Source organism: Lygodium microphyllum, chromosome 9 (assembly GCF_053477565.2).
Source record: "Lygodium microphyllum isolate KBCC chromosome 9, Lygodium_microphyllum_v1.1.10, whole genome shotgun sequence".
Classification (NCBI taxonomy): domain Eukaryota; kingdom Viridiplantae; phylum Streptophyta; class Polypodiopsida; order Schizaeales; family Lygodiaceae; genus Lygodium; species Lygodium microphyllum.
This window is the reverse complement of record NC_141143.1, coordinates 140,219,657-140,291,745: the sequence shown is the minus strand read 5'-3', so window position 1 is coordinate 140,291,745 and position 72,089 is coordinate 140,219,657. Positions and strand designations below refer to the sequence as shown.

The 72,089-nt window shown below is 39.1% G+C and overlaps 1 protein-coding gene across 2 annotated transcripts; it reads left to right on the top strand.

The window, feature by feature from the left end:
• The first annotated feature begins 12,345 nt into the window (after window positions 1-12,345).
• On the top strand, window positions 12,346-48,857 carry LOC148031648 (uncharacterized protein At5g01610-like). Of its 2 annotated transcripts, none has more exons than XM_087685239.1 (3): window positions 12,346-12,607; window positions 32,947-33,001; window positions 48,381-48,857. In XM_087685239.1, exons 1-3 carry the CDS (start codon window positions 12,600-12,602, stop codon window positions 48,747-48,749), a joined length of 432 nt encoding a protein of 143 aa, XP_087541365.1. In that variant the 5' UTR covers window positions 12,346-12,599; the 3' UTR covers window positions 48,750-48,857. The 2 variants fall into 2 exon arrangements, with proteins under 2 accessions (XP_087541365.1, XP_087541364.1); XM_087685238.1 differs by having other exon boundaries at window positions 12,356-12,607; window positions 48,370-48,857.
• Window positions 48,858-72,089: the final 23,232 nt, after the last annotated feature.

Genomic DNA, 72,089 nt, shown 5'->3' with positions numbered 1-72,089 from the left:
GGGTATTTAGCATATCTACCATGGAGACCAAGGATATAAAACTCATAGCCTTAAAACTTTGAGCTCCAACCTAGCCTCTAGGGTCATTGGTGGCACCTTACAAGGGAGGGTATTTAGCATATCTACCATGGAGACCAAGGATATAAAAATCATAGCTTGGTAAGATTTTTGCACTTTTATTGTCCAATTTGAAACCTCCAAAGGCAAATATGGGATGTTGTCCTTTTGTCACACAAATATGGGAGATTTTAACAAAGTAAGTTTCTCCTAAAACTCAGCAATGCAAAATATCCTAGGTTCACTCAATGCAAGTCTAATTCTTCTCTTGGTTTTCTGTGTGCTTTCCTTGCTTAATGTTCTTTCAATGCTATCACAAGGGTATTCCATAGTTGGACCCAATTGTGTGCAAATAATTTAAATCCCTTTGATCGCCTCATAGCACACTATCGGATCCTTATTTTGGAGGCCATTCTTGGCAGCATAACTTTTACTCTAGCATTCATTCTTGTCGTAGCTATTTCCAATTCATTTTCCAATAATATTCTCAAATCCTCAATGGCTTTACCCCTTTCAAAGTTAGGAATATCTTCATCAACTCTAGTAAAAGGCTAAAAGACTAGGAAAAGTAAAGTGGTAATATTTTGCTATACCAAAAGCTAGTACCACTAGGCTTTAAGAACTCTAAAGTTAGAAAAAACAAATGAAACCAATCATAAGGTTAAAACCTTGGAAGGGAAAAGTAAGGAGCCTCTACCCATGCCAAAAGTTAAGTTTTGAAAGTCCAACTATCTATTAAGAGAATAGTGGAATTAGCAACCCAATGCCCTTAGAGAAATAAGAAGGGATAAAAAACCCATCCATGTGCTTATACGAGTGGCATGATTCTTGAGACTGGTGGAGGATGTTTACAACAAATGGTAGATTAATGTAAGGTTGCAAAATAGCACCTTGGAATTTCTTCAAGAGGTATGGTAGACTTTCTCATATATTTCATGCAAGATTGCTATGCATGTGTTGCCCATCCTCATAGAGTCATTCTCATGCTAAAGGATATGCATAGAACCACGCTTATAATGTATAGATTTGATAAGCTAGTTGTGTGTCAACACATATTGCTGACAAAGAGACTTATGATACCTTGAACATCCTCTGTAGAAATTACATGGTACAATGGACATTCTTGAGACTGGTGGAGGATGTTTACAACAAATGGTAGATTAATGTAAGGTTGCAAAATAGCACCTTGGAATTTCTTCAAGAGGTATGGTAGACTTTCTCATATATTTCATGCAAGATTGCTATGCATGTGTTGCCCATCCTCATAGAGTCATTCTCATGCTAAAGGATATGCATAGAACCATGCTTATAATGTATAGATTTGATAAGCTAGTTGTGTGTCAACACATATTGCTGACAAAGAGACTTATGATACCTTGAACATCCTCTGTAGAAATTACATGGTACAATGGACAAAATTTGAGCAAGGAGTAGACAACACACAACAAATATGAGAATAATAGAGACTGCTTTAATTTCAAACAAACTAATACAAAGATGGCTCTATCCACCCGTGTGCTTCCACTGTGAAGCTTAGATAGTGATTCAGAAAGATGATAGGCAAAGAGCTTAAGGGTAGTTGAAAGAACTCTGACTAGGGTGAAAGATAGATTGACGATGGCTTTAGAGGGGTCTTCCTTTTATAGCCCAAGAAGGTAGTCTAGTTGGCATGTCACACCATATTATGAACCTTCCCTAGTTGGCTAGGGAATATTCCCTTTACCATCAAGCCACGGTGCTACTCTCGGATCCCAACTAGGAAGGCTACTAGCTCCCTTGAGACCCCCCCTCCCCCCCAACCATGGGCCACTTTTGCAGCCCCTCGGCCCCAAAATAGGGGCCCTTGATAACTCCCACGCCTCACAACTTCATACATTGTGCCTCAAGTTGCTATCAACATAACTATTCTATGTAACCCAAAGGCTAGATCCACAAAGGTCACCTTTTTGCCATTCGGTCACATGGACCTCATCTGACATAAAAGTTAAGACCACCCAAATTCTGTGCTCACATATGGCTTCTCCTCATAATGGGGACCTTACAACTTACAGCACGATAGATCATTGGGGGCACCTTACAAGGGTGGGGCAGAGCATATCTAACACCCCTCCTCAATGAGGTGAACTACATTCTCGATCCAATGTGCCGAGTCTCTGAAGATGAATTCAACAGAGACCCTTCGTAAGAGCTTTGGTGAAAATATTTACTCCATTCTCCTCCATTGGATAGTAGACTAATTCTATTATCCCATCCTCAATCAAGTATGCACATAATGATACTGGATCTCAATGTTTTGATGCCTACATGAAAAATTGGATTTTTGGCAATGGTGATGCAACTCGGATTGTCACATCTTAGCACTGCTGGATCTTCATCCTATACTCCCATATGCCATAGGATCCTCCTTAACCATACTGCTTCACATGCAGTAAGGCAAGATGCCTTGCGCTCTTCTTTGATAGGAGACAATGCCGTAGTTGGTTGATCCTTACTCATCCAAGACCTCACCCGATGGCCAAGATTAGTTATTATAGAAGCAATTGATAGAAATTTTCTCTTAATCTCTAGAACATACAACACATTTGAAAGATTCTTGAGTTCACCATTTGCAATAACAAAGGAAATAGTACCTATGCCCCCCTCAACATAGCATTTTGCATTATTTCCAACCATCATAGTGATGGATTCTTGCAAAGGGTTCATAGAACCATATATGTTGAGAAATGACAAATGATGTATGCTCTAGGAAGAGATGTCGTGAATCCCATATGCAGAGTGAGGAGAGTGGAACAACACAACTACTATAAAGCATTGTACTTGCAAGACGAGTAAGGCAATATGTTGGTACTTTTGTCCTTTTAGTTGAGAGTATGTGAGTCATTGTCCAACCACACAAGACTGTGTTTATGAGTCCAAGTCTCTATCTTGGAACCTAATTTACTTGTGTGACATTCCATCTTCAACTCTATGTCTTTTGACATGGTATCAGAGCTCAGCCTAGCTCAATCTAGCTTTCCTCTCTGTTCTCTCTAGCTATCTTAACCTCAATTCAGCTCAATGCTAGTTTATGATCTCATTTTCACCTCTACCTTCATTCCAGCTTTCATGGCTGCCATAGCCAAACTGCACCTACCCTACTTGGAGCTCTTGGATCTCCCCAACCATAGCCTATCTCAACTAGCTTTCTTCTAGAGATTTGTTCCCTTACTCAGGGCGCGTCACTAGATTACATCAAAGTTCAACATTACACGCTCCCTGCTGCATTTTGAAAAAATCCAGCTCGTTGAAAATTTGTGCATCATTTGCATTGTCAATTCAATTCCTACTGCATCCCACAGCTCACTCTGCAACAACTATAGGGCTTTCAAAGCTCCTCCCCATATAATATTTTCAAGAAATTATTCTCCTACAAGCTGCAACAAACAAAAAACCAGTCAGCCCAAAAAAACACTAAATCATAGACTCCATAGCCTTGAATTTCAAGTTCAAAATTTCTTCATTTTTTCATCCTTCTTAGTCAATTGGAGCTTCTATCATTTAGATCTGATCAATCCCAACAAGTGCAAACTTCAAGAAGAAGATCTGGAGAGCAACTCATGTGAATTCAAGAAGACCACATGAAATCAGGCAACACCAAGCCTGAAATCAAGCAAGTATCTCTTGATACTAGCCTAGTCCTTCTTGGCACCTGTGTTTCTTGACACATCCAATTGCTGGTTTTACTTCAATCTTGCAACAATAACAAACGCAAAGAATTTTAATGTGGAATGCCCAACTGATTAAATCTCTTGTAAGCTTCAATCTCATTGTAAAAGGATAGACACTGCTCAAGTACACTCGTGGTAAGACCTCCTTCAAAATGTCTGAACTTGAGCAAATAGCCAAGTTCAATGGAGAAGGCTTTCATGCCTGGAAGGAGAAGACTATGTACCACCTTATGTGAAAGGACTTATGGGACTTGTTTGAGGGTAATGTAGATAACAAGAAGGAAGATGATGAATACGGGTTCATTGAAGAAGACACAACTCAAGACAAAGGAGTGGAAAAATATGAAAAGCAAGGCTCTATGCATAATTGCTTGGGGACTAAGTGATGATGTGCTACATCATATCTCTGGCATCAGAGATGCTAGAACTGCTTGGGAGGAACTTGGCATAATGTTTGGTACCCAAGCAAAGAATTCAAAGGTAAAATTACTCATGCAATTTTATAAACTGGATATAAAAGATAGTGCTTCCATGACCATACACATTAACAAGTTCAAGAGCCTAAAAACCTAGCTTGCAACTCTTAAGAAGAATATTGATGAAGATGAAGCAATAGCCGTACTGCTTGCAAGTGTAAATAAGGATCCATATGAGAATCTTGTGTCCACCCTAAGTAATGTTCCAAGTCTCTCAATTAAAGATATTGAGCACTCTCTTCTTGATAAAGAGAATAAGAATAAGAACAAGAATGCAAAAGATGGTGTCCCATCATCTAGGGAAAGTATCTTATACACCAAAGGAGCTGCTGGAACCAAAGGAAGAGGTCGATGATTCAACACCAACAACAAAGATAGGATGACATGCCATTATTGTGGTAAGACTGGCCATATAGCCAATGAATGTTTCCACCATAAAAGAGCACAACACATGCAGAATGGTAACCACCAGAATCAGTTCATGAATGAAAGAGAAGAAGAAGAAGAAGAAGATGCTTTCGCCGTCAGCAACAACTCTAACAGACTGTTTTGAAGAAATTATCTTTCCCATAGTGAATCTTATGTTTTTCCTTAGTGGATTTGCTTTGTAAAACAAAACCCTCACTACAAAGATGTAAAGTTTCAAGCTTTAACTTGACTAGGCTGCCTATGCGCTAGTCTCCCGGGCCATGTTATCATGCAGGGGGGACAAAAGCCAGCAAGTGTAGGAACTCATCATTTGAGGGGGTGTTGAGAAATGACAAATGATGTATGCTCTAGGAAGAGCTATCCTAAATCCCATATGCATAGTGAGGAGAGTGGAACAACCCAACTACTATAAAGCATTGTACTTGCAAGATGAGTAAGGCAATATGATGGTACTTTTGTCCTTTTAGTTGAGAGTCTGTGAGTCATTGTCCAACCACACAAGACTGTGTTTATGAGTCCAAGTCTCGATCTTGGAACCTAATTCACTACTATCTTCAACTTTATGTCTTCATGAGTTCACTCTATCTCTTCAAGCCACCATAGCCATGCTCTAGATCTGTTCTTTTGACAATATAGACCTTTCATGTTGGTCGGGAGACACCATTATCCAATACCCATGAGTTAGTGTTATATATTTTTTGCACCGAGGAACACACTTTCTCAATGGTCACCATGAAAAACTCCAACCGTATTGGTTGTCTCCTTCCCTTGAGTCTTCATGGTACCATTCTTTTCATCTGCCTTCTTGGCACAACAATTTGTAATTGCATGTCCTTTCTTCTTACAGTAGAAGCACTCTCCTTGAAACATTTTCTTATCACCCTTTTTCTTTTTGTCATCATTGGTAGCGTAATCACCTTTGTCTTTCACATTGGCAAATAATACAACATCTCTGTTGTTGCTACCTTCCCAAGCTTTAAGCTTCAACTCCTCCCCCATTAGTAGTGCACAAAATTCCTCAACTTTCCAAGCTTGGGGTCTCACTTGATTATTAAGGGAAGTTACTAATCCATCAAAATTTGGTGGAAAAACTCAAAGTCACCTCTGAGCTAGCTTCTCACTAGTCTTTTGTATCCCAGTGCCAGTCATCTGGCCGTGCAGATCCTTGATCCGAGTGATGAATGCTTCAAGTGTCTTTCCTTCAGCAAACTTCTCTGCTACTAGTTGATTCTCCAAGTTCTGAATCCTTTTTTTATTTTACACTTTTTATTGACTCCTCAGTACGTTCAAGCCTTTGATTCCTTGATTGTATGCTGAATCAAGGTCAAAAAACTATTAGAATAGCCTGTAACTAAGGCACAGAGTGCATCTACATTCCTTCTTTTTCAAGCTCATAGAAGATCTGCATTTAGAGGAATCATAACACTGGAATTTGATGGGTTGAGGGTGGGTTGTGGTTCTAGGTTAGTCCCTAGCACCATCTCTAGAAGCTCATAAGAACCAAGGATAGCTGTGATTTTAAACTTTCACAAAGTGTAGTTTGTACCATCTAACTTACCTTCGTTGAATATTGGTGGTCGATTCCTTAGTGTTTGAATTGCTAGTACAACAGTAACACCACATGATGCACCAACACCACTACTTGATGCAACAAATGACATTTCTCCTCTTTGCTATTGAAGCCCTTACCTCTCGCATACTCTTTACTCCTCAAAGTCCCTTGGACTCTAATACCATGTAGAAATTACATGGCATATCGAACAGAATCTGAGCAAGGAGTAGAGAATGCACATTAAATATGAGAAGAATAGAGACAACTTTAATTTCAAATGAACTAATACAAAGATGGCTCTGTCCACCCATGCATTTCCACCATGAAGCTTAGATGGCAATCCAAACAGATGATAAGCGAAGAGCTTAAGGATAGCTAAAAGAACTCTTACTGGGTGAAAGATAAATTAACGATAGCTTTAGAGGGATCTTCCTTTTATAGCCTGGGAAGGTAGTATGGTTGGCATGTTCGACTATGTTATGAACCTTCCCTAGTCGGCTAGGGAATATTTCCTTTACCATTGGGCCAGGGGGAGGGTTGCCCCTGGAGCCCTATTAGGGGGCCACTAGCTTCTATGAGACCCCCTAGCTAGGGGTCACTTCCATGGCCCCTAGATTCCAAAATAAGGGTCCTTAATAACTCCCACACCCTGCAACTCAATGCATTGTGCCTCTAGTTGCTATCAATATAACTACTCTATCTAATCCAAAGGCTAGATCCACAACGGTCATCAAATCACATAGACCTTGTCTAACATACAAGTAAAGACCCACCTCACACGTGGCTTCTCCTCATAATGGGGGACTTACAACTCAGAGCGCCATGGATCATTGGTGGCACCTTACGAGGGCAAGACATTGAGCATATCTAACATCCTTGGTGGCACCTTACGAGGGTGAGGCATTGAGCATATCTAACATCCTCACTAAAGGAAAGCACGCTCAAGGTAGAGGACGTAGTTGGGAAGGATATCAAGGAATAATTTCTTATGAATTTCATGCAACAAGGCTAAGTGTGCACTCTGCATGCTTGTAGAGTCATGCTCGTGTATAAGGATATGCACAAAACCAAGCTTATAAAGTAAATATTGCTTGATAGTAGAGAATGAAAAGGAGAAAGAAGACTAATAAACAAAGGATGGGAGTGGAAAGGAAGAAGATGAAATATTTCATGAGCTCATGCAACTTGAAAAGCAAAAGTTTGAGGAACTCTTACTCATTCTAGGACAAGTGTTGGTGGATATTGGGAGAGAATGAAACCCATAGTACTTGTCAATCCCTTCTAAAGACACCATGTTTGTGCATAAAAATGACAAGAAGATTAGTGAGACAATCATACTCTAAAGGCACCATGTTTTTGCATAGAAATGGCAAGGATTAGTGACACAACCATCTCAATACTTGTGAGTGTATTTTTCATATTTTTGTATATTGATCTATTCTTGATAGTTCCACTCAAGTTTTCCATTTTCTATAGACAGAACCAATAGTGCACAAAAGCCCATTTTGATGTGAATGGAAATGCGATTTACATCCCATTGGGCTCAACATCCTAAATCACTATTATTAACTTGATTTTATAGTCAAGTCTAATGGTGCACAAAATCCCTTTCCGACGTGAAAGTGCCATTTATGAGCTATTGGGTCCAATATGATGTCTTGTGTCTATGGCATGGCATCATTAACGTAAGGGTTTTAAATGGTTAGTTTGGTTTAGACTTAATTTTCACATTTGTTTCTTCTAGGTGCCCGATGTTTACGCTACTGGAAAAATAGACAATGTGCTCGTACTTGAACCCTTCATCTTAGCCTAAGTAAATCAAAACATAAGGACTCTCTTTTTACAAGATATCATGGTTGATAAGGCTTTCTATGTCATTTTTCCTTATCATGAGGGCAAGGGAATGATTTCAATAACTTTATTCATGTTGAGATGGGATGATCCTTGACCTCATATTTAGAAAAAAAATTGCCTTAAGAATTCCCTTGAATTCCATAGATATTTCAAATTGTAAGCGAATGACCTTTTTGGTGGATTGTAAACTATGTACTTTTGTGGAGTCCCTAATATTAATTTGAAATCGGTTTTCTAAGAGAGTGTGTGCTACATTGGAAGAAGAGCATTGCCCACTCAAAATAGATGAGGATATGATCTTGTACACCCTCCCTAAATAGCTAGATAGCTCTTTGTGTGGATGGAGGGTGATTGCAATGCTTGGAGGTTTCTAGAGGCAATATTTATCCTATCACAAGAGGATAATTGTAAGTGGTTTATCTAATACTTTCTTGTAAATTAGGATAAAGTATTGCATACTTTCTCACATCCAAGGTTTTTGATATTTCTAGTTCACATCTAATTGTTACAATGGCCATAATGTTTAGCTAGTTAAAACTGAAGCGATCAGAATACTATGAGGACAAGCATGTGGACATTCCATCTGATCCAAGTTCTCCACCTCTACATACTAAGGGGAAGAAAGAGCGCATCTCAAAGATTCAAAAATCCCTAATGCTTCTGAGAGCAAGATGTCAACAATAGCTAATAAAATTGTAGAGCACCTAAGAAAAGGAAAAAGATGGATAAATGAGAGGAAACCTCCAAGGGCAAGGCCTTTGTTGGAGACAAAGTCCAACAACAAAAGCAACAAAAAGGGTACATGAAATCACCAATAAGAGAACTTGAGACCTTTATTGGGGAGAAGGTGGGGGGGGGGGGGGGGAGAAAGGAAAGCTAGTGAACTATGTGGGGAGCAAATAATGAGGAAGAGTCCCATGAACACTCGCAAGAAGACTCTTAACAAGGAGGTAGGGGGTTAAGCATCCCCAATAATGATCCCCAAGGAGACACATAGTTAGGAGTTAGGGGATCAAACATCCCCAACAAGGATCCCTAAGAAGACTTTGAAGAATACAACAAACTAGGAGGTAGAGGGTCAAAGATCACCAAGAAGGACCCGTAGAATGAGCTTAGCAGAGGAACCTTGAAATCATTAATCAGAGATAATCTTTGTTGAGAAAAAGATCACCCTTGTGTACTTTTCCCATTGACTTCTTGTTTAGTCCCAAGAGTTTATCCAATAAGGTGGATGTGATTTTCTTATCCCTCCACATTTTTAGGTTTTTAGCAAACATATTTTCTAGAAAGAAAGGTCTAAACAAATGATCTGGGATGAACTAGGAAAATTTAACTATCTTTGATGTTCTCCCATCTTAGTTGAACTTGAATATTATCCATCATCTTTAACTCGAAGGCCTAGATGATTTGATCATGGGGCATGTCTTACTTATCAATTGAATTGAGATCACATTTAGGGAGCTCCTTCAACATACATATGCTTGTGCATTTTTTGGAACATCATGTGTTACAAATTAGAGAACTATACTATTTTGGATAAGAATGATCAAGGTAAATGAGATTGCCAAATTCTACATGCTTGATGTTTAATGCACTAAGTGACTCCAATAGTTGGCATTCCACAATTATTGATGGAAACACATATTCACAAAGTTCTTATAATAAGTCTAAATTTTCATTGACATAACAACAATGCAAATAGAAGATAGGTGGAAACGACCATTGCATAGAAGGTGTTTGGTGAATATATTTAGTAGAATATATGGCTTGAATATATATGTTGATTTGTGATGACCTCTGTAAGAGGAAAGCACTATTACCCAATTACGGAGCTTTATAAGTTCTTGTATGCCATACATAATCCTCTTTTATGTAGGAATATGCACATGCTTGTATAGAGTTAGGAAGAACCCTAGAATCAAGGTGCCAAAAGAATGAACTTAGGAGACAAATGCACATAATAATGTGTGGACAATAATCTATTTGTATGTGACCCTTGGATTGAGGCATTTTTTAAATTTTGAAGGTAACTAAAGATTATATCAATTCTAACAAGTCACACAAAAGGCCTTGAAAGTTAGAAAAATGGAGGTAAAAAATGTCACATCAAGTACAAAGCTTTTGGATGGAAATGCCTTAAAGAATAAAGTTTAGAGCCATTGTATCTCCTTTTGCTAGAAGCAAACAGTATTGGTTGAATTAGTTGAGGGTTAAATGTTAATTTTACCACACATAGCATTGTCCTATTTGTCCATTTGCTAATCATGTCATTCAAGTAATTTAAGAATTTGCCCCAACTTAAGGCATTTTGTCCCTAATGTTCCACATCCTTCATGTTTTCTCAAATTTAAGTAGAAATCTTCATGTTTTCTCAAATTGAAACTGTCAAGATTGTAATGTTTTTTCAATTTTAAAATATTTGCGATTGTTTCTATCAAAACATATGATTTGTATCTCCTCTAGAACATGGTCTAGAAAACATTTGTAAGGAAACTGGTTTTCACATATAACCTTAATGTAACCATCAACACGGTTCAATTACAAATGTTGTAAAGTGTTCAATAGGTGATTGCAACTTCTTTCGGGTTGTTGCTTTAGACGTTCAAAAGAGGCCACTTTTATGGTTGTTGAAAAAGCTACTAAAGTTGCTAAAGACAACTCAACAAAACCCCTCAAAAGTTAGGATGGTACACAAGATAAAGTAAATGCTTTGAGCTCTACCTCTATGCGCTTTTTTTGAGATGAAAGGTAAGAGACCTTGATAGCCTCTCTAAAACATGAACTATTAGCACACTTAAAAACCTTTTCCATCTTTTGAAGCTGTACTTAATTGCTCATCTTTGTTGTTTAATATTAAAAGAAGACATAATGTAAAGGGTCATCAAGAGATAGGCGTTGGTAGTCACCCTTTCCCCCATGTGCTTTTCAATCTTGATGTTTATTATTGGAAGATGATCATAAGGTAAAGAGTCATTGGGAGGTAGGTGTTGGAAGCAAGGAGAGATAGGCGATTCTAGAAATAGGTAAAAAGCAACTAGAGATATGTTGCTACTTCAATATTTTGGCATGGCCTATGCATTGTCACTGAAACATTAGGGTGCCATTTGCCTTGTAAATTATTCTATGCATTATCAAGGCTATCTTACATCAATGAGGAGATTTCTAGAAATTTAGTAATTATTAAAGCCATTAGAGCAATTTGAAGTAAAAACACCCCACTTTTGTGTATTTTGCATGCTTGGATTTATTAGCAGTTCACATTGATGCAACTGAATATTAGATAATAAGAGAGTTTTAATTAATCATGCTACATACAAACCATGATTAAGGCCTATAGGATTTTTGTAACCAATAATAAAAGGATGACATTGGGTGTTCTAATTAGATCAAGGGATGTTTCACATGATACCTTTGAAACTAGTCAAGCTCGTAGTCCCTAAAATAAGAGGTAACATTTTGGTGTGTAACATACAATAAAGGCAAGTTGACATAGTGGAATTGTGGTTATCCAACTTGCAACTTGACAATATCTTTTTGTGTAATGGGACTACATGCTAGGACACAATGCACATGAGGCACTTAAACATTGAGTAAGAAAACTCAATTTACATTGAATCTACATGTTTTAAAAAGCAAACTTGGGTGTAAATTATCTCCCATTCATATGCATGAGTGAATCAACTTTTGCATGTTGCAACAAGAATGTAAATGATGTGGCAAGAGAGCATCTAGAGCTACTCCATGCTAAGAGATTGATGATATCAAGTTGGACATTGCTTGCATGGACACTTCGCTTCGTCTTAAGAATAAGTGCAAGTAGATTTGTCATTAGAATGGGACCAATTAGAAGCCTCCATTGTAGTAACTTTGAATTAGATGGTTGTAATTGAGTCCTTTTGGTGGTTGATAATTAATGCTTTTTAATGCAAAGAACATTATGATTCCTATATCCTAGATTAGATGGGTGTGATTAAGTCCTTTTGGTGGTATATTCTTACTTGATGATTGATGTTTTCTAAATGTGACAAGCACTATGATTAGTAGGTGCCAGTATCATTAGTTAAGAGGGGATGAATTTAGTTATTGTCATGTTATGTTCCTATTGGAACTTTATTCCAATTGAATGTTGTTTGCGTGAGGCATGTTCCCTTTATGTTGAGCTCCTAGGGGGGATAGAAAGACAAGCAATTTTGTATTTGTCAATGCCAGCTAGAGTGGCGTCTTGACCTTAACTGAGATACGGTCTTATAAATAATGATAATACGACATGATGATTAATATAATAGCAGCAATATGAATACTCAATAGAGGATATACAATCCAGCGATAATAATAATTCTAAATAATAACAAGACAATGCTATAAGCAACAATAAGACGAAACTCGTCAGAGACAGACAGGTGAACGATTGTCCTTCTTGAGAAGCGGAGGCTTGTGAATTAGCGATGGACAACCTCCTCACCAAAGCCAGCGGCTTCTTCCTCGCCAGGCGCGCCAAGCAGGAGTTCTCATCCTTCGGAGACGATGCTAACGTAAGAAATTGTGCCTTATTCTCGTCTCCTTTGATCAATCTTTTTCGGTTTATGCCTTTGGAAATGAGGTATGGCTTCCGATCCAATCAGAAATCATGTATCTGTGGGAATCTGTGCCTTCTGGATGAGGTATGCCGTCGGATTCAGACAAAATCAACTCCGGGGGTATCCTTATGTGAGGACTGTTGAAATCTGGTTTTGTCATGGTTAATCACATTGCGAGGCGCATTTTACATCGAAGTTCCCCACACTGAGCTGCAATGACTTGCAAACACCCGGATAACAGAGGGGATATTTCAGCAATGTCAAATAGGATGATCATCTAAGCGGCCAAAGTGGCAAATCGCCTTCGTCCCCTTTCATACGCTCACAAAAACTCTTTCCTTGTCATGATATCTTCACGCTCCTTCTTTAATCTATCTCCTTGACACCCTCAATGCCATACTGAATTGTTTATTCAAACTATAGGTTTGTAGGTGTTTGGGATCAGAAGTGGCTTTTCTGTTCCTGAATGCAGCCATCTTAAAGGCCCTTGACCGCTATTTCTGTTATGATTCTAGTGACTCATATAGCCAAGTAGTCAAAGCAAGGCATCCCTCACATAGAAAAACATGAATGTCAGAGCTTCATCCATGATTTTGCATTTTCTTGCATGTAAAGGATGTTTACTGATCCCATGTATTTTATAGAGGAGAACATTGTTTTTAGCTATGTAAAGAAGTTTCAAGGTTGACCTTATTTGTTCTTGCAAGTTTTGTAGGAACATTTGTGCCAACGACAAGCGTCAGCAACATTGAGGGCTTTCAAGACCTTTGCTAATTCAACAAAAAGATTTGTTGTTGTATGCATTTGATTCTTGAAGCTATCATTGAATTCTTCAGCCCCTTTCTGGTTATCAACTCCTTAACGCATAGAAGTGTCAACATTTGGGTCATTTTTGACATTTTCAACTTGTGGTCTGTGTTGAGAACCATGCCTAACATTGGTCATTGTATTTCCCCCTTCACCACGTGACTGACCAAGGAGTGATGCATCCTCTCCACTTGATCCTATATCATCATGTGAAGACATGCTTCTTGTTATTCACTGCTGAGAGCAATTTCAGCACTAATCCAATAGTCCCAATCTGCAATCAAGTGGCACGGCTCCACCAACTCAAAGGATCTGATGGTATCTCGGCAATGAAACTATAAAACCAGCCTTCCTTTCATGGATGGGTAGTAATTCCCTGATTACAACTTAGCTACAGCAGCAACATTTATTACAAAACTGAGAAATGTAAATTAACTCACAATCTTGGACAATGGACACCCTATTGGCCCTAAAATTGGCGTTCCTTTCGATATTTCTTTAAATTAATTGAAGAAGAAGTTGATGTACAAAGGGATTTCCCCAATCCCTTTTAGTATTCCAACTCCCCTTGCTGTTTAGAATGACCAAGATGTCTTCAATTTGATTTGCCCCTTGATTCATGTAGTTAATTAGCCTTCATTTGCTTTCATGGAGATAAAAAAATGTCCCAAATTCATTGATTTGTTGGTCCCTCCACTTGAATTTGATTGAAAACATCTTTAGTCCTGTTGTATTCAAGTCTTAGAGCTTCTAATTTTTGGTATGCTTCTCGAGGCTGCTACTAAACTCTAATTTTGCAAATTAGAGTTTATAGTAGAGAAATCTGAAATTTCTCAGTCTCTGGTGATCTCAATGTTGTAATCTTCGGAGCAAGATTAGGTTGAAAGATGAGAGAGAATACAAAGGAGAGAGAAAATTCAGTCTTTCTTTGTGAAGAATCGAAGAAAATTAATCATTTATTACTATTGTCCTGTCAAATAGCCATGGAAGCTATCAACTACAGCTTAGGACCACTAGATAAACTGTTGCCCTATCCTATATGCTATCATCTATACCAGAAGGACTTTGGGCTGCTGTCACTTGCTCTTAGAGGGCTCCAAACTGCTATCACATATTGTAGGATTGATTTCTAATGGTTATAAATGACATTAGTAACTTCTTGCTCTCTAACAGCCTCCTCTCTCACAATGGTTAGAATAGACTTTTACTATTTCTAAAAATATTTTTTCCACTTGCATGGACAAGTTTTACCAAGTGGTAGTCTTCTAATTCCATTTTTTAGCATTATCCATAATTAAATATTAATTTTTAGTGTTTAAATACTAAAAAATTAATCTAATAATTATTTTGATGCCTAGAAAAATAATCAGATTGGCCAATAATTAAATTGGCTAGGAAACATTCATTCTTGAGTGGCTTTGCATTATCTTTGACCATCAGATTGGTGTTAAGTACCATTAAATGCCATTTCTCTAGTGTCACTAACTAATATTTATGACTAAATGAATGACTTAGGCCAACAATTGACACCAAATATCACTAAGTATCTATGCAGTATAACTTATAGCAACTTTTGCCTTTGGTATCCCATGATTTCCTTGGGACCTGGGCTTGTAAATTTACTCTAATCCCAGTTACATCTCACATGTACAACATTTACTTAACCATGTGATTAATAATTAATCCACATGTTAAGTGAGATTTTAAAAATACATGTCCTTATGATAGAGGAGATCTATGTTCAGTAACCTCTTGGCTTTTTTTCATCCAATGGCAAAGCGTATAGGTTGAAGAAGGCCTGTATAACCTCATGTTAAGAAATCCTTCATCTACAATTTACATTTTGTGTTTTACGTTTAGGGTTTTGCAATGGATAGCCCTAAAAAGAGGCTAGGTGCCCATAGTGGAGCACCACCCTAGACAGCTGGCGTTCTCCCTCCGAGCACCACCCTAGACAGTCTCTTGTCTATTTATATGCTTTCTCTGTCACTCATTCTTCATGGCTGATTCATTTTGTCATGAGGACATGTATTTTTTGAAACCTCACTTAACATGTGAATTAATTTTTAATCACACAGTTAAGTAAATATTGCACACGTGAGATGTAATTGGGGTTAGAGTAAATTTATGAATCCGGGACCAGAGCAAATCATGGGATGTCAAAGGCAAAAGTTGCTATAAGTTATGCCGCATAAGTACTTGGTGGTATGTGGTGCTAGTTGTTGGCCTAGGTTAGTCATTTGGCCATAAGTGACAGTTGGTGACACTAGCGAAGTGGCGTTTAATGGTACCTAATGTCAATTTGATGGTCAAAGATGGTGCAGAGACACTCGGAAATGGAAGTTGCATAGTCAATTTAATTATTGGGAGTCATATTATTTTTAAAGGCAATGGAATAATTATTATATTAATTTTTAATATTAAAAAGTAATATTTTAATTATGGATAATGCTAGAAAAACCATTTGGGAAGGCTGCCACTTATAAAAAATGCCCATGCAAGACTGAAAAACGTCTTTAGAGGCTAGAGAGGCATTTTAGTGTATTCAGCCTGCAAGAGAGAGGGAGGAGATGCTGTTGGTCTAATTTGTAGGCATTGAAGGACCTTCCAATGCAACCAGGGGCAGGAGCAGACCGATCAACAGCAGATGATAACATCTACAGACTGTTGAGACAAAGCAATAGTAGTAAATGACCGATTTTCTTTAGTTCTTTGCGTTTACAAGCCATTGAGACAGGGCAGCAGCAGTAAATGACAAAATTTCTTCAATTCTTCGTGAAGAAAGTCGGAATTTTCTCTCCTCTTAGCATTCTCTCTCATCTCCCAGGCTTTCTACAGCCTTGCTCCGAAGATCATAGCATTGAGATCACCAGAGGCTGAGAAATTTCAGATATCTTTGCTGTAAACCCTAATATGCCAGCAGAAATTAGGGTTCAGCAGCAGCCTCGGGAAGCGTGCCAGAAATTGGAAGCTCCAAGACTTGGATTCAACATGGCTGAAGCTGTTTTTAGCCTGGAGGGACCAACAAATCATTGAATTTGGGGCTTTTTCCATCTCCATCAAAGAGAGTAAAGACCAATTGATTGCCCGAATCAAGGGGCAAATTAGATTGAAGACTTGCTGGTCATTTTGGATAGCAAGAGGAGTTGGAATACTGAAAGGGATCGGGAGAATCCCATTGTACATCAACTTCTGCTTCAAGTAAGTTAAATAAATACCAAAAGAGGCACCAGTTTTGGGGCCAATAGGGTGTCTAATGTCCAATATTATATGGTAAAGTGTGCATTTCAATGTTGTGAATTTTTTAATTGCTGTAAATTGCGCTTAATCAGGTTATTTACCACCCTATCCGAGGAGGAAGGCTGGTTTCATTGTTCCATTACCGGGATACTACTCGATCCCTTGGTTTGGTGGGCCTGAGGCACCTGATTGCATGCCAAAGCTTTGTGCTAGTGCTGATTTTTAATCTCAGCTGAGAAATTACAGCAATATGTCTTCATACAATGAGATGGACTTAAGCAGTAATGATGGCTCTTAGTATAAACATTCACATGGGAATGAAGAAAATGCAATGCCTGACCTTGGACAAGGCTCAGACCATGGACAACAAGCTGAAAATTTTGCTGTTGGGCAAGATGCACGGCCTTCAAGGCATAAGGAGGCTGATGACCAGCAAAGTGAAGAGGAATTTGATGACCAGTTCAAGAATTGGATGAGGACAGTAGTAAATCTCTTTGCTGAATTGACAAAGGATCCTTAATTTACCTAACTTTTGATTGTTTCAAAGAAGGACAGCAAAGGCAAGAAGAAGAAGATGCTTCTACACCTTCGGGATAGCAAGATGCACCGAAGATAGTGCCAAACCCTTCATTTGAAGCTCCCAAAGATGCTAATGAAATAAAACAGTTGGTACCTACGGGGCAAGGAATGCAAATGCAAGGCCATCATGGAAGTGCTAATCCAATGGATTTTGGACAACCATGCATGCATGCTATGATGGGGCAGCCAGGATATTTTGGTGGAAGCACGATTTTGCATACTATGGTTGAACAAGGACGGCATACGGGAATGTATGGCACAAATTCCTATGGTATGCAGCAACCAATGCATGGTGTGCAAGGCCCAATGTATTCGGGTATGGCTGGAAATACGTAAAACCCTATGTATGGCAGCATTGGCTTGATACCTGGGGCACAAAGTAGCATGTTTGGTACTGCATTTGCATCCCCGAATGCTTATGGGGCTCAAGGAATGAATGTTGGTCATGCAAATGCTCCGTTTGGCATTGGTTTTGATGTAAATTCAGCAAATGCACCCTTTTTGCAGTAGCCAGTGTATAACAACTTGACACCCAAAGGGGCAGGAAAAGACTGATGAGGGTGGAAAAGAAGTGAAGTTTGAGTCCTTTAGTGGTGTACAAGATAGGTTGAAAGCTTTGACTTTCATTCAGCAGTATGATGTAGACTATTCATGGGGGAACTTCACGGAGTCCTCCAACATTCAAAAGGCAACCACTTTCTTGAAAGGGAATGCATTACAGTGGTGGCCCACTCTTTTGATGCAAGGTAGAGCACCGTCAACGTGGGTATAGTTTAAGCAAATGTTTGCATCGAATTGGTTGACAAGTATCTTTGAGGTGGACATCATGACAGCTTGGAATAAGCTGGATGCTAAGGAATGTAAGAATTTGGAGCAATATAATAAGAACTTTTGGGATGCATGGCTGCCTATTACTTCTTATTGCCCCGTACCTCTTCATGAGCAAGTGGAAATATATGTTTGTGGGTTGCCCAAAGGAATTAGGGATTTTTGCATTAAATCCATTGTGTCTAGCATGTCCTAGCTCATAGAGACTGTTGCTACAGTCGATGCTTTGTTGCGTGGGAGAGATTCGGGCTTCCTAGAGAGTGGGGAGAAGCCGAATAAAAAGTTGTTTAAGGTTGAGAAAAGAGGCAAATCTGAAAATTAACGTGAAAAGAGGCCAAAACAACAAAGAAAGGGCTCGAAAACATTGGCACAATGTAGGGAATTGATGGCTGCAAATAAATGTTTTATTTGTAAATAGGAGGGTCACATTGCAAGGGACTGTCCCAATAGGCAACAAGCTGAAAAATTTAAAAATTAGGGAGATTCTAAAGGAAAGAAGCCCAAAACATCAGTGGGATTGGTGCCCGATGTTGTTATGATCAGCCCAATATTGATGATGCTATTGAGTTGTGCAGAGTATGGGGCAAAATTAGGGATCAATATGACCTGATTTTCTTTGATAATGGTGCATGAGCCAACTTCATCTCTGTTGACATGGCCGCTCGTCTAGGCATTAGAGAGGATGAGATGGGACCCATGGGGGAAGTTGGAATGGCATGTAAAGGCCATGCAGAGTTCGTCACACCACTTGTTGGAAAGCTTCAGTTGCATATACAAGGATATGTGGACACAACGAAGAGTTCTTCATTGCTCCACTTGAGGGTTGTGATGTATTGCTTGGTATGCCATGGTGTCACCGTATACATGCAATGATTGATTCTCATGCAAAAAAGATCACTATTCAACATAAGGGAAAGGTACTTACACTTGATGTAAAGTTAAAAGGTGAATCTATCCCTGTTGTATCTGTAGTTGCCATTTCTAAAGTAATGAAAAATCATCTTTCAGGGTACTTGATTTTTACTAAGGATAAAGATGATACTGAGAATGTTGGGAACATGTCTAAGTTAGAGAAGGATCGCATGTCATTTCTAAAAATGTATGCTGATTGCTTCTCTCAGTCACTTTTAGGGCAGCTACCCCCTGAAAGGTGAGAAGATCGTGGCATAGATCTTATCCCTGGAAGTAGTCCACCTAATGAGCCACCCTTCAGAGTTAGTGCAGCCCAATAGGAGCAGATTATGAGTTAGGTATTGAGCTGTTAGAAAACGGGCTAATTCGGCCTAGCTCATCTCCTTTTTGTTCTCCAGTGCTTTTGGTGCAAAAAAAGGATGGTTCATGGTGTGGAAATTTTAGCATTTGAAAAGTTGTACGAAAAGATGACTTCAGATCCTGTGTTTGTATTGCCTGATCTAAGGAAGTCATTCATAGTTCAATGTGATGCATGTGGTAATAGGATTAGGGCTGTTCTTATGCAGGAGGGCCAAGTTGTGGCTTATGAGAGCTGAATTTTCCACGGTGCAGAAAAAAATTTGCAGGTCTATGAGAAAGAGCTCTTGGCTGTAATTTATGCACTGTCGACACGAAAACATTATTTGTTGGGGGTTGATTTTATAGTGCAGACAGACCATCAAACTTTGAGGTACTTTTTGATGCAGACAAAGTTGTCAGAGAAGCATATGAGATGGACAAATTTTCTCTCTATGTTTCATTTTCAGATTGTACATATTGATGGTAAAAAGAATGTTATGGTTGATGTACTGTTACGTAAGCCACAAATTTCAGTCGTCAGCATGGTTTATCACACTGAGTTGGATGCCATGAAAGAGCATTATGTTGCTGATTCAAACTTGCTAATGTTTATGATTAGCTTTGCAATGGTCAAAGGGATGAACACTTTGTGCTAAGAGATGGTTTTTTGATGATGCATGGATGACTGTGTGTCACAAAGCAGTTAAGGCCTAGAGTTATTATTGAAAGTCATGCTCCTCCGTATGTAGGACACAGAGGTATTGATGCCACGGTCAAGGTAGTGGAGCATTTCTTTTATTGGCCAGCTTTGAGGCATGATGTAGAACAATTTGTTAAGACATGGATCATATGTTAGAAGGTAAAGCATGATAGGCAAAAGATTCCGGGGTTGTTGTAGCTCTTGCCTATTCCAGATAGGCCGTGGCAGAGCATTGCAATGGACGACACCTAGAGGGAATGATGGGATATGGACTATCATTTGCAGGTTTAGCAAACAAGTCCATTTCATTTTGGTGAGGAAGAAAATAAAGGCTGATTATATGGCACGATTGTTTTTGCAGTACATCTTTAAGTATCATGGTATACCAGAGTCGATTATCAGTGGGTCGAGACCTTGGATGACTAGTTTATTTTGGAAGGGGTTGTTTGAGAATATGGGTACCACGCTGAGATTTTCATCATCCTTCCATTCGTAGATAGATGGTCAGTTTGAGGAAGCAAATTCCACAATGTTAGATTTTTTGAGGTGCTATGTTTCAGACCACAAGACACAGTGGGAGCATCATTAGCCCTTGGTTGAGTTTACTTACAACAACACAATGCATAGTTCTACGGGTAAAGCTCCATTTGAGGTGGCTAAGGGTGGCAATAAGGTACCACCTATTTTGCAAACTAAGGATAAGATCTTTGAGATTGATCGTTATGTGGAAAACTTAGATGTAGCTTATGCAAAGATAAAATATGCACTTTGGAGATCGCAAGAAAAGCAAATGAGGGCAACTGATTGTCACAAACGTGCTTTGCAGTTTGCAAAGGGTGATTATGTATTGTTGCGTTTTGAAAAGGCAAGGTGGAAAAAGACGAAAGGAAGAGAAAGATTGTAGCCGAAGTTGAGTATGAGATACTATGGGTCCTTCCAGGTATTGGAGAAAGTCAGCGATGTGGCATATCAGCTGAAATTACCTCCACATTGGAGGATACACAATGCCTTTTATGTTAGTTTGTTGAGGCCTTTTCATGGTGATGTGCCAGAGGATATGTATGCTGAAATTCAGCTTGAGATTGAGGAGTTGGATGAGATTTTGGTACTTGAGCAGATTTTGGCACATAAGGAAGAAAACGTCGAAGGTAAACTTTCCAAGAGATACTTGGTGAAATTTTAGAATTATTCACTGATGGATGCCAAATGGATGAAAGAGGATGACCTGGTAAACCATCCTCAGTTGTTGCAACTTTACTTAGATGCTTTTCATTTAGAGCCGACTTTAGTCCAACAGAGCAAGGGTCCGGAGTATTGCTTGATGCTCAAGGGGGAGGTAGCACTTCCACTCCTTTAGTTATGGACAGTTGTCGCATGTAGAGGATCTCGGATGTATTCAACATGCATCCAAGGTACTGCGCTGATAGTATGTTTGCTATGAGGTCACTACTTAGTGTACTAGTCACTGTGAGATGTATGTAGATGAGTACGAGTTTCACTCGGGCACTGGAGCTATACTTTTGCATCAACTTATGATAAATTTAGCATGAATTTTGCCTCAATTTTGAGACAAATTCTGATAAGTTTCAGCTTAATTTTTGACCATCTTGAGAACCATTTATGGTCACTTTTGGGATTAGTTTAGCATCAGTTTTTGCATTGATTGCTGGTTAGTTTTTGGAATGAGTTTGTGATTAGTTTGGAGTCACATTTGCAACAGTTTGTGATCAGTTCTGAGATCAACAAGTGATCAGTTTATGATCAGATTATGCTCAGTTTTCAATGGTTTACATATGGTTCCATGGACAACAACATATGTTATGATGCCATTGATGTTTTAGCCATGGTTTATGCGTGGTTATGCTATGCTATGGTTTGGTTTTGCGAGATGAGTTGAGCTCATGAGAAATAGACATGTCACATGATAATCTAGCAAAGTTTTTGAGATTCGTTGTGAGTCTTATGTTATGTTATGATTGGTTGGTAATTTTTAGCATATGTTGGGCATATGGAATGGTTAAGCAACAGTGCGCAATGTTGTGTTAACTATGATGCCTTGTGGAAATTCCAATCCACTATTTTGCTTTTGATGCATTTGGCAGTGCAATCGAGGACAATTACAAGGATTTTAAGGGAAAGGGCTATCATGAGGACATGTATTTTTTGAAACCTCACTTAATATGTGGATTAATTTTTAATCACACGGTTAAATAAATATTGCACATGTGAGGTGTAACTGGGGTTAGAGTAAATTTACAAGCCCGTGACCTGAGGAAATTACACGATGTCAAAGGCAAAAGTTGCTATAAGTTATGCCGTATAGATACTTGGTGGTATTTGGTGCCAGTTGTTGGCCTAGGTCATTCATTTGGCTATAAGTGTCAGTTGTTGGTGACACTAGGAAAGTGGCGTTTAATGGTATTTAACGCCAATCTGATGGTCAAAGATGGTGCAAAGACTAGGGAAATGGAAGTTGCGTAGTCAATTTAATTATTGGCGAGTCAGATTATTTTTCAAGGCATCGGAATAATTATTATATTAATTTTCAATATTAAAAATTAATATTTAATCATGGATAATGCTAGAAAAACCATTTAGAAAGGTTGCCACTTGTCAAAAATGCCCATGTAAGACTGAAGAATGTCTTTAGAGTCTAGAGAGAGACATTTTTAGTGTATTCAGTCTGCAAGGGAGAGGGAGGAGATGCTGGTGGTCTAATTTGTAGGCATTAAAGGACCTTTGTAATGCAGCCAGGGGCAGGAGAAGACCGATCAACAGCAGATGACGACGTCTATAGGCTGTTGAGACAGGATAGTAGTAGTAAATCACTGATTTTCTTTAGTTCTTTGCGTTTACTAGCTATTTAGACAGGGCAGCAGCAATAAATGACAAATTTTCTTCAATTCTTTGTGAAGAAAGTTTCTCTCTCCTTAGCATTCTCTCTCATCTCCCAATCTTTCTACAGCCTTGCTCCGAAGATCACAGCATTGAGATCACCAAAGGCTGAGAAATTTTAGATTTCGTTGCTGTAAATCCTAATATGCCAGCAGAAATTAGGGTTCAATAACAACCTCGGGAAGCGTGCCAGAAATTGGAAGCTCCAAGACTTGGATTCAACATGGCTGAAGCTGTTTTTAGCTTGGAGGGACCATCAAATCATTGAATTTGGGGCATTTTCCATCTCCATCAAAGCGAGTAAAGACCAATTGATTGCCTGAATCAAGGGGCCAATCAAATTGAAGATTTGTTGGTCATTTTGGATAGCAAGGGGAGTTGGAATACCGAAAGGGATTGGGAGAAACCCATTGTACATCAACTTCTGCTTTAATTAAGTTAAATAAATACCGAAATGGGTGCCAGTTTTGGGGCCAATAGGGTGTCCAATGTTCAAGATATATGGTGAAGTGTGCATTTCAGTTTTGTGAATTTGTTAATTGCTGTAAATAGTGCTCAATCAGTTATTTACCACCCTAGCCGAGGAGAAAGGATGGTTTCACATTTAGTCCGTCACCTCTTCTCTCGAGCCTCTCCACTGTCCTTACACCCCTTCAGGAGGACAGTGCAGTTTGTGGTTCGTGGCTGTCTTCATCATCTTCCTTGTGCTACGTGTTGGGAATAAAGGGCCATCGTGTCTTTTAAATGTGCACAGGTGTGAACACACCTTTAGTACATTGTACTTTCATATATATCTATCCAAAACCTAAAGAGGTACACTAGTCTTTTATACCAAACAAGAAAGGTGTTGTGCTCACTCTCCTTTCTACTCACTGCTCTCTCTCTACTCTGTGTGTGCGTGTTATCCGTGGACCGTCACGTTCACTTTCAGCTCCACGTCAGGCTCCAACAAACTAGTATTAGAGCAGGCAAGGAGTGCACGCTTCTCGAGATAGCTTAGGAGTGTATGCTTCCCAAGGCGTAGTTCGGCGTGAGTTGGTTGAGCAGGCGACTACCAAGGCGATAGTTGTTGTTGGAGAGTAGGCAGGTAGATACAGTGGTTGCGTGTAGGGAGTGACCAGGCGTGCTGGTCGGGTGCAGTTGACTGCTACTGCACGCAACCAGGACTAGGCGGCGGATGGCACAGGCTGGCAATGGACCAGCGGGGCAGTAGTCGAGCGATGACACGCTGCAGCAACACGCAACAATGGCTTCACGGGCGAGGCGACATTCGACAGGCGACAATTTTTTTTTTAAAATCAAAATTTTTTTCCCCAAATCTTTTCTTTTATCCCTTTCCTTTGACGGCGTTCACGCGTGGAAGCATAGTTTCCAGATCTGTGCAAATTTGGCCTAGAAAAATTGGGGCTTTTTCCGGATTTGGGGACCTTAATGCAGAACTGGACAATTTGACTCAGAAATTGCAAAATCGGTGCATATTTGCTTGGGAATTTTGGGGTTTTTTCAATTTTAGTGAAATTTTTTCAATTTCACTAAAATTTTGTGCACACGGGATCCAAGAAAATTGGAGATTTGTCCAGATTTGATGCGAGCAAGACACAACAATGATATTTGTCTCAGCAATTGCAAGGATTTGTGACATTTTGCCTCCAACATTTGGGGCTTTTCATGTACATGCAAGAATTGGGCTGAAATTTACCCAATTTCTCAACATTGATGCACATTGGACCCCGTGCAATTTGGGGCTTTTGCTGTTTGGGCAAAATTTGTGCGCCATTTGGTCATTTTATGTACATGCGGGTTTAATTCCATGCAATTTGGACATCTAGCACTTGGAAAAATTTTGGGGTTTTGCTGAAATTGCTCTATTTTGGCAAAATTGGCCTATTCTATGCATGTCAGAGACAATGCAGATGTATGGTTGATGCTTTGAACAAAATTTTGGGGCTTTTAACCGCGCGTGTCAAATTTTGTGCCCATGGGCGCATATACAACAGAAATTGCAGCTAAAATTTGAGACTTCTCATGTAATGTGATGTATTTGTCCTTGGAACAACTGTAATTAGTTGTGGAGTGTTGTAGCACAGGGTTTAGTGCTTCTGAAAATTTATTTGCAGGTCTGAAATTTCTACTTTTACGTGGTCATTTATTGCTAGTTGGTACTTGTTTGTACCTTGGTCACTTGTGTGACAGTTTGGGCCTGCATTTGCTGTATTTTTTGGTCACATTTGGGCTGAAAATCATAGCTGGCAGCAGTGACAGCAGTCATCTCATGCACATTAAGAAGCTTGAAGGAGCACATAACTTTGTAGTCTGGCAAAAACAGTGCTATAGTATCCTGTTGCAAGAAGAAGCAGGCACAGCTAATTAAGACCAAAGGGGCAAAGCCCGCAAATATGGAACATGAAGATTGGGATGAGTTAAATGAGCTTGCACGCTCAACCATCGAGCTATCGATTTCTGACGCCTTGCTGTTTAACATTGAAGGTTTGGATTTTGCCTATGCTATTTGGACTTGACTGGAAGAACTGTATGCCCATAAGAGTGCTGCAAGCAAAATTTTTTGGCTGAAAAAGCTTGTGGATTTGCGTATGAAAGAGGGTACAGCAATGTCTACTCACTTGAGTAAGTTTAATTCCATTTTCAGCCAGTTGGTTGCCTTGAAGTTGATGATTGATGAAGAATTTAAGGCTATGTTCTTGCTTTGCACTTTGCCAGAGAGTTGGGATACATTCAAGACTGCTATGAGCAATTCTAATGCGATCCTTCTGTATGCTGATGTAGAGAGTGCTCTACTCATGGAAGAAATGAATCGGTAGAACAATGCATCTAGTAAGTCTTCTAGTGCTTTGCATACTAGGGGCAGATCACAGTAGAAAGGCAAATCTGATAGCAAGGGACGTAGTAAATCACGTAGTAAGGATGTTGAATGCCATCATTGTGGCAAGAAGGGTCACTTTAAACGTGACTGCTACAAATTGAAGAAAGAGAAAGGAAAGGGCAAGAAGACAGATGATAGCAAGGAAGAGAAGAAAGAGAGTCAGTCTAAGAAGAGCAGTGTCAAAATTGAAGAGGTGAATGTAGTCACTCATGACAGTGACAGTGGGAATGACGTACTCTTTGTCTCTTCACACTTTAGTACACATGCTTTACTTGCAGATACGGATGATGACATGCATACTTGGATTCTAGATTTAGGTGCTTCCTTTCATGTCACCCCTCATCATGAGTGGTTTTCTGACTATACAGGAGGTTTTGACATGGTGTTGTCCTTCTTTAGCAAGGCACATTGGTACCCATGGCTTCTTTACTAACAGATGGCTAGTCTATTGGGTGCTCCTATTGTGGCATCATCGGACACACCACTGATGCTTACCGATTTCGACCTTTGCTCCCCACCCCATGGGGTATATGCGTCTCCCATCTGGCACTACTTGTGCCACCTCTTCTTTTTGAGCCATAGAGATAATTTTACATCGGCTATCAGAGTACTATGCTCAAGGCAATAAGATGCACATGATACGCACTAAGTCCTTTCGAGCACATGGAGAATTGATTGGCGCTACAACCTCCTAGAGATCGTCGCAATGCCAATAGCAATCTTCTTCCACCTATTTTCGGTTACAGTGGCTACCATGGCCCACGGTTGTGCAGTCCGCTCCATCGAGAGACACTGATTGTTTGATATCGTCTCCTCGTCAGTCTACTCCTTTGAGAGACAATGGTTGCTCGATTCCTTCCTCTTCTTCAACTTTCTAGTTTGCTCCATTGAGAAGTAGCGACTATTGTCCACTCATTGCTCAGTCTGAGCCCCATCCTTCTCCACTCTCACCTATTCATGTTCAAGAGGCCACCTTTGGGAGTTCTTCACCACCCAAGATATCTTCTTCGGCTCGATCGGTGGCAGTTCCTTATCCTCAGACATTTCAAAGTCTGTGATCCATGAGTTTTTGGATTCCCTATCTACCTTAGAGAGGGATTTAGAGGGGGATGATCTTTCTTTGCCCTTGGAGGGGGCATCTACATCTATTGCGACTTTAGAGGGGGCTCCTATTCCTCTAGTTTGAAAGGGGGTCTCCACCAACTGCTTAGTTTCTCGCACATCATGGCGGAGATATTTTTTCTTCTTCTTCTACCCTTGGATGGGGTGGCTTCCTTCTAGCGATCATCTCCCTTGTTGATACCCAGGATCTTGAGGATCTACCTAGATTGGGGCCTTGGAGGTTCAGCCGCGACTTGATGATGAAGCCTTTGTCTTCCTTCCCGCATGGATGCATGGAGCTAGTGGCTTCTCTCTCGAGGTTGAGTTTCAGGTTCTTCAATTCACTTTGTCTATTGTTCTTTATTGCAGGGTACCTTTCAGGTGGAAATCTTGGATCTTAGGGATCCTCTACATCTTCTTCCTCCTCTTCTTATTGCCTTGGTCACTTGGTCAACATGGAGCCAACTCCTGAGATCAAGTATAGGCATATCCTTTCGGTTCTCGACACCACTCAAAGTTCGACATTCCTTCTATGCATTGCATGATTTCATCATCTTTGTACTAGGGCGCTTGGACAAGTGAGCAATTTTCCCACAAGGGACATTGTCCAAGTGGCACGTATTGCATGAGCATTCTTTAGCGTGTAGCATTGCATCTCCATCTCACTCTTCTCTTGTTCTCCTTTTTGGGCCTGAGAGGGGGTGTTGAGAAACCCTTTACTTGTAGTTTGCGTTTTGCATTTAGGGTTTCATAGTGGACAGCCCCAAAAAGGGACTAGGCACTCACAGTGGGACACCATCCTAGATAGCCAGTGCCCTCCCTTCGGGTGCCACCCTAGACAGTCTCTTGTCTATTTATAGGCTACCTCTGTCACTCATTCTTCACAGTTGATTCATTCAATCCGTCATCTCTTCTCTCTAGCCTCTCCACTGCCCTCACACCCCTTCAAGAGGACATTGCGGTTCGTGGTTCATGGTTGTCTTCATCATCTTCCTTGTGCTATGGCACCATTGTTCCATTACATTCACTCCATGATTCAGATCTTCATTATTCTATTCATCAGAGTTTCTTCTCTCTTCTCCTCTCTTCTTAGTGTTTGCTGAGTTTACTTTGTGTTCCCACAAACCCTACTGTCTTGCTGGTATGTCGTCTTTTGATAGCTTAAATAGACTTTGTGTGCTTGGAACGAGAGGATTGAGTGGTTTCTCCATGGAAAGTTAGGGTATCAACATTCTTTTGCTGATCCCCAATTGTATGTCTATACCTCAACGAGAGGAAATTGCATTATTCATGCTTTATGTGGATAATCTCATATTGATAGATGACCATGCCTAGAAGGTCAAGCAAACACACTGCATGAGATGTTTGAGATGATGGATATGGGCCTTTTCCACTTCTTTCTAGGTCATAGGATTTGGTAGACTCGAAGGGGGATTTTCATCGCCCAATAGTGGTATATGTAGGAGCTTTTGACTCCTTTTGAGATGGAGGGGTATAAGGCTATTTCTACTTCTATGGGTTCGAATTGGAAGGCTATGGTCCATATAGATTCATGGGCAGCAGATGCCTTCCGCTACACACCAGGGTTTTCAAGTTCGATAGCGTCCGATTAGTACCGTCCGATACTAGTTCAATACTAATCGGACTAATAAATCTTGGACTTATGTTCGATGCTACGTCCGATGAAAAATTTTTCAACATATAATTTAAAGTCTATACTTAATGTTTGGACTTAAAACATACATTTAGAGACTTTACTCAAAACTAAGTGTAAAAGAGAGTTGACAAAAAACTCAACTTTGAAGACCCAAGAATATAGTATGAAATAGTAAACCAACAGCCTTATTATGAGCCAAATGGCAATCTCATACAAAAAAGGTTTACAAAATGGATCATGTATAGTGTGACAAAGATGATCATTCCCATATGAGTCATCTTATAAGCTCTAGGTTCAAGTACTCAAATCACTCTTGACATTAGAGCTAGAATTGCTCACCGGTACTTGAGGAGTCATTTTTCTTCTTAATAAAATCACCTTAATTAAGTACATTGCCCTCCTTATCATACTCGGGCTCTCTAAGCTCTTCACAGGAGATATTGACGGGTGTATCCTCATGCGTTGCAGTAGGAGTGCTTCTTGAGTCACTACCATGCCTCATGTAACACGTAAGGGCCCCACGATCACCATGGGTAGCCAATGTCGATGTTGAAGCAGAAGCTACACCACTAGTGGCGTGAGAGTGAATGACGATACATGGGCATACATGAGTGCGAGAGACCCGTTGGTCAATCTCCTCAAGCTTCAAATAAAGCTCTCTTAATATTTGCTCCTCCTCCAAGCTTGTTGTGAATTTTTGTGTGCACGAGGGAATAGATAGACCGATTTCTCTCACATGCACCTGAGGAGCAATCCTATCGTACATAGGAAAAGAAAATAGATTTAAATTTCAAAAATTAAACTTACAACTAAAATTAATTTAAAAGAACTAAAATTTAAGAGATTAGAGATTTTGTTGCAAACCTATGCAAGGATGCGTAAACCTACTTTTTGAAGGTGGGGCAATAGGTAGCCAAATGACTCTCACAAAAAAAGAGGCTTCACCAAATAGATCCCTCTTTCGACAAATTGTGGAAGTGAAAGTGATGTTCCTTTGATTACTATAGTTTATGAGCTCTTGGAGGAAGGCGCCATGGTGCTTTTCTGCCAAAGCCTTTGGAAGAAAGGTATCACGATCGGCAATGACATTTGCATCCATAAATAGGGAGGGCTTCTTGAATGCAAGATACAAGAGTGCTGTGAACCTATGGATGGGTCGCTTCATCCACTCCCATCTCTTCTTCATAAAAAAGAGAATATCATCTCTTTTGGCGTGGTGTCGAAGATGTCACTACAAAGGGATAAGAGAGAAATTTAGAGGGAGAGAGAGTACATCATTCTTGAGACTTGGATGGTGGAAAGAGAGAAAGGCAATGTGAATTCTAAAAATTAAAGGAACTTTGAATATGATAAAAATTCAAAAGAAGAAAAGCAGAGATTATCATGAGGAAAAAGCCTTTCCATCTAAGATGGTTGATGCTTCTATATTCGCTATTACCTCTTGTCATAAGATGATAGAGGAGGTTGATAGTGGATCCCTCCATGTCGGTCATGCAAAGCACCTTGTATATGGGTGTGACAGCAATGACAATGCCCCTCGTGTCCATTCAAAATTTCTCCTTCAAGCAAAGGCGTTGAACGGCCTTCATTTCTACTTCTCAATGAGGACTCTCCTTCAAACCATTGCTTGAACTCATATTGTCTTTTGGACCTTGTTGCAAATGTCGTAGAGGCGCTCGAGAAGAAGCCACATGGCCGCAAAGTGTGTCTAAGGCTTGTTTAACTCCAAGTCCGAGTATGAGTGATAAATTGTAAGAACTCAGACCTTGCCATTGATGAAAGTGATGATTGTGCAAGCATTGTTCACAATCCTCTTCACCCACTCCAACTTGCCCATATCTTCCATAAGAAGATCTAGGCAATGTGTGGCATATGGTGTCCATACTATGGATGAAAACTCAGCCTCAAGTTTCTGTCCCATAGAGGCACAATTAGAGACGTTGTTTATGACAACTTGCATGATGTTTTGCACACCAACCTACAAGAATCAAGTTCATGCATAATTAAGTTAGAATCAATATAGTTGGAAATTTTCAAGTAAATAAATTAATTAATTTGAAAGGTTAGAGCTTGCAACTAAACAAATCAATTACCTCAACGATGGCTTGCCGTTCGTGTCGATATATAAAGGAGCCCGTGGTTCTTCTTGCCCTTGTGCTGGCATCCATCGCTTGTAGGAAGTACATACCAAGTAGGCAAGAGACAAGGATATTGATAATCCCTCTTTTTCTTATGGTCGCTCCATCCATCGTATAAGATAGAGCATCCGTACTTTGCCCAACCGACACGTACGGGCTGATGAGTCAATCAATTCTCTCTCTCTTCTCATTAAGCTTCCTTGTACGCCTGCCATGGTATGTGACACTGAACCATCCCTTGCATGGACCTATGGCAGCAATGGCTTTTACCATGCGCTTCCATTGATATTTTAAGGATGTGGAAAGAGAGATTACGCGCAATTATGGTGTATGTGATTTCTATTTCGGCTGGTCTTTGTCTCTCTTTGAGAAAAGAGAGAGGATTGGATATTTGGTCCGTTGCTTGGGCAAGTGTGGCTTGCCTCTTTTGCATAGGTGTCCCACTTGAATGACTCGTTGTTGTTGGGATAGAGGAGGCCCCTCCAATAGAGGAAATGGAGACGGGTGGAGAGGGATCTTGTTTATGATCCGAGGCCCCATGATTGGGAGACACCACCTTCTTGCTTGCCCTTGAAATGCCTTTGCGCTGCTTCAATGGCAAGTATTTTTGACAACATTCTTGGTGGACTTTGTCGGGAATGGTGGGACATGGTGTAGCCTCCCCTCCCAGTTTGCATATGTGAATAAGAAGATGGGTGACGGATGAGGTTTGGATCTTGGGGCAATACTTACATTGCTACTTGGAAGTGTTGGATTTCTCCTTCACCTACTTGAAGTAGGTAGAATGCAAGCGAAAGGCCTCATGAAGAAGAGGTGCCATTGATGATTGGGTGTATGCACAGAGAGAGAGAGAGAGAGAGAGAGAGAGAGAGTATATCCATTACGAAAAAAAAAAGAGAGAGAGAGAGAGAGTAGAGGATGGCAACTCAAGAAGATGGATTTGGAGACTCAAGGGTGGAGGGTGGAGTGATTGAGGGAGTAGAAAGGGTAGAGAGGGGGAGGAAGTAGAGATAGCTTGAGGGAGTAGAGAGCTTCAGATGATGAGTGCTTGAGGGAGTAGACAATGCTTGAAAGATAAAGGGGATGGGGGAGAGGGAGAGTGTTTTAGGATTTAGAGTTGGCGAGGAAGGAGAAGAGGAAAGGAGAGAATGAGTGTATGTACTATGTACCATGGGCAATAGGTATGGGCCATGGACCTTCATGATTAATCCATGCCACAGCCATATTCCATTGAATCTTGATGAATGTTGGGGGAGGCAGATTTTGTGTCATGTCACATCAACATGTGTGAGAGAGAAGGGGGAGGAGAAAGAGAGAGTGAATGAGAGAGAGAATCTGATGGATAATTAGTGATAGAGCTGTTGGAGAGTGGCTGTTGCAGCCTGCATAAAACGTGCAGGGAAATGGGCAGCAGATGTGCAGGAAAATGGGCACAGTTGACTGGGTGGATGTGCAGCAGGGAACCCATCAGACGGGATCATACGGATTGTACTGGATGGTATGGATCGATCTGTCCATTGGACGTAGACAACCTTGTTACACGCAGTCGATTGGGTCATTGATATGGCCTTTAAACACTTGGATTGATTTATAATTTCTTGTAGGTTTGTTTGTAGGGTTCATGAGTGAACCCAAGTTGGTTCATTGACAGGCTGCTATGAGGATTTTGCGGTTCTTGAGGGGAACCCCCAACCTAGGTATTTATTATCCAACAAGTACACGAGATTCAGCCTTGGTTTTGCAAGGCTAGATGGATTCCGATTGGGTTGGAGATGTTGACCATAGGAGGTCAACAATAGGATATTACTTTCCTTGTCTCAGCTTCTTGATGTCTTCAGAAAGACATATTAGATCATGTGTTTTACTATCAGGCATATGAGTTTTGCGTTTCAGTTTCTCAAGCATTTTTCTGCTTGTGTAAGGATTTCGGCTTTTCATGTTATGGTTGTGCACAACAAATTTCCTTAAAAATCAGGGTTCAGATGTAAGATTTGAAAAGTGACTGCATATCTGGGATTCTAGGACTGAGGCATTTGCTTTTTGAGATCATAACTTCTATTTTTTGCAATGCCCAATGATACACTTTTTGGGCTCAACCAGTTATTTGAACTACATGTGAGCAGTTCAATTGATTGACCATGTGAGATCTGTGTTAGTTCCGATTAGCAACAACTTCTTTTAAGTTACTGATTTTACTTTTCAACCTTGAACTTACAGTCACTTTCAAATAGTGTTGAAGAAGGTGCAAAACGGTTGTACAACAGATTACGTGGTAAGTCTTTACTTCAGTTTGCACATTTAGCGTGCTTTCCATTTATTTTCATTCTTTAAGTAGCTTATATCTTTATACACAGGATTTGTGGGACATGTTCTCATGTGTCTGTTCATACACGTGTTGAAAGTTGTACCTGTGCATGTGGTTATAATACGCTTCTTATAGCTGACATGACTAAGTGCTAGTTACATTTGAGATGGATTGATTCAATGCAAAAATATTTTCTTGTAGCGAACAAAAGGTCGATGGATAAAGTCCTAAACTAGTTTGCAGCTCAGATGAGGGATTTGTGAAGCAAAGCAATGAAGCTGCTCTGTACACAGTAAAATGAACAGAAGAACAAGAATGGATGGAGTGAGAGACAATAAACTCGGGAAATGGAATCTGTATACCAAAGCATGAGAGAGTGTACAAATCTACACAGGCTGTGGGCAACCAGCTTAAAAGGCAGGTTGGCCAGGCTATAAATGGTCTGTCGATACAGTGAGAAGCGCACCCAAAGCCAGCCCGCCGTCAAATGCCCATACAACTGTGAGAGTGGGCAGTGGAAGAGAATGGAAGAAGAAAATTTGCATTGAACTCCAAGAGAATGCTTAATACAATACGGAGTAGTCAGTCCATGGACGCGGCCCAAAGTATTGAGAGGGACACAATGGTGGGATGCGAGGTAGAAGCTATGGAGTGTAAGAAGGTTGAGAGAGAGAAGCACACGAGAGTTTAGTGGGTACAATTATTCTTTGTTATCTTCACTGAGTGTACAGTGTGTACTCATACAAGGGATGCTCACATGGCTATTGGCCATTGGCCTTTTTTTCCACAACCTCCCACTTAAAGGACAATGTGCATTTATTGGAGTAAAAGAAGAAAGTGAAGATACTATCCAACACCCAATAGCACTCTGCAGTGTACAAAGCATTTAGAAGGTAAACCCTTCGTAAGAAGATTTGTAGGGTTATCATCCGTATGGACCTTGACAAGCTCTATGTTGTTGTCCTCAAGCACGTTGTTGATCAAGTGATACTTCACCTCAATGTGCTTTGTCTTTGCATGAAAGATAGGGTTCTATGCCAACTAAATGTTAACTATCATAGTGCAATGCAAGCACTTTTCCCGCAATGCTGAAGTCTCCCACTTCTCCCACTAGATGAATAGGTCATATAGCTTTCTCGTGAACCTCATTGGCTGCTACATATTTAGTCTTAATGGTAGATAATGCAGCATATATGATGGCTATAATCGAGAGACCCAAGAGATTGCACCACTTGTGAAAGTAAAGACAAACCTATAGTAGATCTCCTAGATTCCACTCTCCTTGCAAAATTAGTATCTATATATCCAAGAACAGATGCATCCTTTCTTATAAAGTACATGCACATAGCTCTATCACTATTCAAGTATCTCATGTTACTCTTTTACTGCCTCTAGTGCTTCTTGCCAGGATTTGCCATATGTTGGCCTAGGCATGAAGTAATTGCGTGATTAATTGATAGAGAATGATAGATAAAGAATGAATTAATTGATGCATAAGGCAATCAAAATAAGTAATGCCACACTTGTGTGCTAATGAGGCACAAAGTGTCATTATATAATAAAATCAAACTCCAACAACTTAAGTGTCATAAGAAACCCTAACCCACACTACGCGACACTAGGGGCAACAACTGCATTTAATGATAATTTAAATACCTAGGGAGCTCGGATCATGGATCAAAGGGCATCAACATGTAGCTCATGAGATGACCTACAAGTCTCCCTTCATGAAATGGGCGGACTGATCTAGGAATAATCACAAAGTCTTGGAAAATTTTAAAAAATATAAGGTCATGGTTGCACAAGTTTGTCCAAGTGGATATAGCAACCTGTGACAGTATAGAGTACGATAGATCATGGAACAAACGGAGACTTGCTGAAAAGCCTGAAACTTTGGTTGAGGAAGAGCCTTTGTGAAAAGATTTGGCAAGTTGTCTTCTGTGGATATGAAAGACAACTCTATTTCTCTAGTTGACATTTGCTCATGAACATAATGGCAACGAACTTCTTTATGCTTTGTGCAGGTGTAAATAAGCACACTACCCTCCTTCTAGATGAGTATGGGATTCCATCCTAGTGGTGGGAGGAGTTTAACAAGGGTTACACAAGGATGCCAAGGGGAGGTGGATGCTACTCCAAAAGGAATTTGAGTAACAACTCAACATAACAAAATTATAGTGTTGGTGAAGCAATCTAGTTTTGCTCATTACAATCTGTAATAATACAATATTAATTTGTTCATAGCTTTTATTGTAAAGATTCTAGAAAGACTTTGAATGATTATTGTATCTCTAACTATCGTTATTCATATATATGCATGTGCGTGCATGCTCGTGCGTGCATGTGCATGTGTACATGTACATGTGTGCACACACACACACACACACACACACACACACACACACACACACACACATATATATATATATATATATATATATATATATATATATATATATATATATATATATATATGTATGTATATGTGTATACATGTATGTGTGTGGAACACTTAATCCTGTGCAATGGCCAAAGCACTCTGACTGTCACTGTAGATAAGTGTTGAAGCCATCTGGTGCACATGTAGATTTGCAAGCAACTTGCGGAGCCAAACATAGTCCACTGTGATTGTGAGCCCTTCTTTGCACTCAGCTTCACAACCGGTAGTAGCAATAGTAGTTTGTTTCTTGCCAAGTCAAGAAACAAGAGATGTACCCAAGAAATAGTTGCCACTTTGAGAGAGATGAGATTTTTGAACATCCAGCCCAATCATTGTTAGAATATCCATGCAAAGAGAGTGAAGAATTGGCCTTGTAGAAAAGGCCAAGATCCTGGGTGCCTTTAAGATATCGAAAGACACACTTCACTACTTGCCAATGAAGTACTAAAGGGTTGTGCATAAATGAGCTCAACTGGGAGACAACCAACTGAAGATCAGGCCGTGTGTGACATAGATAAATCAAGCATCCAACGGCCTGTTGATATAAAGTAGTATCAAAGGATATGCTACCATCATCAGAAGTGAATGTGAAACTAGGCTCCAAGTGAGTAGACATGGGCTTGCAATCCTCAAACTGAAAGCGCTGAAGAAGCTGTCCAATATACTCGGACCGTGTCATGATGATGCCCCCCTCAATGGTAGCAAATTGGATACCTAGATAATAGTGAAGTAGACTAAGATTTGTCGTGGCAAAGGTTTGCTGTAGATCAGTCTTAAATGTTGCAATTTGACCCGCATTGATCCCAGTGACAAGCATCTCATCAACATAAAGCACAAGAATAATAAAATCAGATATGTGATGTTGAATGTAAAGAGTAGCCTCAATAGGGTTATTCTGAAATCCAAGAAGCAATAGATGAGAGTCTATGCGGGCATACCAAGCTCGCAGAGCTTGCATTAAACCATACAAAGGCTTATTGAGATGACAGACTTTGTGGTCAGATTTTTTAATAGCAAATCTTGGAGGCTGAGAGACATATACCTCTTCAGTGAGATATCCATGGAGAAATGCGGTCTTGATGTCCAATTGATGCACCACCCAATGGAAGTGGGCAGCAGGGGCAAGATACTCTTGATGGTAGTAATGGGAGAGGTAGGGGCAAAGGTCTCCTCAAAGTCAATTCCTTATTTCTGGGCATAGCCCTTAACAACTGAAGGGGAATAGTGTGCAATGGGAGTGTGAGACAGAAATGCGAGCAGCAATGTTGAGGGTGAGAGAGAGTGAACGCAAAGATGGGTATGCTCGATTGTGATGGTACACAAAGAATAAAGAATGTATTTATATGTTAGTGTATAAATAAGGGTGTGTTCACACCCGTATAACTTTACACGGAGATGAAGGGACTTTACACCCAACAACCTCTCTATTAATGGCCGGAAGTGGTACCTTTAAGCTAACCAACTCTCACTAATCGGATGCAATGCTCATGCCGACAAGCCTATGCAAGACTCTTAGTGAGAACATCTGCAGGGTTATCTTGGGTTTTGATCTTAGTCAATGTGATAAGACCATCATCCAAGACTTCTCGAATGAAGTGGTACCGAACATCTATGTGTTTAGTACATGCATGGAACATGGCATTCTTAGCTAGACGTACTGCACTTTGGCCATCATATCCAAGCACTGGAGTATGTGAAGAAAGACCAAAATCCCTGACCAGACGGCCAAGCCAAATAGCTTCTTTAGAAGCTTGTGTGGCTGAAATATATTCAGCCTTTGTAGTACTTAGTGCCACAATTTTTTGTAACCTTGAACACCAAGAGATAGCCCCACCAGCCAAAGTGAAGACATATCCACTGGTAGATTTTCTAGTGTGAAGATCTCTTGTCATGTTTGAATCACTAAATCCCTGTAACTGTAGTGTACCCTTTCCATAGCACATACACTTTTCATGTGTACCTTTTAAGTATTTGAAAATACATTTCATTGCTTCCCAATGTGGCTTGCCAGCGTTAGACATGAATCGACCAACAACTCCCACTGCATGAGCAATATTAGGGCTAGTTGCAACCATAGTATACATAAAAAATCCACAAGCTGATGCATAAGGTATGCCCTTCATAGCACTAGTAATTGCATCATCCTTTGGGCAATCAGCTTTGCTAAGCTTTGTATGTGGTGGTAAAGACACACCATGAGGCTTAGTATCAGCCATATTAAACTTGTCAAGTACTTTGCTAATGTACTTGTCTTGTGAGAGAAACAACAAGTGCTGCCCTCTATCTCTTTTAATGCGCATGCCCAGTGTTTAGCTACCCCCAAATCTTTCATTGAGAAGGCTGAACTCAGTTGTCTTTTAAGAGCATTCAAAGTACTCTTATGCTTTCATGCAATCAGCATGTCATCCACATATAAGACCAGCACAATAAGACTTCCATCCTTAGCCTTTCTAGCGTATGAGCAGCCATTTGGATGATTGTGTTTAAATCCATGGGTGAGCATGAAGGTATCAAACTTTTTGTACCACTGAACAAAAATTTACTCATAGAATATAAGATCAGCCAGCTTTCACATTAAGAGAACATCCAAATCTTTACCTCTAGGGGCTTGTTTCAGCCCATATAAGCTGCGTTTCAACTTACAAACCAAATGCTCTTTCCTTGGAATAGCAAAACCTTTTGGTTGTTTCATGTACAGCTCTTCATTTAGGTCACCATGAAGAAAAGTAGTCTTCATATCCATCTGATCCAACTCCAAATCCAAGGATGCAGCGAGAGCAAACAAAACACGGAGCGTAGTTATCTTCTCTAGTGGTGAAAAGACCTCCTTGTCTATGCCTTCCTTCTGTGTATAGCCCTTAGCAACCAACCATGCCTTGCACTTGCTTCCCATCAATACATTTCACTTTGTAAACCCATTTATTAGGGGTAACTTTCCTATCCTTGGGCAAATGTACAAGCTCCCATGTGTTATTTGCATATAGAGACCTCATCTCTTCTTGCATAGCAAGCTCCCACTTTCTCTTGCTTTCACGACTGTGCCTCTCGAAATGTCAGAGGCTTATCCTAACTATAAACATGGAGTGCGTTTTGTGTCAATGTCTTGGTCCTTTCTATTTATAGTAGCAATCTCTCCCTACCTCCTTGTCCTCTTGTGGTCTATTCTATGGTTGTCAATTTGATTCTATCGTAGTCAATATCTATCTTTTGGGTGATAGTGTGGTTGGTATTTCTTTTCTTTTGTATACTTGACTGTGGGGACCTAGGTGCCTATTTGCTTGCATAGCATGAAACTATCAATTGCATATGTGCATAGGTCATGTCAAAATTTTCTTGTAGGACTATGATTTACTTGAGAGGTGTTTAGTTGAGTCCTTTGTTTGTTAGTCCTTTCTATTATAATTCTCACTCTTGCTTATTTTACTTTTTACATGATTCCCTACATCCTTAGGTATGTGCCAATATCACCAAGTTGCTGATTTTCAGCATTTTCTTGCCGTTGTAATCTATTTTCAACATGTTCTTCTTGCTGTCCTATTCCATCATGTGTATCTATTTGCTGTCCATTATCTTCTGGCTGTAGCACAATGGGTTGTTGCTCATTTTCAGCATCAAAAGAAATAGAATCTTCAGCTAAAGGCTGTTGAATGGCTGGCTGTTCATGCTGAAACTTAACATTCTTTTTGTCAATGTCACCTTGTGTAGCATGTTTCAGAAACTTTGCCTCATTAAATACTACGTCTCGGCTGCATACTATCTTCCTGCCGTAAGGAAGCCAAACTCTATAACCTATCTCTTTCTCATCTCCATATCCCATGAAGATGCCCTTGAGGATTTCATATCTAGTTTGGTCCTCTGATCTACAAGTACATGCACAAAGGCATCACAACCAAAGACACGCAAATGATCATATGAAGCAGGTTTTGCCAAACCAAATCTCTTTAGGAATTCCATTTTCCAATGCACGATTTGGAGAGTGATTATATATATGAACTATAGTTTTAAGAGTCTCTCCTCAAAATTGTTGCGGGAGATTAGTTGTGGACAGTATGGATTTGACTCTGTCACAAAGTGTGCAATTATATCTTTCAGCCACACCATTTGATGCAGGATTATAAGGGGTTGTTAACTCCCTTTTAATGCCATGTATCTCATAACACCACACTTCCTTTTTGCTCTTTAACACATATATCCATGACTTTCCATTGAAATCATCAATAAAAGTGACAAAGTACCATGCACCCCCATATGAATTAACAGGTATAGTGCACACATCAGAGTGTACTAAATCAAGAGCATTGGACTTCTTAATGACACTAGAGTAATAAGGAGACTTCACATGTTTTCCATATATGCAATCATTACAAAATTCGAGACTAGAGCCTTTTACATCAAATCTCCCTAAAGAGGAGAGAATTTGAAGGCCCTTTTGGCTCATATGGCTAAGTCTTTTGTGCCAGCTGGCTTAGACTCATCCAACTCCATATTCACAAGCTTGTGTATGAGATGCACTTGATTCAATGGAGTTGTATTTTCATAAGTATCCATTAACTTTTTCCATATAGCATAAGATGCATCAAGACGCTTAATGTCTATAAGTACATCATCAGATACAACCATTTTAATGTTTGTTGAGTCTAGCACAATCCTCATCTGCCATAGCTGTAGGCTTAGTTCCCAAGAGAGCATTATCAGAGTCTTTGAGAAACAAAATGCCTTGCATCTTGTCCTTCCATAGATCAAAGCCAGTGCCATCAAATCTCTTGATTCCAAGGAGGGATTTAGTGTCACTCTTGCTAGAAGCATCAATGGCCATTTGTCAGGAAGCACCAAAAACCAATGCTGCAATTTATGACAACAAACAATAAGCTGAATATTCAACTAATTTCAGCCCAAAATTTCAGGAAATAAGAACAAAATTTAGTATCATTGTATTATTGACAGTTCCCAAATACAAGTACAGCTGTAGAAAGGATGACTTTCAGCAATATAACTAAAATTTCAGCATACATTACATGCATACATCACTGTCAGGTAACTCCCACTCCAACAATATCACCAAAATACATTTGCAACAATCCTAGATCTGCAAATGATCTCTAAGACTACTGCATCATAAATATTCAGCAATACATCAACTCAATAGGAGCTGCCTAACATGTGCCCAAATCAACTTCTGATACACAAAGATACCAAAAATTCTTTGCAATTTCTCCAAAATCTCACAAGTGGGAGATAAAAGACTCAAATTACACTGCTTACAGCACCAAGATTGCTTTAGCAAAGTCCCCAAAGTGCATTTCACACATCAATTTTGCCAAAATCCACAAATTTCAACAAAGGTCCCAAAGTTTCATTGACCAATCTGCCCCAATTGCATTAATATATGTTCCTGAGAGCATAAGACGAGCTAATTTAGCAAAACTTCACAAAATTCTGCAAAAGCCCCAAATTTCTCAAGTCCAAATGTGCACCAATGTTAGTAAATTCAGCTCAGCTGAAAAAAATTTCACCAATACATGAAAAGCCCCAATTTTTCCAAAGCCAATGTGCACAATGTTTGCAAATTCCGGGTCAAATGTCACTGCTATGCGTGAATAACATCAAATCTAGAAAAACCCCCAAATTTCGAGTGCAAATCTGCACAAATTTCTGAATTGTGCTTATACTTGCGAATCCTCATCAGTGAGCAGGGGGCATGCTTGCAAAAATATTTTTTAAAAAATAATGAATTTGCCTTGAAAAACATGGCCTAAGTAGCCGTTGACCTGTTGCTTGGTTTGCTTGCGCTAATTTTGCCTGCAATTGACCGACGTGACATGTGCTGACCTGCGTGACCTGTCACTACCTGCGCTTGACGTGTTGTTGCCTGCCCTTGACTTGTCGACTGCTTGGAAGCTGTCGCGTACACTCACACTAGCTTGACCTGACATTTCTTCACGTGGAGTTAACACGCACGGACTTCGGGAAGCATGCATACCTTAGCCACAGCTATAATGTATCTATAGGTGGTGGAAATGAAGGTTGAGAAGAAGGATCAACTATGGAACCATTATGGAAAAGTGGCAGTAGGCTGTCAAAGATGTTTGAAGCATCGATATTAGGTTGTTTTTGATAGTTCAATAAGGGGTGAGAAGCATTTTCAGCCAAAATAATCTCGGGTTTCAATAACCTTGCTTGTAGAGGGTTGATAAAGGCGGTACCCTTTACTTTCAGCACTATATCCAATAAATATTCAGCGAACAGCCTTATCATCTAGCTTGTGTCTTTTTTGAGAAGGCACATGAGCATATGTCAATGATATGAAAATCCTCATATGGAAGAGAGAAGGCTTGGAGCTTGTCTATGCCTCATAAGGAGTGATGGTGCGTAAAGCTCTTTTGGGACACTTGTTCAAAACATAAGCAACACATAGAATAGCTATTGAACAAAAAATAATTAGGTAAATTCTTACTCATCTCCATGAGTGACTTATTCTTCCATTCCCCCACTCCATTTTTTTGTGGGGAGTAAGGGATAGTACATTGATGATGAATACCTTGAGATGCAAGATACTTTGAAAATTGTTTGGAAAGATATTCACCCCCTTGTCGATGTGAAGGGTTCGAATGCAAAAGCTACTTTGATTCTCCACCATGGCAATAAAAGTCTTGAAGCAAGAGAAGACTTCAGACTTAGATTTCAGCCCATATACCCAAGTGAATCAAGATTTGTCATGAATAAATGTAACAAAATATAGGAATCCACCAATGGATTTGGTCTACATAGAACCAAAAATATCACTGTGAAGAAGATGCCAAATTGATGGAGAATGAACATGAGAGTCCTTAGGAAAGGAGAATTGATGCATCTTACCAAGTAAACATCCTTCACAAATGTGATTCGGTGGCAAGTGAATTTTTGGAAGATCTCTAACTATAATCTTTGATTGGAGCTTCATCAATGCTTGGCAGTTAATGTGGCCAAGCCTCTGATGTCGTACATGTGTATCATGAAAGGATTTCTTTGTTAATTAGGCACTGTCAATAGGATTTTCAGCAAGTTGTTGATCATATGTATCAAGACGATGAATACCTTTACTGAGGGTGTCTATCAAGACAATGGAGGAAGAAACTTGATCATCATATATCACACATAGGGGGCCATAAAAAATGATGCAGAACCCTTGAAGTTGCAATGACTGAAGTAAAAATAAGAATCTTCTTGGTGCCGAGCATATAGAGAACATCATGCAATGTCAAAGGAGTGCCCAAAATGGAGACAACTTGCACATGACCAATGCCTTTAATTGCATAAGAGTCATTGTTAGCACACGTGACTATATTCCCCTTAGGTACATGGAAGAGAGATAAAAATAATACTTGGCAAGAGATGATGTGCTTAGATGCACTGCTGTCAAAATACCAAGTAGAAGTTGCATTAGTGATGGAAAAACAAGCATCGTGTGAGAGCGAGATTGGACTTCTTTTTCTTCTTTGATGCAATGCGCTTATAAAATTCATTGGTGTTGTGCCCTGTTTTTCAACAATAATTACCTCTCTTAGGTTTGTTGATTGTACCCTTTTTTTAAGGGTTGGAAGAGGATGGACCAACATGGAAGGATATCTTTGATGGAAAGGAGTGGAAATAAAAGGATGACCAGCATGAGAGTTTGTTGATTTTTGTCAAATGCTGCGCCTCAAGGTGAACTGAGTCTTAATCTTTAAGATATTTGATAAATTTAAAAAAAGCTTCAAAATTTTGGATGAATTTGGGGTGAAATTGAGCTCAAATAACAAAAAGCCCCAAATTTTATTGGCAATATGAAGAGGCAAAGATTTTTGTGAACTTTTTTATTGAATGTTACCAAATGCTGTGTCGGTTTGATGAATTGAGCCTCAATGTCGATGAAGAGTGCCAAATTCTTGAAAAGTGATAAATTTATTGGTGAAATTTGGACAAAATTTGGCCAATACGATAAAAAATGCCAATATTGTTGATGACATTGCCGAATTTCTTCATGCCGAATTTCTTCAATTCGATGAAGAATTTGGTGGAATTGATGAAAAGCCCTAGATTTTTTGTGCAAATTCGGGCTGCATTGGGAATTTGATGAAAATTTGCAATTTTTGCACAATTTGTGCTTAGATGGGCAAATGTGTTCAAACACGGGCCTCACTAAAATAAATGAATAATTAAGAGAGTAATAAAAATAATTTGTTTAATAAACCTTAGGTTGGTTGTGATGAAGATAGGGTGGCACGATTAGTGACAAGGACACAATAATAGTCCATGTTGATTGGCAAGTAATGGTCTCCAAGTCAGCACGGTAGGCTCGAGGGATAGGTGGCGCGATGTTGTGTTTGACGTGGCGACCAATAGGCGTACCAGCAGTGACAAGGTAGCAGGTTACCAGTTTGACATGATGGCTAAAACGGGGCAACTACAAGTTGGCTAGTCAATAACTAGGTGATGATAAAGGGTAGTGATACAAATAGACACATGAGTAGAGACCAAGGATGTATTAGCCGACTTTGAGCTGCTGTTGGGTAGGCAAGAACAATAGTGGCTGTATGCTAGTAGGACGCTCATGCATTGAAGAGACTAATTGGAGGCGACAATGGAGCTCAGTGTCTTGCGATTGTTAGGACCACTAGTTAGGACGATGAAAACCAATATCATGAAAGCTAACACGATGGCAATGGTTTTAGGCAGCAATTGGCCAAGGTGTGGCCCTCAATGGCAATGGTTGTAAAGAAGGTGGTTGTGACTGATGGTGATGGCAATAAGTGGCTTTGATATCACTGTTGGCCCAGGTGTGAAGTAATTGTGTGATTAATTGATAGAGAATGATAGATAAAGAATGAATTAATCAATGCATAATAACTTGATTACAAAATGAGAGGTGATGTATTAATGAGTGAGAGAGAATACAACACCCAAGGCGATCAAAATGAAAATGCTGCACTTGTGTACTAATAAACACAAAGTTCTTTTATAATAAAATAAAACCCTAACGGCTTAACCTTCATAGGAAACCTGAAGTGAAATCCTAACCCTAGTGTTACTTAGTGCTTAGGATACTAGGGGCAACAATTGCATTTAATGACAATTCAAATGCCTAGGGAGTCCTGATCGGTAATGAAACGTCCCCCTAGGATTCAACTTGCATACGAGACATGACACAAGCGATATCCACAAATAAAAGGGACTGGACATCAGTCTCATCTCCCAATCATAGAGCCAAGCGAGCTCACTCTGAAGATTGGGAGCTAGCAGCACTTTGGGTCATAACCACATACCAAAGGTTGGCATTCCATACCACTAGTCTACACCATCCTGGTGTACGGATGCGTTGGCTAATGAGCCAAGAGTCTAAGAGTGGTGATTACACAATGAATGTGCGTTGTGCACAGTAGGACTTGGAGTCCTATAAATAGGACTCCGTTGCCCTAACCCCGAAGTGTCCTTAGTGCATTCGTACTAAGTCACTTCATGATCACAGTGACCAATGTTACTAGTGCCCATTCAGATGTCCATGGGTGTGATACTCTCCCCTTATGAATGATTGCTATCCTCAGCAATATCCTTAGGAACGAAGTGAGGAAAATGATTCTTCAACGAACGTATCAACTCCCCAAGTAGCCTTTGTCTTTGGGCAATTTTTTTCACTTGACCAAAAACTTGAGATAAGCAGTTTGACAGGATTGTTTAGTCCTAAGATCAAGAACTAATTTGGGTTCGAGTGGAATATATCGAGCACTATTCTCAAGCTGCAGGACTTCCTCAATCGAAACAATCAATTTGTGTTGTCCCAATCGTTCTTTCAAACAACTCAAGGTGGGACACAGGGTGAACTTAGATTGTCGAAGGTAAATCTAGCTTGTAGGACATGCTATTTATCTTCTTGGTAATCTGAAAAGGACTACAATACCTTTAAGATAATTTATAACACTTGCCAATAGTCATCGAATTAGAGTCTTTTGGGACTTTAAGGTAATTCCACATGCTCTCCTAGAGCTCTCAAGAGATACAATGTTGGTTAGCGTAAAACGTGGCATGATCTTGGGATGTTTTAATGCTTTTCGAAGCAATTGTTAACATCTCTTGCATATTGTGTAGAGAGTAAACTATGGACTACATTTTCACCCCCTTGAGCTCGATGGCAATCAATGGTTTTGGCTCATAATTGTACATAAGCACAAATGGCCTATAACCAATAGCCAAATGCTTAGCATTGTTATAAGCAAACTCAATTTCAAGAAGATAATGCTCTCGATCAGATTGCCTATGGATATATATAGGCAGCATATCCTCCGTGGTTTGATTTGTCCTTTCGGTTTGTCTATCGGTTTCAGGATGCTTGGAGGATGATATGGACAATTGAATTTCTAGTCTTTGAAAAACCATTTGCTAGAAATGGTAGTGAACTCAGGATCTCGATCATTGACTATTTTGTGGAGGAAACCAGAAAGTCCAAAACATGCTCAACAAAGAGACTAGCCTACTCATGGCTTTTCATGGTCAATCAGTTGACTGCAGCCCAGATTGCATCACGCCTTGATTCGTAGGGGGCTATCCTACTATAAAATCCATAGAAATTCTACTCCACTTTCTATTGGAAATTTGTAAAGGATGTAGTATTTCCTTGTCTATGCTGTTCAGCTTTATTAAGCCAACACTGCAGGCACTCGTGCACATAAGACTCAACCATAGTCTTAATATGCGGCCTACAAAAGGCGTCTAAACTGCCAAAGCTTCTTGGGCTACTAGATCCCTCTTGAACTAGTTGCTAGATCTTACTGAAGTGAAAATCATTTTGGCAATGCCCCATGAGAGAAAGATAGAAATCAATCGAGATTTTGGAGAAGGATGAAGGCATTAACTTCAGATATTTGACTAAGAGCATTGGCAATCATATTAGTTGCACCCTTTTTGTAAAAATGGTGGCCAACATTTGAGCCCAATTTCACCGAGCATTTGCTTTGATAACCATCTTGCATAGTCCCATGCAATCCCACAATGTTCCTCTTAGGAACAAAGGGATTTCTTAGGATGAAACTAAAAGATAATTACTTTCTTCGAGACTTCGTGACAAAGTTGTCTAAAAAGTGCACAAGGCTTGAGGTGTCAGAGGAGAAGAGAGGATCTTAGCTTGTTGATAGGTTAAAAATAGCAATATACCTTGCTGTAAATGGAGTTATAGATTTGTCCAATGGATTCTCCATTTGGAGAGGAGAAGATTGGCTGCTATCTTGTCTCCACACATTGTCAGCTCATGTTTCATGGCTAGAACCTACATTTTCTGCAACAAAGAGGAGAATAGTTGTCTCCAAACTTGTGCTACTCAAATGAGAGAGAAAGAGACACCCCCAATAGTCAAATGAACTTTTTAAATAAGTCACAAATTGCTCCTACATAAAAAATCAAATTTGATTAAGCTTTACAACTAAAGTGAGTTGCCTACTGGGCAAAACTTTCAAATTGTTATCAAGTATAAGGTGCAAATTTTGGATTTAATGAAACTTTTGCATTGCAAATTGTTCCTTTCCCTCCACACTAAGTGCTAGGAAATTAGAGTTCATGTTAATTAATCGTCACATTCATTTCTCATTCTAGTGACCATGTCAATTGCTCGGCCTCATAAGTGTCGGTGTCCTTTAAAAACCCCATAGTCATCTATACTCCAAGAACCATCTCAAAATCTATACACCCATGAACGAGTAGTCCAAACGAAATGTATAGCCATAATCAATAGGTCTTCATGATATAGAATTTTAGTAAGTGATGATACACATCTTTGAGCTCAAGTTATCAGTCCTTGAACCTTGGATCAACCAATTAAACTCTTTCCTACAAACATCGCAATGCCAAGTAAAAACCTTTCCTAGCTGATAGGGAAAACTCCACCATGCTGTTTTAGAAAACAAGAGGTCCTAGCAGCTAAGTCCTTTTCCACATCCTGCCTGCTGCTGGGCACAAAACTGGTCCTTTTTTTCCTGGTCTTGACTAGTCCAAGTGTCAGTATCCCCTCCTTAGACCTGCTTAGACCCTTGGGACAAAGCCTTATGACACCTAGTCACTAATCATCTATGGCTGTGACCAATGCCACGGGCAGCCATCTTGGATGCCCAAGGATGCAACAAGTGTGGACTGCACTTCAAATATTAACGCTATGTGGCATCCTCCCTAGGAAAGGTACTTCATGGGAAAAATGTGTAAGTGGGTTGATCAAAATGTCATGAATGACGGTGGAACCTCAAAACAAGAGGTTTCACTTGTACATGCTCAGATGCCAAACACTTGCTGCAAATCCACTCAATAACTTGACCTACAGTATACTTATTTTGTGATATGAAATGGTTTGTTCTGTTTTGTCAAACAGCACATGATATATGTTAGGTGTACTGCTTGGCCAGGATATGACGTGGAACCCATTCCCTCCCCAAAAACCCGCCCTCAGTATCTCTACAGTTGGGCTTACTTTGTTTGCACACAGTTTTGTAAGATAAGACAGGAAAAACAAGAAAATGCAGGTTGATCAATTGGAAGTTTTAAAGGATGATCTGTTCTCTTCATTTATTGGTGTGTCAGACAATGATGGCACAGGTGTAAGCATATAGACCAAATGCCTGTTCTCTGGCATCAAGTCATGATCTAGAGACTGACAGAAAACAGCAGAGTTCATGTTCTAACCAGCCATAATATGTATCCACTTACAAATGTACCACACACACACACACACACACGCGCGCGCGCGCACGCGCGCACACACGCACACATGTATGTATGTATACATAAGCATGCACCATGAATCATGGGAAGGAGAGGGAAGAGGGGGGAGAGTTTTGTAGAGAGAAGGGTTTGAAGAGCAAGGGTTGCAGTAAGTTCAGATTGAATTAATGATGTCTTGCAGGAAAAATGCAGACACCACTGCCAGAGTTATTGCAGAAGTATGGATTGCCAAAGGGGCTTTTCCCAAGAAATGCAACACATTATGAACTAGACGAGAATACAGGAAAGCTAACTGTGTTTATCCCTACTGTGTGTGAGGTTGGTTATAAAGATTCCTCCATTTTGAGGTTCACAACACAGGTAACAGGGATCCTTTCACAAGGGAAACTTGCCAACATAGAGGGAATAAAAACCAAAATAATAATGTGGGTCAAAGTCATATCCATCTCAGTTGAGGATCCTGCAACAAACAAAGTTTATTTTACTGCAGGAATGAAAAAGTCTAGGCCCATTGATGCTTATGATGTCCTCCGGGATGGAATTGAGGTGGACTCATTTTGAGGCTCTAAAACTGCCAGAGGAATCAAACACATGTAATAGAAGTCTTGAAATTGTCTGTACGATTGAGATGATAACAGGACATGCCTTTATAAAGTTTCCTTTCTCTTCTGTAAAGTTTTCTAAGAGTCTTCTGTAAGGGACTCCATTAGCCACAAGGACACCTCGAGAATCACAGATGCTAAGATGGATAGCAAAGATCCATCAAGGGTATGGTCAAAGCCTCACTGCAGGCAAAATCTTATGGTTTAAAAAAAATCTGGTAGCACCAACAGAATTATGAAAATTTTCCTCTCATATATTAATCAAGTTGATAAATGCCATTGCCATCAATTTGGAGTCATGATAGAGACAGCTAAGACACTCTATCTGGCAGTAATTGTTATGGACGTGGTTGAGTAGACGAGCCAATATCTACAGCTAAACATGAAAGGAATGCAGCTTTCTAGTTGCAAGCTTTGAAGGAAGCCCTTTTAGCCTTATTTGTAGTGGTAAGTTTCCAACATTTTATATGTTACCAAGGTCTTGTAGCCCTCTCATGAGTATGATCAGTTTCCACCCTTCTTTATGTTAATGTGTGGTTCTCAAGAAACTTTTCATTGAAACTTTCCTGTGATTATCAGCTACGCCAATGTAAATAGATTACTATGTCCAGTTGACTCGCTAATCCTATTGCTAGAACATTCTCTCCATTTTTTTCCTTCAAATAAGGTACTGCCGCAAACTTGTGAAGGGGTGAGTGAGTATCAGTTTCTCTATCTCATTATTGAACCTTTTATGTTGATAATCTTAGCCATTCTTTTTTCAGAATAAGGTCACACCAAAAACTTTTGAAGGGGCGAGTGAGCTTCAGTTTCTGTACATTATTACTTAACCTTTTTGTCAATCATCTTAGAATTATCATGCTTAAGAGCTGGATAATTTGACAATAATAGGTCTTAAGGATTGTCCTTTGACTTAGACGATTAGGAAGGGATCATGATGAAAGCAGTGGGAATCCTCATCATGCACATTAGCTTCTAGACATCATGTATCAAAACTGAAAGTGGAGGAGCCATTGTACAAGGAAATGAAATACTACCAAAACACCACCACTCATCTCATAAACGTACTCAAATGCCACTTGCTAAGTTTTTCTATAAATTTTCTTTTAAGTATTAGTAGTTTGTTTGAAAGTCTCCAAATATGGCAAACATCTTTCAAACATTACCAAAGGACCCCTACTGATTAGTATTAAACCTTTTTGGGGTCCATCTCTTGTTTTCACCTCGAACTGTGAACTTTCTCCTTGAAAGAAGTATGGTGAAACTCATTATATAGTCTCCCACTTCTTCTGAAAGGGAGGTTCTCTCGAGGCAAGCACACCCAGGATTAGGAATTGCTGGTCATTGTTGCCAAACCTAGATATCACCTTAGAGAGAATGTGGCACAAAATGTAGTACTTATATGAATCCCCAACTTGCACAAACATGTAGAAACCATACAAGCGTAAAAGGAATATCAAGCTCTGACAACCATGGTATTCAAATAGACTCAGCCTCCAACTTAAGGCCAATAGTATATGCCATACTATACTAGTTTGCACTCTTGGTGTGGATGTAGTGGCCAACGTTTTGGAATCCAAGTGTGGCGCTCAAAGAAGAGATTGCTCAAATGAGCTCTTGCATCCTTCTTGATTGCCCCATCTTTAAGATATGTTCATATTATGACTCCCTAATTGTCTTGGAGTTAGCATGCATCCATGCCTAGTGATGAAAATGTCAATTGTTGTGTGGACATTGTAGGATGTTGAAGGATGTAATATTTCTCCCATAACTAAGAATTGCTATCCTTGGCATGGTATCCTCAAAAAAGAAGAAGAAAGTGACCCTTAGGCTAGCTGATTGACTCCCATATGATATTCACCTTTGGGATGATGGATTGTGCCATCAAAGTAGTGTAATGGGGCTAGTAAGGTCACATTCCCAAACATGTTTCCTTCTACTCTTCAAAAAAGTTGCATTTTAGGAGCAAATGTTTTAAGAGAGATGACTTTAAGGTTGATGGACGGATAACATTGATGAGTATTGTTTCAAAACCATCCACTAATTTTTTATTGGAACTCATTTTTAAATACATCCTTGGTGTTCTTTCTATTTCTTTGTGTGATTTTATTGAGTGCTTTCTCATGTGGAGCCTTGTCATGGTTTCATTAGGTATTTTGATGGATTGAAGAGTGACCTTTCTCATGATTTTACTCACATTATTGCCTTGTAGGACTTTCTTAATTAGGGTGAGTTCACCTTGTCCCATATTTCTTTTAAATGTGGGACATGGTATTGGAAGGTAGATCCAATTAGGGAGATGCCTAATTAATCTTTTGTATTGATTTTTACCACCTTGGAGATATGTCATAATAGTCATCGTCATGCACTTTTTAGAGTGGTACCTTATAAGTTATATCCACATATCTTTACTACACTCTCAAAGACTACAATGTATGGCTAGCAATTGTCCACATCCTGTGCATATCGTGCAAATAGTTGATTGCATATCCATAATTTCCCTATAGGTACTTTGATTTAATTCCAAATGGTCTCTTAGGTTGAGCCTTGTCATGATTTGTGTTAGTTATGTCGATAGGTAAAAAATTGACCTTTCTAATGATATTATTCACACTGTTACCATATAGGACTTTGTTAATTGGGACGAGCAATTCACCTTGTCTTGTTTTTTGTTTCAAACATGGATATGATATTGGAAGGTAAATCCAACTAGGAATATGCCCAATAAATCTTGTGTATTGACTTCAAATACCTTCGGGGTACTCCATAATACTTGTCATCATGCATTTTTTAGAGTGGTACCTTAAGGTACATCCACATACCTACTGAACCCTCAAAGTTTAAAATATATAGCTAGTAATTGTCAACTCTCTTGTGTATCATGCAAAATTTGATCAAACATCCATTTGATCCTATTCTGATTGGTGGTTTACATTTGTAATTGTATATAAGCAAGAATATGCTATATCCAATATGTTGTTATAAGCAAACTTAATTTGTGGTCCATGGAAAACAAAGCTCCAGCAGATATGTAAGTTGAAAAATTTTCATATTTAAGTGACTCCAACTCTTGAAAGACCTATTGCTAGAAATGATAGTGAACTTACATTCATGATCACTACCTATTTCAATGGGCAAACATATAATTGAAAAAAGTACTTGTTGAAGAATTACTTGATGTGTGCTTGCACCTATCTATATTTGTAAAATTAGAACAAGATATTGTTCTCAATTAGTTAATAACCCAAATTGCATCATGGCCATGGCTAACATGAAGCAGTTTGAATACAAACATCAATTGCTACATTAATTTCAATTGGAAATTTGTAAGGGCCTAAGAACTCGTGAAACCAACATTCTCAAAAAGGATGCTAAATGACACGATTAATGAATAATTATAGCAAGCAATAAATTCAAAGAAAATGAAATGAATGCTTCACCAATTGATGGTAGACAATTGATGTTTTATTAGCCCTAAAATTGGCGCTAATTGCAATGTTTCTTTAGATTTTATTTCATCAATTTTCACGAATCTTGTTGTTTACTAGATATTGGACTCCAATACCTAAGGAGAGTCATGCCTTGTCTCACATTCGAAAGGCAGCTCTCAAATCACCTCTTCCTCTATTGATTGGAAGGTCTCTTCATGAATTCTAGAACTTAAGGTTGTCACAAAGGGATTGGTAGCACCAATCCCCAAATTGTCTCGATTTCACTCTCATTTGGCATAGAGAGAGAGAGAGAGAGAGAGAGAGAGAGAGAGAGAGAGAGAGAGAGAGAGAGAGAGAGAGAGAGAGAGAGAGAGAGAGAGAGAGAGAGAGAGAGAGAGAGAGAGAATTTGTGAAGTAGAAGCAACATTTATTGCACGTGCCCATGCCAAAGCACTATAGCCAATGGGTTGCTTATATCTTGGCATTAGTCACTTATTTCCTAGAGGTGTTGATCAATTGTTGTTAGTTTTTAGAGAACACAAATGAGTGGTTGCTTGCTGTACCATGCTTTCCACCCTCTCTCCTTAGCCAACCACACTAAAATGGCTCCCCATAGGCTAATCTTGGCCTTGCATGCATGCTCTCTCATTTTTTCAAGCATCATACTTGCCCATGAACATTTAGAAATGAATTTTCAATTATAATTAAATGTGGAATTTCAAAAATTACTAGGCCTTGCCCATAGTTTTCTCATTGCCCATTAACAATTTAAAATGCTAAGCTTTATGAACTTGAAAGTGTTCAAACTTTCATTAGCTTTGGTCCTTGGCATTAAAGATTTACTTTTTCTAACCCTCATGACACGTCGAGACATCTTCGAAGGTGCATTTAATGTTTAGACCAAAGACTCATTACTAAGCACCCATTAGCACCCATTCAACATAACTTGTCACATATTCTATTGACCTCCCCCATTTCCCAAGCTAGGGTTTGATTATCATCGTGCCCAAACTTTAACTTGCACTTCATATGTGCACCACACACATGTGCACATCTTGATCATGCCAAAACAATAAGTTGAAAATTCATATCCCTGTGATAGATTGGCTTTTTTGTGTATTGAAAGTTATATTAAGATTAGTTGCATTAGCGTGTATCTTCTATACAAAGGATTTCATGTGTGGCTAAGAGAAATGTCATTAATTAGGGTTAAAGTTTGATGTATACCAAGATATTTGGCATTGTTGTATTGACATTACCCACATAAAATTTGCTTGAGGATAACTCCATGCATACTTTGTCTTGTTTGAGAATAAAGAATTGCTAATGCAATACTGTTAAACTTTTTTTTGTAGTCAACTTTCAAGCTTTCGGATTGTCTAAGCTCATTGAGCTAACTGAGGATCTATCAAGCAAGTTCTAGGAGATAAAATAGCTAATTAGGATTGCACAAAATTGTAAAGCATGGACCTTGTTGATGCTACTAAAAGCAATGGCAATTTGCTTGGTAATGAAAATATATCATAAAATCAAACTCTCGGATGAGTTTTGCTGACCTCATTATACAAACTTGGAGGTTGGGTTGATGGTAAAGGGACTATAGTGAATGGTGATCCATCTGTAAAATGAATGAGTCATCTTGCAAATAGGAATGCCAAATCTTAAGTAAGTGGATGATCGCTAACATCTTCTTTTTCATGTGGTATAGTATATTAGGGTGTAGAGGAGCTTGAAACTATTCACTTTTATAGGTTGATGAATTTGATATAAGATGGAACCTATCTTTTAATCATTAGCTTTGATGTGATGTTTACAAGGTTTATTTGGGTTAGGTTTACATCTTCGACATAGTTACAATGAGCCATTCCAAATGTTTTAAAAAATTGATTGATCTCGTAAGTGTAGACAATTGATGGTTAATTATGTTTTGACTTGCTTTAGAGATTGGTGCCCACAAATTGATCATGTAAGTCAAATCAATTGATGGGTAATTGCAGAGGAGTTTTAGTGGATGGTGATCCATCCATACAATGAATCAAGCATCTTACAAGCAAGGGCATCAAAGTATAAGCACGTCATTGATCACCAAGAGTTCATTTTCTTGTGTGATATATCATATTTGGGTGTTAGGGAGCTTTTGGTTGTCAAATGTGATACGTCGACTTGCTTGATATAAGATGGCACCTATGTTATCATTATTAGAATCCTTGTGAACCTTGTAAGGTTCATGTTGGTCCAAATTGGCATCTTCAGTATAGTTGTGGTAAGCCATTCCTTTGAAAACATTGATTGAGCTTGTAAATGTAGATAAATGATGGTCTAATGTACTTTTATTGACTTAAGGATTCCTATAGGATACTAGGCATCTAAGAAATTTTGAAAATAAGTATTTTTCATGTGTCAAGGTTGAGTCTAATCAATTAGTGTTGTGTAATGAAAAATAGAACAAACCTATTTGAGAAAGATCACACTTCTAGTTGATAGATTGGTGTAGGCTGACCTTATCCATAAAGGCTCTGATTTTCTGCCAAAGAGGCTGGACTTTATGATGGCACTCCCAAATAAGTGCTGGATTGTTTCGTTGTGCCTTCCACAAAAGGGACAGAGAGAGGGGAGACCCTGATAACACGAAGATCCTATCTTGAGTGGCTAGTTTGTTAGTAACAATCCTCCAGAGCAGGGTAAGGCGCTAGCATTGGTGCTTGTCAGAGTGTAAGCATGAGGGGAGAGCTAGACGTTCAAGCATAGTGAAGCATCAACTCTGCCTACACCAATGCCTTGCCACTGAAAGAGAGAAAATAGTGATTTCTAACAACTCTTGATCTTGGGGGATCTCGAGAATAGGATGTCGTACCATGTAGCATATCTGGCCATAGCTTACCAAAGACTTTAGAGTTGGTTATCCATTCGGAAATCATGATGGACCACAGCTGCCCTTCCCACATTCTTTCGGGGAGGGAAGCATGCATTCTAACCGCCTTCTCATGCAGTGGTTTGATGCCAGCACCCCCTTAAGCAATAGGCGAGGTGAGCTACTCCCAAGGCACAGTAGGCCACCCTTCAGCCTCTCCATATGATGACAGAGCCTTCAACAGATGGAAATGAATAGAGAGGGCCATGTTGAGTAGGATGAGGTGCCCGGCTAGTCTGTGTTGGCAATCTTGGATTGCATCTTACAAAAAAAACCATTCAAAAGCGACTCTTAAGGTGACTCCCACTCCAATAGGAGCGTGGAGCACCCATGTAGCAAATGATCTGCCCTTTGGGTATTACCTTAAAGCGAAGCTGAGATATCCATTGTGTGCTCTCTCCCCATGATAAGAACAATAATTTAGACTTTAGATTGCTTACCTTGGAGCCAGACATGAACGCGAATATGTCATAGATTTGGAGTAGATCCCAAAGCAAAAGCTTTAGAGAACAAGGCCTCGACCATCTTGCATAATCGATGGCCCAAACCAGCTTTGTGGATCACTACTAGGACAAATTCCCAGCAAACACTCTCATAAGCCTCATCTAGATACATGTTGAGAAGAATGAAATCCTCCTCCTCAGTTAGTGCACAAGTACAAAATTAAGAATAGCATCATGATGGATGTGTCTACCATGTATAAAGTCATACTATCTACTCTGAAGATGTTTTCTCACGACGTGTCTAATATAAAGGCAAAAGCCTTTGCCATCACCTTATAAGGCACATATAGCATGGTCAATGGCCAACACTGGCCCGACTTCCTTTGTTCCATAGCCTTAGGAATCAACTTGACCATGCCTTAATTGGTGAACTTGGTCAAGGCACCGGTGGAGTAGAATTGATTGAGCATATCACAATGATCTTTCGAGCAAAAGTCCTAGATTGAGAGAAAGAACTCTATCAAGAAGCCATCGGCGCTAGGGGCACGACCCTTTTTCATGGAGTTCATGACAAAATGTAGCTCTTCAATGGTGAAGGGGTGTGATAAGGAGAGGGCAACATTAGAGTTGACAAAGCTATCAATGTGACTGAGAAAGGCCTCAAGTCTATGATGCTAGTCCTGATGGTATTGAAAGGGGAGCTAGCGATGGAGGACATATGCTTCCTAAATACTTTAGAAATGGTAGCATCATCATAATACTTCTTACCCTCTTCATCTTTGATCATGACCAACATTTCTTTTTTTTGCTTTCTCTTCAGAGCATACAAGTCGTGGTCAATGCTCTTGCATTAGAAGGGCAATATATTTCAATTGTATCTTGAGACATGCAATGCGATGCGTTCCCTATCCCTAATGAAACCTTCGACACTTTGCAAGAGATGAAGTGATGTGTGTTCATTAGGAGTGCAAAGAAAAGCGACAAGAAGACAGTTTTGACATTGCTCAATTGAACTAAGATGTTGTCTCCCCAACCGAGCTTGATGCTTTCCATATCCTTAAAAGTGACTACCTACATATGTTGCTCCCAATGAGAAGTAGAACAGATAGATGTGACAAGGCAATTTAGCCCAAACTTGCTTTGCATATGTTGAACAAAGGTTTTGTTGGTTAGAAAGCTAGTATTAAATTTAAGGGGGGGGGGGGGGGGGGGGAGATTTGTTAGTGTCGCAGGAGCATATCATCCTAAAGGTAATCATGATAGGAAGATGATTAGATTTCAAGACAATCGACAAAGATTTGATACATGATGTCAGGGGGAAATCCATTCAACATCATGGTTGACATAGAACCTATCAAGGCCAGCACCTCTCCATGAATCATAAATGTGTTTGTTGTGCCAGGTGACATAGCATGCCTCTTCACAGGCAATGAGGGACGCAACATCCACCAAGCCTAGAGTAGATTGGATGCCCTGCCATGATCTCCTTTCTTCCTCAATCATGTTTCCCACACCATGGGAGCGATTACTACTAACTATTGCTGTCCCCAAATAGGACGGTGTTGTCATCACACATGTGTGATTTAAGCCATTTGCCGTGTGTCTGCATGCGTGCGGGATACACTAGGGGTGTAGACAAAGAAGCAGTCAAGGGTCTCTCTTAAAATGGTAAGTCCAACACCTAGGGCATGTCCAATGCCATCACATGTAATCGGTTGGGCTCTAAATTTACATTTGACAAAAATCAATAGGTCACCTTTGCCCTGTTTCATGACATTGTGGAAGTAGAGGTAGCTGAGAATAGTGGTCACGTTAGCATTACTTGCGTTTAGCTTGACTTTCTACACACAAAAGATATCAAGCTTACATCTATGAGCAAGAGAAAGTAGGGTGCATTGTTGCTTTCTAGAACACAACCCACACACAATCCATGTGGGTCTTATTGAGAGGAATCAACATTAGAAAGAGGAGCACATATATTGGTAAAGGTTTACCCCCTTTTGTAAGCTTCTTGATATGTATCCTTCCATTAGCACATTTGTATTTTGTCTCATGCGTTTTGCTAGGAGCAAATTGATTTTCCTTCTCAATAGCTTTGTTAGCCTTGAGGGGTGTCTCCTTGTCAGAATCAATAGGTTGTAGTGCCTGCTACCAACAAGGGTAGTATCATTGTTGCTTCTGCCAACTGTGCTAGGAGGAGCTAACAATCCTTTGTTGACAGTGTCGCTAGTAGCCTTTGCACAACAGGTTTGGATGTAGTACCTTCTTTGGTCTCCACTTTCTTGGTTCCCTCTTACGGTTTGATGGGTAAGTTCGATTAACCCTTATCACAAGCATGATCCTCCTCTAGGTTATCTCCCTTGCCTGTTTTCTAGGGGTAGGCCTTGGAAAAATGGATAGGGTGGTTCAGATGTAGCATATATATGGGAAGTTGGAAAAACAAACTTCACAAAAACAAAGTCTAGATCTCTCTTGTCATGGATCTCCACAACATCTAGAGGTTTGACCTTCCTATCCCATAGGATGGAAGCATGCCTCTCTTGTGGTAATATATCTCTATCATTGGTTGCTATTTACAATAGACCTGCTATATATAGGCTTGGAGATCTCTCAATGCCCATATGTTCATACATTGATGCTGGATCATTGATGGATGTTACAGTCATGTACCAAGATGCTTCTTGGAATGTTTTAAACCGGAATAGCTCCATCTTAAGAAGGGTTCTTTGCTATATACATTGTGGACAACAAGCTATTAACAGTAAGATTTATACATTTGAAGTATGCATGCTCTATGTGTATGCCATTTGAATGTACTGATGCTTACCATTGATGCTTTGACCCATATATGATTATGGAATGCTTTGGCACTAGGTTTTGAGCTACACTTGATGTCTTGAGGCATTGGCTATATGATTCATTTGCTTCAATGATTGACACTATAAATTTGAAGACCTATATGGGTTGTATGCTCTTAGATGTATCGATTGATGTCTATGGACAACCAAATGTTATGTACTTGATATATTGAGCCTTGCACTGCTCTTTTACATTGTGAATATGCTTTAGTGGATGTGCTTGTGAGATATTTGCATTTACTTGGATATCTTGTATTAGAGCTTTGGATTTTCTATGCAGTTGAGATTGGTTTATTGAGATAGTGGGACTCTTACCTTATGTACATGCTCTCTTGGATACTTTTTGATGCAATTATACATGCTAGTGGGCTGATTTGATTTACATGCTTTAGACACCGGCACTTACCTCTATTTGTAGGATTCAATGATATACACATGCTTCTTAGTTATGTATTGAGCTTCATTATCCTTTACTCAGTTAATTGTGCATTTGATGGATCTTTACACTTGATTTTGTGATCTCTTATATACACGATTTCTATGCATATGGGATGTATTGGTTATTGATCCCCTTGAGTTTATAATAGACTTTAAAATGAGTTATATGCCTATTCAATGCTAGTTTCTTTTACATATCTAGATTGTTACTTGGATTTTCTTGGTAGTGGAAGCTTGGTCTTTCCTAATTATTTGCCCACAGTGGTCTTGGTCATACTACTGCATTTATTACATCAGTGCTATAGTTATAGTTTTGAACATTGTCTTGGAGGGTAGACATTGTACTTTGGTAGTCTATTTCTTACAATTGGTGGACAACTCTATATTTTGGCATTCCCTCTTGTTTTGCTCTTGTTTTGTGGCTGATTTGCAATCATTTATAGCAGCCCATTCTCATGGATTTTGCATTGGTACATTATCATTATGGCTAGTTTTTCAAATGATGGCACTACTTTCAATATTGAAAAGCTTAATGGTACAAATTTCATATAGTAGAAGACATGGCTTTGGGAGTACTAGTCCAAGAGAAGTAGGTTAGATTGTTGAAAGCCAAGAATGTAAAGTCCAAAGGCATGGATCATGATGATTGGGATGAGTTAGGTGAGCTATGTAAATCCACCCCTATACTGTCATTGCCTAAATAGGTTTAATTCAGTGTTGTTGCAACTGAGGATAATGCTTGGTAGTTATGGGAAAATATATGCAATATTTATAACAAGTAAAGTCTTCTATCATAGATGTATTGGTTGTAACAACTTATAAACCTTCCATAAAGGAAGGAACTAGTGTATTTACACATTTCAATAAATAATTTATCTCCCTTGTTCTTGCTTGTGACACTTCTTGAGTCACTTCTCATAGAGCCATGTGTGCTAATATGCCTAAGGATGGCCTAAAACTCAAGGATATTGAGGGTGCTTTACTCATAGAGGAGGTAAATGAAAAAGAATGTGGATGTACCTCGTACTTCTCATGCTTCGACTATTAGGAGTAGACACATGATGGTAAGAGTGGTATTAACCATGGTAGAGACTCATAGAGGTCTTATCTCGAGGACAATATTACAGTAAATCCTATGGTCATAAGTCCTCTCTGACATATCATTACTGTGGGAAGTAAGATCGTACTTGACCATCGGGCCATAATATGTGTGATGATAAGCACAAAGTGAAAGGCAAGGGCAAAGTACAAGAAAAGTTTGATAATCTCACCATTATCCGTAGTAAGTCTAGTGTAAAGATTGAAGAGATAAATATAGTGCATCCTAAGTTAGATGATGAGTACATCTTAGCAACTTTCTTGCTTGATGATTCTTAGTTGATCGATGCTCCACTGTCTACATATTCTCAGTGTTGGTTGCTTGATTCAAGGACTTTTTTTCATATTATCCTCCATAGGGATTGGTATCAATCTTATTGTAGCATGACAGGTTTTGTGAGACTAGAAAATGACTTGGCATTCGATATTTTTGGCACTAGGGATGCATGGCTACAGTTTCCTTCAGGCAGCTCTTTTACTCTACATAATATATGCTATGTAGCAACTTTGACCAAATTCTTCTATTTGCTCATTACTTGGATTATGCAAACTATTATGTATCTTTTGGTGTTTTTTCATGAAAGATTACAAGTGGGAATCTTGTTTTTGCTCAAGATGCCAAGGTTGACAATCTTTGTCCTTTATTTGTATCTAGATCCCTTGACCATGCTTGGGTGCGGCTGACATACCATATGTATCTTTATTGCACCATCACCTTGGGCACATATTCTTAAAGGGAATGAAAATGCTTACTCGTTTACAGTATCTTCCACCTCTTGATTATAAATGTTTTGATTATTGTGACCATTATCTTAATGGTAAGTAGACATGCAAATCTCATAAGAAGTATGGCATTGTGTGCATAAGTGAGTCTTTGACTCTTATGCATTCTAATGTATGTGATTCTATGCCCTACCAGTCTCATTGTTGGGAGGTGTAAAGTACATTGTTATGCTCATTGATGATTATTTACATAAGATTTGGGCATATCTTGTTAAGCAAAAATCATATTTTGTTGTGAGCATTGGATGCGTGGTTTGCGAGTAGTGAATGGAAGAAGCTCCCTATTTCTCTCTTTTACTCATAAAATTGCATATGACTCATGAGAAATTAAAAATAGACTAAAAGAGAGGGTAAAGTAAGATGAAGCGACACAAGATTGGGTTCAATCTCCCCCCGACATGAAGTGGGCAGCTCCCTTCATGCCGTATTTATAATAATATTATGAAATCTTCTTTGCCCAAGATTTAGGCCCTTTACAATCACTCTTTGTATAAAGAGTTTGAGTGTACTGGAAAAGAGATAGAGTAATCTGAATTAATGGATGCTAGCAGTTGTGCATCCCACAACTCTCTAGAACCATTAATATTTTATTGGACATATCTTCTAAAAATCTATTTTGCTAATAAATATTTACATAGAGGCTATGCACACACTTTATAAGAAATAGCGGTGCGTCTAATACAATAATCCAATAATTGCCAAATAAATTCTTGAGGAAATAATCTTTAAAATGCTTGTGCATGGCGTGCCTTTCAAATTATGCTTGCTCTACACATCAACTGCCAAAAATTCAAAAAATCATATTAGAATAATAACCAATTGAATAATTGCAGCTAGTCATATAAATCAATTAATTTGGAATTCCATTAATTCATGAAGACGTTAATACTCATGTGGATAAAATGGTATCACCCACGTTCACACTTACATCGATGCTAGGAAAGGATAGGCGTCCCCATCGACCTTCCACCTAAGACAATTCTTAGGAACGTGCTCCGCATTGATGGAGAACCATTTAAGGCGCTCATCTCGCCAATGTACACACAAAGGAGAACCATTTAAGGTGCTCATCCCTTTGCGTAGGTGCCACCTGGCAACATATTTATTATCCACCTTTCAACATTGGATTGCCCTTGTTGAGAATCAATCTATGTATGAGCTAAAATTCCTAAGGTTTGACAATGGGGGTGAGTATGTTTTTCTAAAGCATTTGAGCAATTTTGTGATGAGAGGGATATTAAGCATCAATTAATTGCCCCATACACCCCACCCTAGAATGGTACTATAGAGTGCATGAATAGAACCATTCAAGAAAGAGTTTGCAATATGCTTAGTTAGTCAAGTTTACCACAACATTTTTGGACTGAGGCAATTACTATTGTCATACACTTGATGAACAAATCCCTATGCAAGCGCTGCTATTGCTTGTCAAGTTATAGATGAGGTATAGTCTAGAAAACCTCCCTCATATGCGCATCTTAGAGTCTTTGGATGTGAGGCTTTCTGCCATGTACCCAAGGACAAACATAATAATCTAGCCCTTAAGTTAGTGAAATGCATTTCTCTTGGTTATGAGGATGCATGTGAGATGGGCTATCACTTATGAGATCCATAGGCTTGGAAGGTCATTCACAACCATGATGTTATTGTTCATAAAGGAGAATATTTGAGGTACACAAGGTGATCTTTGAAGAGGAGCCTCCTATGATCATGCAATCAACTAGATATCCTACAATAGTCGATGTTCTAGTAGCCCATGATCATGATCTTGGACAAGATGTACATGCCCCACAACCTATTTTGAGATGGTCTACTAGAGATATACATTAGCTTGATCAGTTTGCACTCTCCATAGATTATGTTATGGTAACATATTCCAGTGAGTCCATTGCTTATGAGGAGGCCATGTGTAGAGGTGATAATTACTCTTGGGAGAGGGCCATGCAATTTGGGTTTGATTCATTGCAAAAAACTCATATATGGGATTTGGTTCCTTTACTTAGTGGAAAATATGCATTTCCATGGAAGTGGGTATACAAGTTAAAGAGTACCCTTGGGTACCCCAAGCTAGCATATAGGTTTTGAATAGGAGCATGTTGTTAACTTTGATGAAAACTTGTCTCTTGTAATTAAGATGACTATCCTACAATTGGTTTTGGCCTTGTTGGTAAAATTAGATTTTGACCTTTATCAAATAGATATGAAAATATATTTTCCGCATTCATGAGGATTTCTATGTGTAGTAGCCTAAGGGCTTTATGGAAAAGAGCAAGAAACACCTAGTGTATAAGTTGAGAAAGAGCCTTTATAGCCTTAAGCAAGAACCTAGAAAATAATACTATAAGTTTGATACTTTCATGCATTTGTAGAGATATACTCACAGTCATATGGATTTGTATCTTTATACGAAGAAGGCTCATGATGGTAGGCAGTTTAATAGTGGGCAGTTTAATATCCCTTATGCATTCATAGTGGGCAGTTTAATGTGTGCCACGATAGCCACTCGCCCTGACATAAAATTTGTAGTGGAAGTTGTGGTGCGCTATATGGCTACACCTGGTTGGTGATATTAAAAGAGGCACTACAGATATGTGTATTTGCTATGGTGGCCAAGACACTATAGTCATGGGGTACACTGACTCCAACTTTATAGGACATGCAAATAGCAATAAATCCACCTTTGGGCATCTCTTTACTTTTACTAGAGGTGTTGTTTCTCAGGTGTACATGGTGTAGAAATGCATGGTGTTATCTGCTATTGAGGTAGAGTATAGTACACCCCCCACTGAGGCTTGCAAGGGGTACAGTGGCCCTGAGAGAAATTAGGAGGTATTAACACTCTTTTGATCTCATCATTCCGAAGGTGAACTTCTCGAGACCCTTATGATTAGGCTATATAGCATGACAAACCTTGGTTATTATTGCTCCTACACTGCATTCAGATTCTATGAGTGATATTTAATTAATTCACAATTGGAATTTGGTATTCCATTTAAAGACGAAGCACATTGAGATGTGCTATCACTTCATCAAGGAGATGGCAGAGGACAAGTCTATTGAGCTTTGTCAAGATCTTGGCTAACAAGAATCTTATAGATTTGCTCACTAAAAGTCTCTTAGCAAAACATTTTTCCTTCCTTAAGAAGATGATGGGCATATGATGAGATGGCATCTATTTCTCATCTCATTGTACTTTATGCACATCTATACCATCACTTATTCTCTCCTCACTAGAGACACATTCATGGGAGGTTGTTGGGGGCAACAACGCTTGTGTCTATACCATCCTATATTTACTACACATATTGTGATTGCACACCTGTACATTGTAAGTGGTGGATACCCATCACTATCAGTTTATTCTTTATTATTTCATTGACTATTGAATAAGGGAAGCCCATTCCCACATTGTGATTGTTGAAGTTCTCACATATTGTGTCTTTCTCTCTCGCTCTCTTGCTCCATCTACCGTAGCTCGCATCTCCCTTGATTTTGCTTACTTGTGCTTCCACGCTAGCTTCACCCTTTTAGAGAGGGTTTATAAAGCCAAAAGGTTGGGATGATCTTGATGAGTTATGTAAGTCCACTATCACACTAACTTAAATGTCTAAGCAAGTGTATATCAATGTTATTCTATTGAGGATAGTGTATATGAGTTATGGAAAAAGATCCTTGATCTTTATGACAAGCAGAGTCCTTCATCTCAATTATATCATTTTACAGAAGCTTATGGATGTTCACATATGAAGGAGGGCACTCGCATATCTACTCATTTTAATGAGTTTCACTCTATTTTCAACTAGCTTATATCGCAAGACATCAAGTTTGGGATAACATAAAGTCTATGTTCTTGCTTGTCACACTACCTAAGTTACGGGACACTTTTCATGCTACTATGAGTGCTAGTCCCCCTGAGGGCGATTTTAAATGTAGTGATATAGAGAATGGTCTACTCACACGAAAAGTAAACATAAAGAACATTGATGCATCTCATGCTTAACATACATTGATTGTTAGAGGCAAAAATAGTGAAAATGGTAATGATAATCGTGGGAAAGACTCATAGTCCAACAATGAAAAATGTCTCAGCCTTGTGTACAATCTAGTAGTTAGTCTCGTGGTCGTAAGTCCTCTTTGACATGTCATTATTGTGGGTAGCAAGGTCATGTTAGGCCATAGTTCCATAAATATGCAAGGATAAGTGTAATGAGATATGTAAGGGAAAAGTACAAGAAAATGCAATGTCCATCGAGATTGTATCAAAGTCTAGTGTGAAGATAGAGGAGATAAGTGCATTGAAGTACAATTTTGATGACTACAACCTTGCAGCTTCATCTCTTGATGCTACTACTCAATTGATCAATACATTGTCTGGTTACTCTAAGTGTTGGCTTCTTGATTCGGGGGCTTCCTTTCATGTTGCCCTACATCACCATTGGTTTCATAGCTACTGTATTGTTACGGGTTAGATTGCGAGATGATACTGCATTGTGTATGTTATTAACATAGGTGATGGATAGTTAAATGATGATAGGTACCATGTACCATTTGGTGATTCTCCATGCAAGATCACCCATAGTAATCTTGTTTTTTCTAGAGGTACTAAGGTTGATAGCCTCTACTCTTTGCTTGTTTCTGGGTTTGTTGACCATGTATTAGGTGTCACCGATCTTCTGCATGTATCTTTATGGCATCGTGGCTAGCCTTGGGCACATATATTTGAAATGAATGAAAGTATTGACCCGTTGTAGTATCTCCCACCATTGGATTGCTCTTGCTCTGATTCATGTGATCATTGTCTTTATGGCAAGTAGACTTGTATTTTGCATAATAAGTTTGGTTCTATACGTATGGGTGAGTCTTTAGTTCTTGTGTATTTTGATGTTTGTGGCCCCATGCCTTGTCAATCCTTGGGTGGCATGAAGTATTTTGTCATATCCATAGATGATTTATTACATACTTTTTGGGCCTATCCCATTAAGTAGAAATCATATGTTTTGCCTAGGTTTTAGTGATTTCTCACCATGGTTGAGAACTAGTCTAGGTATAGGCTAAAATGCATATAGTTCGGCAATGGGGGTGAATATGTATCTAAGGCTTTTAAGAAGCTATGCGATGAGAAAATGATTAATAATCAGTTGATGCCCCAACAACTCACCCTAGAATGGTATTGCAAAGTACATGGACAAGTCTATTTAGGAAAGAGTCCATAGTATGCTTAGTCAGATAGGTTTGTTGTAGATCTTTTGGGTTGAGAAAATTACTACTATTGTGCATCTCATGAATAGAGTCCCATGCAATGGTCTTGGTGGTAGAGTTATAGAGGAGGTATGGTCTGGGAAATTTCCCCCGTATCCCCCCTGTATACACACTTGTGAGCCTTTGGATGTGAGGCTTTCTATCATATTCCAAAGACAAACACAATAAGTTGGATCTAAAGTTTATCAAGTGTATGTTTCTTGGATATGGGGATGTAAGTAAGATGCCTATCATCTTTAGGATTCATAGGGCTCAAAAGATTATATGCAGCCATGAAGTTATCTTCCATGAGGATAAGATACACATGAGACCAAGCCGGATGATTGAGGTACACAGGGTGATCTTTCAAGAGGAGCCTCCAATCACAATACAACTAGTCTAAGTGAGATAGCCTAGTATAGTCGTTGATAATATAGTGGCCCAAGATCTATATACTATGTGGGATTGTAATGTTGGATAGAGAGGGCATGTCATACAAACCCCAAAACTAGTTTTTAGGTGCTCTACTCGAGCCTCATATTCTCCTAATCTCTATGGGTTATGTCATGGTTACAAACTCTCTTGATCCACTTATCTATGCAAAGGCTATGCATAGAGATGGTTTTTATTCTTGGGAGAGGGCTATACAATCAAAGTTTGATTCATTGCATAAGAACTGTACATGGTACTTAGTTTCCTTGCCTGATGGAAAGCGTGCATTGCCATGCAAGTGGTTTACAAGTTGAAGAGTACCATTGGTCACCCTAAACTAGTATAGCATACCAAATTAGTTGCTAAGATCTTTAAGCAAGAAAATGAGTCGATTTTGATGAGATCTTCTTTGATGTGGTCAATATGACTACCTTACACTTAGTCCTGGCCTTAGATCTTTATCATATGGATGTTAAGAGGACTTTCTTATATGGGGACTTGCATGAGGACATTTATATGCAACAACCAACAAGCCTCACACATACTTGGTGTGCATATTATGTGCAATCATTCAAAAGGAAATTCTCCAATTGTCCTAGAAGGAGTACATACATAGAGTACTCAAGTGATTTTATATGCAGGATGGTAAGCCCATTGGTTTTACTTTACCTTCTCATGTGAAGGTTAGTCAAGTGAATTGTCTGCAGCCAATTGTCTGCAGTCAGATAATGAGAGAGCCGAGATGGCCAAGGTTCCATATGCATCCACAGTGGTCATTTCGATATATGACATGATAGCCACTTGTCCTAGGCACTATAGATATGTATATTTGCTATGGTAGCTAGGATATAGGAGTTGTGGGTTATACTGACTCGGACTATATAAGACATATATATAGTAAAAAGTCCATCTCTGGGTTTGTTTTTATCTATATAGGAGGTGCTATCTCTTAGATGACTAGGGTGAAAAAATGCACAATCTTATCTACTACTCAGGCTTAGTACATTGTAGCCATTGAGGCTTGCAAGGAGGCCCTATGGTAAGGTTGTTTGGTTTTGCATATCTTAGTATGACTATGACTCCTACATTGCATTTCGATTCGATGAGTGCCATTCAATTAGGATGTAATATAGTCTTCCACATGAAGATAAAGCACATCAAGATATGTTATCACTTTATCAAAAAAAAAAAGATAGAGGACAAGTCCATTGAGCTTGTCAAGATCCCTACAAATATGAATCTTGTAGATTTTCTCATTAAAAGGCTTCTTGTGGAATGATATACCTTTCTTAGGAGGTTGATAGGCATAGGATGAGATCATGTCTTTCCTCATCCTATTGTACTCTATGTACATGTTGTACTTTTCTCCTTTTTTCTTTTACTCCTTCATTGAGGCACATTCATCTTTAGGTGGGAGGTTGTTAGGGGGTTAAAGGCCGCATACATTTAGCTACCTAGATTCACATGTATATAAACTTGTACACCTATACACTAAAAGTGGCACACACCCATCATTATCACTTCATTATTTATTCTTATAGTGAAAGAATAGGATAAGGAAAGGTAGGTCACACATTGTGAGTGTTGGAGTTCCCATATACCCATCTCTCTCTTCTTGCTTGAACCTCCATAGCTCTTTCTCTCTTCTTTCTTCTTTTGCCCATGCTTCCACCTTCCACTCACCTTTCAACTATTTATTTCCAAACATCATCTTTTAAGGAAGATCAAGTTGTGGACATGTATTGAATAAGGAGGCAACAAGGATTGTGGAATATAAAACATTAGGCAACAAGACAATTATTTGTCTAGGAAACATGTAATCAGTCCTAGCATATTGTTGTCATTATGGATTTACCTTTTAGATTTTGATCAAGAATAACTTGACCAACCTATGGGTACTTAGTATTAGATCATTCTGTTTGTTGAGATATCCTAAATAGCTTTTGAAAAGTGCTCAATTATTATATTTTGCCTAATACCATTTCACTAGTAGGATAGGGAAAACAAAGTTCAATGGAGTCCTTTTTATGTTAGAGAAATATTTTGCAAGTAAAGAAAATTTGAATGTGCATGGAGAAAGATTTTTTTTTATAATTGAGTGTTTTCAAGATCTTACAACTATATTGGTTTAGTCATTTTTAGGTATATAACCACTTATCTACAAGGTGGTAGCATGGTAAGGGTCTCCACTTTTTGGGTTCATATTTTCTCTTCATAAGCATATCCTTCAATACTTCTTAAAGCATAAATTGGTTACTCTCACCTAGATTCATAACAAAATTTGAGATGATTTCGACTTCAATAAATAAAGACAATAAAAATATTCAAAGAAGTTTTATATACTTTCCATGCTAAATTCTCTCTAATTAAGAAGAGGTAACATAGCCAAGACAACCCGGATCCTATGATGCACATTGGTTCATTTCAACAACCGTGAATTTCATGCCTACATGCCATAGGGTCCAAGTCACAAGGAAGGAGAGAGAGAGAGAGAGAGGAGAGAGAGAGAGAGAGAGAGAGAGAGAGAGAGAGAGAGAGAGAGAGAGAGAGAGAGAATTAATCATATACCTAAGCTTGGATGATGTGATAGATTGGACTTGGATGATGAAATAGACTAGAACTTCATCACAATAAAAGAATGCAACTAAACTTAGACATAATATATAATTTGAGATGGAAGGTAGGCACAAATAAAAATAAGATAATTCTTTACGCAATTTTTTTTGGGTGGGAATCTTGACTATTTTAAGGCCATAGATAAGCTCAAAAGGCTCATTTGATTGCTTCGATATAAAAATGATCCAATTACAAGGTCTAGAGTGAAAGTTATGGTCCTTTTTGTGGTGGAATTTGGGTAGGATCCTAAATGTACATAAGTCAAATATTTCTAGTGTACTAGTCTTTTGCCATTCTAGCTTTCTAAGGATACATTCATGTTCCAAGTCATGTGTGGTAATAAACACCACACTATGATAATAAAAACATGCATGTGAAATCCTCTCAATGTTTAAATCTCACAGCGACCTCAATGCAACAACCTCCAAATGTTGCGATTCTATTCCAAGCACATATGCGTTGGCAATATACACAATTATAAGTGGTGGTGTTGGTTGTGATGCCATGCAATTGAGACCCTCCATTATTTCCTTGAATTGCTAATGCTACTTTGGGTTGTACCTTCCCAAAGTCAACTTGGATGGCAACTAATTGTCATTAATGTAATCATGGCTCATTAACACTCCACTCATCTCTCTCGAGCAACCACCAAGGTTGCATGCTACTCTCTTATCCCATAGGTTGGATTTGTTGACACACTAACCCAGAAAGGTAGCCATTATTTGAGAGTTGTTGAGGTGGTGCTTGTAGGAGGTTATCATAACACCATTTGGTGGCAAAGTTATTGCCTCAGGTGGTGGGTCATCACCATGAGCACCTTAGCTACTCTTCATGGGTCTACACATGAGTGGCTACCTCACTCAAATGTTTCTTTGGTAGGGGTTCCTTACCTAAATATATTAGGCAATAATTTGATCTACTTCTTCTTACACATGAGCACATTTTGAATCAATCATGAGTGACATTATTTCTACTCAATCACACATGATATTTTTTCCAATCGATGACATGTGGTGTTCCTTAGCACTCAATCACACCTTATTTGACCACTTAGTCACATCGTAACAACACAGGAGCGCCTTATTCTTTGTGGACTTAGATACACCTATGTTTCCACTTGGCCACATACACATGTGGGCATAGTCCCTCATGCACATTCACTTAGGTGCATGCACATCACTTGCCTACACTCCCTAATCTCAAATGATGTGTGTGCGACCTTGGGAGGGATTCATGCACATGCAAAAATACCTTCATCCACATGATCACATCATTGCACAACACTCGAATAGCCTATATGATCCAAGTGCTGGCACTTTCATTCAAGAGATTTGAGTGTGGAGGCCACTTGCCTAATTGTGCTTGTGCATCAAAAGTGTCAATCGCGTGGTCACCATTCTTGTAGTTCACCATCATATGGTTGTCTTATTGTATGGTGTCATCGAACCTTCATCATGTTTAATTCTATCATATGCTTGGATGAGAGCTTGTTTGGTTTGGTGTTATGTGTGTTTTCATTATGACTTGTGTACTATAATTTGTTGTCATTGATTTTTAAATTTTTGTTTATTCAATCTTCAATGTCTTTTATGTCGCCTAGGACTTGTATGTCACTTTTGTATCAATAATAAAACAATAATAGAAAAATTTAAGTGATACAAGATTTGTAATAAAACAATAATGTCACTCAAGATCTTGACAATATTCAATTTTTCTTGTTCAATGGGCATTGGGTATAGGAGTTTAGTACCATGACTACTTTGAAGATACTAGACTATTATGATAGTATCACCATGTGTGACCATGAGAGCCATCACAAATCACATTAGCTCCAACTTCTACGTGATCATGATCATCTTGTGAGTGTATAAGTCATAGGAGCTATACACAAGTGATAACGACAACACACAAATCACCAGACCACATGAGCTACCATCTAAGTGTATGATAGCATTATATACACATATTGAGATTCTTATATCACTCATGTATCTATAATAAAGAAATATTCTTTACAATGATAAAATTCTTAGTAAGATTTTTTACAAAATTCATCAATTGTTATCCTAAACCTTTTATTAACATGCTCAAAAGCTAAGGCTCTTTGCATGTTATCATATGCATGGTCAATTCATCATGTCTATACACTATCCACGTCATCTTAATCTCATCCCATAAGCACATGCATTAACATTGTCATGGTTCGTCATAGTGAATACTCATAGTCTCATACCTTAGATGGCCTCAAGATCTTATATGCTAGTAGATCACATCGTTATGTTGTCTTGTCTAGCTTCAAGATGATACACTCGTCCTTGAGCTCAAGATAATGAAGCTCAAAGTTTGGCATTGACCATAACACTATCTCAACTCAAAAACCCAAGATAGATACTTATGCTTCCAAGTATATCGCCTCTATGTTAATGAGATCATCCTTACTTAAGCTTCAACATCAAGAACTTTACCTACTACTCGCATTAATTTTTACTACAACTACTTATTTTATTAGAATGTCTAAGATAACATAAATCTCTTCCCCTTATTTTTTAGATTTCTCTAGATCATTTCTAGAAAATTGTCTTTGTAGTTTCAAAATACCCTAGCTCAAACTTCTCACCTAATTGTCTAAGTTATCCAGTTCTACGCTTTTGCTCTATCTACTTGTATTTTATCTAGTTTCTGTGACTTATTTGTAGATAGAACTTAAATAATTAATAGTCTCACCCTTTCAATGATTTTCTCTCTCCAAATGAAGTAGCTATTAATTCTGCTCTAATATCTCCCAACATCCCTCAACCATCAAACACTTGTTTTTCTATTACTCCAATATGAAATATGGAGAATCCATTGGGAAAAATGACTAAATTTAGTTTGTATATAAATTTTGTATGTTGCATCCAAGGAAAAAATGTTGGAAATTAGTGACAAATTGGTGCCTAAAACATTATGGGTCTACCAAAAAATATTGGAGATAGTATCATGTGAGAGTAGCTATAATGCCACAAAGGCCTATCTTTGAAACTAGATGCTAGGATTATCCCAAGAGCCTAT

Bases quoted from the DNA above. Each gene is read 5' to 3' on its own strand.
- LOC148031648 (XM_087685238.1), top strand. From the start codon at position 12,521: ATGGACAACCTCCTCACCAAAGCCAGCGGCTTCTTCCTCGCCAGGCGC. The intron at 12,608-32,946 runs GTAAGAAATTGT...TTGAACTTACAG, and splicing joins CCTTCGGAGACGATGCTAAC to TCACTTTCAAATAGTGTTGA. The intron at 33,002-48,369 runs GTAAGTCTTTAC...GATGTCTTGCAG, and splicing joins GTTGTACAACAGATTACGTG to GAAAAATGCAGACACCACTG.